At 46.7% G+C, this 72,089-nt stretch overlaps 1 long non-coding RNA gene across 1 annotated transcript; it reads left to right on the top strand.

The window, feature by feature from the left end:
• The first annotated feature begins 20,446 nt into the window (after positions 1-20,446).
• LOC144139381 (uncharacterized) lies at positions 20,447-59,305 on the top strand. Its single transcript, XR_013316168.1, has 4 exons — positions 20,447-20,596; positions 37,810-37,889; positions 46,130-46,207; positions 59,145-59,305. It is a non-coding gene; the product is annotated as an uncharacterized LOC144139381 (long non-coding RNA).
• The last annotated feature ends 12,784 nt before the right edge of the window (positions 59,306-72,089 follow it).

The raw sequence follows: 72,089 nt of genomic DNA, 5'->3' as shown, positions 1-72,089 counted from the left end.
TAACCTCAGATTTGCTGATGACGTAGCCTTGCTAAGTAACTCGGGAGACGAATTGCAAAGCAGGCTTTCCGCACTGGGCGAACAGAGTAGAACCGTAGGCCTTAAAATAATATGCAGAAAACTAAAGTAATGATCAATAACCTCGGGACAGCACAGCAGTTTGAGATAGGTGGCGAGGCAGTGGAAGTGGTAAGCGAATATATCTACTCAGGCCAAGTTGTGACCCCAGATCCCAACCATGAGGCAGAGATAATTAGAAGGATCAGAATGGCGTGGGGTGCATATGGCAGACATTCTCAGATACTGAATAGCAGCCTACCATTGTCGCTGAAGAAGAAAGTGTATGACAGATGCATCTTACCGGTACTCACCTACGGGGCAGAAACTTGGAGGCTCACTAAGAGGGTTCAACTTAAATTGAGAACAACTCAGCGGGCAATGGAGCGGAAAATGATAGGTGTAACATTAAGGGACAAGAAAAGAGCGGAGTGGGTCAGAGAGCAAACTTGTGTTAAAGACATATTAGTAGAAATTAAGAAGAAGAAATGGACGTGGGCAGGGCATGTAATGCGAAGGCAAGATAACCGCTGGTCATTAAGGGAAACAGAGTGGATCCCTAGAGAAGGCAAGCGTTGCAGGGGGCGGCAGAAAGTTAGATGGGCAGATGAGATCAAGACGTTTGCGGGGATAAATTGGTCACAGTTGGCACAGGACCGAGGTAATTGGATAATATTGGGAGAGGCCTTTGCCCTGCAGTGGGCGTAGATGGGCTGGTGATGATGAACGAGTAATTTCTGTCCGGTGGTGTCGCGACGTGAGGGCGGCGAAATTGTGCATTAGGGCCGAGTTCGCTAGTAGCCGTTAGCGGTCGGGCAGACCGTTTTCCTTGCAGGCACGTGGAACACCGCATTGGCCGGCGTCGTCGCAGAAGCGCCGGTGGGTCATGCGCCGCTGTAGTTGCCTTTGCCTTCGGTCACCGAGCTCCTCGGACGATAGGTGGACTGTATGCGCGTGCTCTCCGAAGCAGCTACGGGCTCAACGAGCACGGCCTTCAGCTGGTTTTAAGGCGCCGCTGGACGTCTGCAGTGGAACATAACGAGGGTGTTGGCAATTTTCCATGTGACATCGATAGAAGGGCTCCTACGACGTGAAAAAATTTGATTTCTCGGGCAAGCTGGAATGGCTCCCCTGATTGGAGAAATGAAGTCGTAGGATTGCGTTCCTATAACTATGGTAGCTGAACAGGCTTGGCTGAGACTGCTTCGACGGATTCGTGTGAACGGGTCGAGTCCTGGTTGTGGAGGAACATGCATCTACATTAGCATCGGTGGCCTGCTGAGAGGGTCGCCAGTTGTTGGGCTCCATGTCGGGGAGAGAGAAGCGAGCCTCTAATAGGACTAACTTCCGTCGGCCGCATAAAGAAGATTCTGTTTTGTCAGCACTCAGCGAGCCACCGCGTCTGTGATCTCGCGCGCCCGAACAGCTTACCCTGTTAAGTCACTCGGGCTGCCGCGCTACGGGCGTCACTCTGTCCAGCGATGCCGTCGGTGCAGCTGCTACAGAATATTAGAAGTAAAACTTAAACCTCCCCTTTTTGCACCGAAAAAAATGTGCTATTTTTGTTCTGCGCCTGAAATTGTACTGGCGCTATGTTTTCTCCGCTGCGTAGTGTATGTATGAATAGAGTAATTTTTTTGTATATGATGGGATCTATGTGATTGTGGCTTCACGTTCGCTTCTGCCGCGTTCGGCGTGTCGTCTACAGCCAGCTTCATTGTGAAATTACACGAGTGCAAATTGAATTCTAATCCTGCTAATTGCACGACGTAGATGATCATTTTGTCACTCACTCGAGCCACCAAAAGTATGTGCCTAAATTTTGAGGGCTTCGTCACCCTCTTGCTAATAATTTTTGGTTGTTTCTAGCTACTCCTGTGAAAATATCTTAACTACATAGGATCCTAGTTGCATAGTTATGTGTCCGGTTTTTGTGAATGCGTTTATATCTTTCCCGTAAGCAATACGGTCATTAAAGCAGCTAACAAAAACAAATTATATTACTGAAAGCTCTGAGCAGCTAGTAGGATATTCGCACGTGCAACTTTAGACGAACAAAAGCAAAACATGTAATTATTTGAGTAAAACATTGAAAACGGAGATCTCACTGCAGCCTTATTTTATACCCGCGGCAGTGCCTCATTTGCTAAGGTGTTGCGCTGCTGAGCCCAAATACATAGGTTTCTTTTCTGACCGCCCCAGGCGCTTTTCTCAGAGATGCGAAAAGCGAAACCACCAGTGTATCTAGATTTGGGAGCACGTAAATACACCAGGTGGTCAAAATGAACCCGCAACCCTTTACAGCAGCGCGCCCCGTAGCCCACCTTAACCGTCAGTGTGTTGAACCACAAAATCACAGTCCGAAACTTCTTTTATCAGCTCGAGTTTAGGATTGTGTTATAAGCACGACTTACCAGCCCTATGTCACTGTAAGAATAGCTAAAATGTGAAGGCTATAAAAGTTTGTGATAACTTGCTAGGGCTTTTTGGGAGGCACTTGAGTTGAATTAGCTGGTATATCGCGCTTCCTCGTTAAGGCCTCCTGATAATTCGTTGCTTTTTTGGGTTCCTTGTTTCTAACTGCGCTGCGCCATCGATCGTCTAAACGTGCGGTTTTTTACGTTATTGCAGCTTCGCATAACCAAACGCATTCCCTCAAAAACTAACCTCCAGTGTAAAGATTCAGAAGTATTACAAAACACGGTTGTGTACAATGCGCAAGCCACCAGCATATGTATTCCGCAGATGCCCTTTTGATTTTATTTATAACACAGCAACGCTAATTCATATGCTCACTCTACAGCGCTTAACCGACAGAGACGCTGGACCGTCGCGCTCGAGAGGGATCTTACTGATTTGAATGGTGTGGACGCAAGACGAACTGGCATGAGGAGTTATTTGGGCCAATATAATAGAGTATCCGAATGGTAAGGTTGCGTACAGTATTCGCGTTTTTATATATTTTTGGGAGCGCCCATCCGGCATTCAGAAGGCTGCATTTTATACTCAGCTAAGTAGTACAGAAACGGCGTGTTAAGAATAAAATAAATGAATGCCAGTTGGACCATTGCTAATACTCTGGCTGACGAACAGCGTCGAAGCCCCTTAAGGAGGCGACGTGGCTGAAGATCGAAGAACATGCAGCCAGCGGTCAAGCGATGGCTGTCGCGCTTGTAAATGGAAGCACGGCTAATTCAAACCGTTCCAACTAAGCCCCTAAAGCTGGGCGCTGTACTTATAACAAGACGCATGACGCCTATTGGTAAATGCCGATGTTCGGACACGTGCTTGTGTGGAATAACGTTGTGCAAACACTGATGCGAGGCTGAGCATAACTTATTGCTTCCGCTACCTTGCTTCATATTCAACAGATCGTCGTTTACTTTCACATCCTGTGCCTTATGTGGACGTGTGCCTGGAATGTAAATTTATGCGTAGTCATGTGATGCCATGTAATATATTAAGCGCTATAAAACCTCCGGCACTGATCAGCTGCAAGCCCCTTGAGACACCGTAGAAGGAAATGGTTGTGGCTGGGAATGACTTGATCGCACGCTGGGCCGGGTGTGTTGTGATCATTCTCGTTTTAGACCGCGAGTCTTGTCTGCGGGCGTGTTTTCCTATGACAGGTTTCCTCGGTTTTCTAAAGACAGCCCCTCCTGGCAAGAAGACTATCCTTAATAACCTTTATATGCGTCTTTCTCACAGTTCCACGGTAGAGCCTGAACACTTGATATTTTTATATTGGGTCACCCTCTTTAGAATCAATCCCATTGGACTAAATTTATTTATTATGTACACATGTACAGATATCCAAAAGAATGAAAATTTAGTTTACCTTATTACGCTAATGAGGAAAGCAGCTTCGCATGAATTCTAATTAAGTGTTTCCCTGAACCATCAAGAGAGCTCCTAAAAACGGGATATTATCAAAATATCAGCCCACTGTAAGAGTCAGGGGAGACTAGACACGTTTAGATCGTGTTGAAACAATTGGCTCCAATCCACGCTGTGAAGGGGGTTGGGCTGCGAAGCTGTAAACGGCACCCACAGCGATTACCCGTGCGACGTCACTTGAATTCACACACGTGACTATAGAAAGAGCGAAACCAGAGACAGCAGCCGTTACCTGGGTTTCGCGGGGCGGAGTCCGCGTAAGAAAATTACCGAACACCGCAAGGACGGTAGAAAGAAAACGGATAGGTTGGTCTGGCAAAGAGCGAGCAAGAGGAGGGTGGCACATGCGCCTATGGCTGTCTCACTGCCTCCCCCTCACTCTTGTTTTGTGCGGCGCCGCCATAGATCGCCCTCTCCCTCCCCATACGCAAGTCCAAACGACCGGCTGTCTCCTCTTCCTTCGCCTCTAGGCATAGCATAGTCGGCATGGCGGCGGGCTCTCGCTCCTCTTCACTACACGGGCCCGGGTTCGATCCCTGTTGGTGTCAGCAGTTTTTTTGTGTAGCGATGGTATAGCGAATAGCCATTAGCAGCCTGGGATGTATGTTTGTGTAGCCTGTAGTAGCTTGAGTGCAGTGTAGCCGGTTCTGCTTGAGCAAACGCGAACATTTTCTTGGCTGGTTAGAAGTCTGTTGCATGGCAGCAAAACGGGTGTTTTATTATTTACATTGCGGCATACCACTCGGATAACACGCTAATAAAACTCGGAAGGGCTGAGTGTCGTTTTAGCGTACAACAAAGAAACCGAAATCGCTCTACCACGCAGGAGAGCGATAATATCATATCTGGGCGTGAGACGTCCACTTTCAGAATCTTCCACCAGCTAAACGGGCACGTCATTCTTTCTCGTGTGAAACCGCATTGCGCGTTCATGGCTCTCTGATTAGTTGCTGGTCAGTCTAAATTTAACTGAAGACCCAGAGACGAAGGGTGAAACACAAGCGCTTTCGTCTTTGTGTCCTTAGTAAAATTTGGGCCCATTATATTTAATCAATTATGATCCCTTGTAGCTAAGATTCTGCCTATTCATGCCTGTCGTATACCCTCCCCCCATTCCCTCACCCCCCCCCCCCCCCCTGACCAGTAAGTTGTAAAGGGTGTTCAAAATCATAAGTGACGTCGACGCGCACAAGAGGGTGGCACGACGACGTCACACCATTTAACGACGTAACGTCAACTGTGTGGAGTGTCGGCGATACCGATGTAACTTGCGCCCGTCGGCGCGTTCGGGCGCCAGCCAGCGAGAGATGTGGCATGCTGCAATTTCTTGCTCGTGACGCCAGTGTGAACGCGCGGCTTCCCCGCTTTGACATAGTGCCTGCTGCAGGTTGCGGCTGCTTCATTCTTACGACTTATCTAGATAACCGGAATTTAGCACAAGTCAAGGTAGTGTGGTAAAACCTGCTACAGCGAACGCATGAAAATATAAAGGTGTCAATTTTTCCGCCAATGTGACGTGCCGAACCTTACGGGGCCGACCTTGACTGGGGCTGCCCGGCGCGCGCTGCGCTTGCCGGCAAATGGCGTTCATACCCAACAGTGCGCGATCACTTTTGATACAGGTGTAGTGGATCTACTAGCTTCCATCTAGGCATGGTGAACTCAGTTTCACTTGCCACCGAGTATAATAAAATTGTCGCTATCCCTAAGATGAAGCATACGGGTTCCAAATTTACCTACAAATTCAACTTGCAGGATTTCCTGATTCCCGCCGTACGTTTCCCATGAAGTGCGGTAGATCAAATTGAGTGGCCATACCTCCATAAATTGATTACAGGGGAAAAAAATGATAGTCGTTTTTACTACATGGCAGGTATCAAGGAAACGCTGGAAATTAAAACAAGTTTGAAAGAAACTAAGAGGAAGCTTGGAATCGGCAAGGACACAATGTAGGCACTCTGGGGTGAGCAGGGCAATATTACACGCAACATGGACTAGATCATTAAGGTAGGAGAAAACGTCTACACCAGACTATGGCAAAGAGGTTAATTTAGGAGAAAATACTGAGGGAACAAGCTTACCCCGCGATGTCCCACTAGTTAATAACGACGTAGTAGGAGTGGCTGTCGAGGACATGAAAGGAGGAAAAGCGGCAGGTGACGACGGCATAACCGTAGATCTTTTGAAGCAGAGAGGTGATATAGCAGATAAAAAGCTTGCTGACTATTTTCGAAATGCTTAAAACAGAAAAAGTACCCATAGCCTGGAAAAACGCCAATATAATCTGATTCATAAAGAGAGAGATTCTAAGTACCCTAAGCATTACAGGCACATCAGCCAACTCTGATTGTTTACAAGCTAATTACCAAAGTAATAGTTAACCGCATTGGAGGCTACCTCGATTCACAAAAACACAGAGCGCAGACTAGGTTTAGGAAAGAGTACTCGACCGTTGATCACGTCGGTGTTGTCAATCAAGTGATAGAAAAATCCGCGGAATACACTAATCCCCTTCACATGGCATTTATAAACCTTGCGAAAGCATTTGACTGAGTACAAGGAGCAGTCGTGCTAAATGCTGGGTACAGATGAGACCTACTTAAGACTTCTGGACGACAGATATAAGGAATGTACGGGCAGGGTAACACTTCACATGCAAAGCGATAAATTACCGACCCGAAAGGGAGTACGACAGGAAACACCATCTCCCCAAAACTGTTCAAGCGGAAGAAGGGGGAAGCTTATAACACTTTGGAAAGAATAATATGGAAGTTCGATGGCGCGATCAGAGCTTTTGTGGCCCCCTCAACCCTTTCAGGACATGCCAACACACCTAAAACGTCCTTGATTGAATATCCACAAAAAGGGGTAGCCACAAGAGCGCTGCGTGGAGCACTGCGCTCTAGAAAGAGCACTTTCGCAGAGCAAGGGCTGCAGGTTATGACGCACATTGCAGTATGGACAACGTGATCCGTTTCATATTAAAGCGCGAATTTAGAGTATGCACCAGTCAGCCTTATGCAATTTAAAATTGCTTCTTCGCCCTTGGAGACACCAGGTGACTTTTGAATTTACAGCATGGATCGATAGAATATAGCTGCACCCAATGGTGTGACACGTCAGACCGTGTAGAACGGTGCATGTTTCGTGTCACGCTAGATGCAAGAACTGAAAAATATTTTCTGAATAATGGTGCCGGTATTTCCGGTGCACAGTGCTCATGCGCGGTGTGCGCAGCAAGTTCGGCCTTCACATTCGAAGTTATGCCACAATAGGCAGGATGCTCCTGGGCTGCTATGAGATGGTTAGCTTTCAGGAATTGAAGATGCGGGACATTTATGTGAAGGAAAAACTGGTATTTTGGGAATGACGTTAGAGATTGAAGTGCAACCCGGGAGTCCGTAAGAATAGCCCATTCTCGTGCGGGCTGCTTAATGATGTGAGTGAAACCACGCGCAAAGCTCAAGTTCTTTACCCGTACTTGATATTCTGTGGCTGAGCATGGCACTGAGGCTGGTGTAAAAAGACGGTATCCACAACCGATAGTTAATAATGTGGGTGACACCGACCCATGAGTGTAAATATGTGTGTGGTCCCTGTATAATAGTTGAATAAATGTCGTCTGGAGCGAAGTTCAGGGTGGGGGCCGGCTCGTGCGCCTTTCTCGTAATGCCGCGCACAGCGGCCGTGATTAGCATAAACCGGAAAATCCAGGACGATTGCTTAAGGAGAGCATGGCTGTTAATACACCTTTGGTAGACACTCGCGCACTAATTTTGGCCAAGCTTGCAGCTAAAGGATGACCAGGCCGTCTAGCCACAATCCGCCTACTGGAATTAAGGAATTCGTGCGTTCCTTTAGCAAGTGGTGAGAGCCGCCTGTATTATGTCAGCGCTGTGATGCTAGAGTTTCTATTTGAAACGTCAACGCAATCCTGCAACTTCCGCGCTCGCATGCTGTCATGAGGAATCACAGTTCATTTCCAGAGAAGGACTATAGCATGGATGTTATAGCGGACCAAGCCAACGCAACGCACATAAGTAGAGCTGGATGATATATCTTATAAATAAACAACCGCCGGTGACGCTTGTCAGCAAGCGGAATATGTGTGCCCCTCGTGTAATCTTCTCCTTTAGAAGGCAAACATGGCGCAATCACGTGAGATTTCTATCAAATTTCACCCACAATAAAACCTGTGGAATAGCTGTCCCTACACCAGTGAGGCAATAGCCCTTAAAGTTACGCTAAATTTGGCAAACGGAAAAACTATGTTCTTCTGTGATAGACCCTTTCGGCATTGCAGGTGAGTGCGAGTACGAATGGGGTTCGAGAGGAAGGTGCACGGTAATGGTTATATTTACAGCGTTAAGAGAAATACGAAAAACAGTATCATACCGAACAACATTAAAAACACGTGTCCACGGTTTTTAACTCTAGTTAACGTCGGAGCAACCTAGATGGTCGACGCTCGGCGATGTCGATGGCGAGTCGTCAACCTCCCCGGTTGCGGTAGAGCGTTGGCCGTCTATCGGTGCAGCCCTCCCCGGGTGAAACCACAGAAGCAGCTCCACGCTCTACGTGGTGAATGCAGTCGTGGGACCGCGATGGGCTGTGATCGCGAGCCTTGGCCAGTCGTAGGATCACGCCTAGGTCATCTGCGGGCCCGGCACGCGTTGACGGGGGCGGACTCGCATGCCTGGAACCACTGACACCGGAGCTAGAACACAGTGACTGCGGGCCCGGCCCGATCCTTCTCCGCTCGTCAGCTGCTTCAATCCAGTACCCGCTGCCGGCCGAACCATATTCCACCCCTCTAGCAACTCCTCTTTCTCTACCTCTTCATGCGGCCGCGCGTTGTCGACAATTTTGCACACTTTTGTGACCAATCCTCATATCTTCCCAAAGCAACATTGTTTATTCAATTTAGTTTTTTTTTGCGGCAAATATATCTCCTGCAATCGCCTGTGATGACATGTGGTGGGGCGAGCGGTTTTCCTGTTTGTATTATTTTCACTTTGCGCTAGCAAATACTTTGCGTGTTTTTCTATCTTATTAAAATAATTAAATGTCACTCTGCACCCATGAAGTGTGAATTTTTTCTTTGTATTGTCCATCTGGTATTTCAAACATGACTGTTGTTTTTTTAAAAAAAGCTATGTTACTGACGTCATAGCTAGGCTCAAGACGTCAGGTCACCGGCCTGTAAAAGCGTGCGCTTTCTAGATTTGAGATTGTAATCGTTTTCGTTAACCTTACCACCCCTCAGCCTGGAGCAGGAACAAATGAGAGGTCATATACGTGTGTGCGCTGCTTTTCGCGAATACCCAGGAGGTATCTCGTTATATTTTGGTAAACAACTCACTTTCGGGTCGTTGCCGTTTTCTTCGGTTATTAAAATAACTGGAGTTCATGTCTTTTGCACTTTGCTAAGTCATGTTTCTACCCGCATTCCTTGTATGTCAACCAAAAGTGTGAGTCAACCTAAAATTCTGAAATACTCATAAAAACCTGCCTTGAGACCTACTTTTGCTGCATAATTGCACGCCTTCACATAGACATTATTGAAACCTCTTTATCACCAAACAGCGATGTAGGTTAACAAAATGCAGAGGGCTAAAAAACTACAGAATATTCCAGCGCGAAATCCCCATGACATTCATATAATAATATGTTTCACGTAAGTTGTTGAAGATGAATTCTGCCGTATATATTTAGGATTAGATAAAACATTTCGCCACCAAGTTTTAGTCCTCCTCACATGTACTTGTGCAGGTAGCATTCGGTTTATTGGAAATTAGAGGTTTCGTCTTTTTGTAACATCTAATAATGGACAACCTTACCGGTTCACCTTCACAACACACAGCTCTAGGAATGTATAGTTCCGCAAGTGATAACAAACGCATAAGTTATTGATCAAAGCTACATTTTTGTTACTTTCAAATATAATAAAATTCGCAAATGCTTGCCTGTGGGTTTGCAAGGTATCATGCAAATAAAGTAACAATATATACAATGCCGCTATATTCAACTTCTGTCACAGTAACAAGAACAAAGCTGAAATCAGAAAAACACACGTCATTGGATTTAAAATCGAGTAAATCTACTCCGCTTGTGTAGGATTAAACAGCGCTCTAGAGACGGACGATTGAAGAGAGAACTCCGGAAGTTCTTACTTGCAATCGATTGTATTAGCATGAACACATATGCGTGCAGAGAGTAAACTTGAGAATGCTGTGCGCTAGATCTTAGATAGAATCTTACAAACAAAAACCCCGTGGACAATCTAAGTACTCGCATCCGATAGAAAAATGATATCCTTCCCAGTTAACCTTACTGACGCATGTATGATTCAGGTGCATTGTTTCTTTTTATCACAACACCTCCGTCAATCCCTCTTGTCAGCTTGTCTTTATGCCGCCACAAAAAAATCGTTTGGGGTTGACTTTCTCGATTCCGCTTATATTCTCTATAGGGACAACAAATTTGGGGTTTGAAAAACTGGATATATATATAATTGCAGCCGAAATTTTCTTTCTGCTTCATGTCGTTTGAATTGCTGAAGGGTGCTAATTAACGGGTAATTCGGGTGTTATTCATAACTGTTTCCTTTTACGGCCTCTTTCCGGAAATAAATTTACTATTTTCAGGTCCCTATAGATTTCTACAACCTATTTCGCCCTGGCCTATTCTCCCTTGTGGGTACGTGCCAAAATCTTTGAGGACATCATCATCATCATCATCATCCCCTTCACTTGTGATTTGGATCAGCGGATAACATCTCGCTTGACTGTCTTCCGCTATAAACACATTTTGTATTTCAATAAAAGTCCGAAAAGCTTAGTTAACAGCAACTATAAAACTTTGAATAGATAAAACGCCTCTCTACTGTACACTAGATAGATTAAATCAGTCAAACAACTTTTCACGGACGTAAGAAACGGGCAACACAAGGACCCGCCACGGTGGCTTAGTGGCTAAGGCGTTGCTCTGCTGAGCATGAGGTCACGGGTTCGATTCCCGGCTGCGGCGGCCCCTTTTATGATGAAGGGGAAAAGCAAAAACGCCCGTGTGTGCGAGATTTCGGCGCACGTTGGATATCCCCAGGTGGTCAAAATTTATCCGGACGCCTCCGCTACGGCGCTCTTCATCGCCTGCGTTGCGCCAGCGCGTTAAACCATACAACAATCAACCAATCAACACAAGGACATTCACTGGAACCACATGGAAAGCTGCACCAGCACTGTGACCAGCGACAGCCTTTTCAGTTTTGGATTCTTCTTTCTGTGAGACGTTATTCTACTGTTTGTCCTCTTAAATAATTCTAAACTAACAGAGATAGATTTCTACGTATTTTGTATAGTAAATTCAGAAGCTTCAAAAGTTTATTGGGCTCAATTCTGTCATGGATGCACTCCTATTGCAAACCAAGGGTTGTATTAGTAACTCTGATTTCCGTTGCAATAAGAAATTCTTGTATTCTTTTCATGTTTTACTTTCTAAAAGTCCAGTAGCCGCTTTATATTCCGCAACGTTAAACGTCTTTGGGGCATAGTTCAGCCTCGGTGGGTAATATTGTTTTTGTTTCTAAGTACCTGTTACCAATTTGGCGGACACACTTTTACCAAAATGGTGTGGCCAAATATCTTTAACCTCCTAATACTTTGCGTAGCAACAAAAGTGCTAAAGGCGGGCATTTGCATTCTAAGTTCGCACCAGATGTGGAAAGTAACCTGATGTACCTTATTTTCCGGCCAATAAGTCGCACTTTTGTATAAGCTGCGCCCTTTTCAAAATGGTAGTTTTTATAAAAAACCCGTATATAAGGCACACCGGTGTACAATACGCACTTATTATTAAGGTAAACTCCTAGAGGATCAGTTCGTTAGAAAGTGCGGTGGAAGTACATGGTTGCAGCGGCCGCCGCCTCTGAACGCCTACCCCGGTAAGCCTTGGTAGACACGTGCATATACTGTCCAAGGTCCAGACGAAACAAACTTCTCAAAAATGGTTTATTGATACACAGAGATGGCATGTAATTACAGACGGCATTTAGAAGAAAACCACCGAACCCTTCTTCCTCCACCTCGTTAACAATTAATTCATTCATATATATCATAGAGCTGCGTCTCGTGACCGATGCTGACATCACGTAGCACACAGACACGTTTTTACGCGTGGCGGCAACATTGCAAATTTATTCCATACATAAGTCGCACCGGCGAATAAGACGCACCAACAAAAATTTCAGAAATGAATAAGACATATACACCAGAAAATACGGCACTATGCCTTTAGATTTCTTTAGCTATGGTAACGTTGATATTTCGAAGAATGCGAACAATGCTAAGGTGTAATTGTGTGAGCCTTGTTCTGACTCCTATGATATAAAATTATACTCCCGGTGGACGAAAGTTTGAAAAGGAGCCTCTGTTTCTGTCGGCAAATATGCAAACATGTTCGATATTAAGGTCTCGCCTTGCCTTCTTCTCAACACAACACTGTAACCTCTCCTTCGGTAGGGCTTACCGTCAGCCGATAAGTGTATTTAGCGCTGCTATGCTTCACAACTTAAAATGGTACAGTAGCTGGCTCTTCCACGTACGATTATCTGCAACGGATAGAAACGTAATTCACCGACGAACTGAGTTACAGAGCAAGAATACTAGCATTATAAAGCTGTCGGCTGTGAAGCATTGATTCGCCAAATAGTGCTGTGGCACCCTCTCTCCACTAGTTTCTCTATCAGCTTTGCCTTGATACCGAAAGTAATCAAGAGGGCGCTGCAGCGCTCGAAAAAAACGAAATTGGGCTGTGTTTTAACTTTTCGTAGTAAATATTTTTCTAATTCATTATTGTTTTCTCTTTGTATACTCTTGTGCACTTATTTCCCACGTAGCAACGGCAGTGTCCATGGAAACGGCCCAGCGAAAATATACCTTGCATATCAGGAACGTGTGCCTGTGGGGCGCACTTGGATTGACATCGGCTTCGTAACGCGTGGGACCCAGATTAGATCGTGACCACGGGAAGAGGGGATCTTTTCGAAGCCTGTCTTTGGGTGCGTGAAGGCACGTGACATCGGTGGCGAGCTACCGTAATACCGGACGGGCTATGGCGACAATCCGCGCCGCTAAAGGGCTCCCCACTTAAAAGAGTTTGAAACTGAGGGTGTGGGCTTTTTATAGTAAATGTAAAGTTCGTATTCACGTACCGTCCCTTCGGTGTCTAAGGTCAGGCGCACCCGACGCTAGATTGATTACAAATTAATTGCAATTGCGTGCGGTAGGGCACGTTGTCCAGGATAAAGCTAATCATGCTCGGCAAAATACCGAGGTCTATATCAGTTTAAACGACAAACCCGTTCTTAAGCACTCACGAAAAAAGGTTGAGGACGAAGATAATTTAATCTTGGATCTGGGTGGTTCTTGTAATCATGTAGAACATAATTTCCAACACATCAAATCATATGGTGTTGTTATCTTTGCAGCATCTAAGAAAGCTGTTGAGCTTTCTTTTGCAGCCGCAATTCTACAGTTTTAAGTTCGCGTTAACGCTCATTCGCAGTAACAAAAATAAGATATACAAGGTATGCTTTGCAGGAATTCCACACTTTGCATCTGAACGTCTTCTTCAAAATTTCAGGACCCGGTTTCACACCGGCTGGCTGGGCTCACTAGAGCTTTGCCTAAGGGTAGGCATGGTGCGGCGATTTGATTAGTGAGTTGGTTGGTGCACTTTTCAGGAACAGTGGGGAAAAGCTAGGTAGCCATTGGGAGAAAAAGTAAAACGTACTGGTGGCGTAATTACCGTGGATGATAGTCCTAGCCAGGACGCACGTCTCCCCATCACAGGTATAGTAGTAACGTCTTTTTTTAGGTGGGCGCCACAATCATAAACATCACATTTGACAAATAATCTTATTTTTAATATCTGACAAGCCGGGCATGGTGAATGTCTTGTCGAGGCATTCGACTGCTTGGATGGTAGAACTGTGCATGAGAACCGCAGAAACCGCCGCCACAAACCACGGGTAAGGCTGTGTTCTCACCCACGCCAACAACAAGTGTAGTCTGGCTGCGGCGTCGGATTGATTTCAAACAGTTAAAAACAAAAATATTGTTCTTGTATAAATGATAACGTTTGTTGGCCGAAAGTGCGCTTGAATGACAAAAAACAAGAGCGGCTAAGACGCGGCTCGTAACATGTACAGTCGAACGTAGGTGATTAAAAAGCTAGAGTGGAAGTTGACTACGTATTTCTCTGGAACCACCATGCCACCCTGAACTATAGAAATCAACAAGAACATGTTCAACAAACCAAGAACACTCTATATTATTGACAAGCCGGGTTACACCACCTTACTATCAAACAAGGTTGCGGGCGCAATTCTATACGAAAAGAAATTTTCGCTTTCCTTTCGACCTGAGATAAGATAACCCTGTTAGCTTGCTTGCTGATAACGAAACCAACCAGGCTTATTCCAAAGCATAGTTTGCGCAATATGACGGAGTAATAACAGGTGTTTGTGCGCTGGCGGAAGAAGCCTTTACATTGAACCCAGCTCCTCCTAAAGCAATTCACGAAGCCCGGATACAGGGCAGTGGCGATAAGCACTGGCAACAAAAGGTTATAGGTGAATGCATGTCCGAGGTAAATGCAGATCTGTTATAGACGTGTTTATTTGTTCGTATACTTCTGCTTTATTCAGTTATGTCGCTTGTGAGGGCCACAAAGACAACAGACAGAGGCTGGGTCAAAAGGAAGTGCTAAACAGAGTTCAGTTTATATCAGAAAAACATCAGATTGCTCTAGATTGTGCTAGGTTCGATACGTTGTCATAAAAATACCATATTGTAACATTCATACAACCTAAATTTGAAGGGTTGTCCCACTCGCCCGACGAACAAGGAGAAAATAAACACAACCTTTTTGCATTTTTTAATTACTTATCAACATACCTACATTCTCGAAAAGGCATTGTCGTAGGGGAATGCTATTGTTTTGTTTAAGGGCAACTATGTGAGAATGATCATTGCAGTCCAAAGTATATTAATGTTACAGGATCATCTCTGAAGAGACTAGAGTAGCGTAAACAATACCTCGACCAAAACATAACTTGCAAACTTTCAATATGTGTACAAACAAGGTGTACATGCGTTTTATGCGCTACAAAAACCTAAATCCTAGATCTAACATTTGATCATATCAACCAAGCCTTTCAGTATACTAATTAAATATCAAACGGACAAAAACCCATTTCATGCGAGCTCTATGCGGAATTTTTACATAGTGGGTCTGATTTCCATGTCGTTACTCGGTCGGTTGATCTCAAAAAGATGTGCGGAAATGTATGAAGCTACCTACAATTTGGGCCACTTTTTTTTCAGACATGCTGTTTATTTTCAACCACTTCACGTAGTGAGTTTATGCTGCCTTATAAACAAACAAAAAATGTGTCCCACTGCTAACCTCAGTCCGTACACCTTTGCTGCCATTTGTCAAATGTCTTAGCAAAAGCGTCCATGTAGGTGTGACGCCTTGAAATTAACTTCTTGAATTTTTGGAAAAGCACATGTTTCAAACTAATTAACATCCATACGCTTCCATGAAAGAGATAGCAAGCTAAAAATTTAAAACAACGAGCCCTTTGAGTTTTTTCGCCATTTTTTAGTGTGTGCAAAACCGTTGAAAATTCAACAAAGGTATTTTCAGGCTACCTTTCTGATTCCAAGAGTCCGTATATACCCCAACAGATATGACAATTACAGAAAGTAAAAAACTATATAAACTGGTCGGGTTCACTTTACAACACAAAAAATGCAGTTCATTTGTCTTTTGTGCTTCATTTGGGTCGCCAAAGCCGACGTCGTCACTCCCGTTGAGTCGGCGCTGCCTTTCACGGCAGTTTATAACGTAAGTTTGGAGACAATTCTTTTGAGGGCTAGGTAAAATCTCATAGTTTGTTGTGTGTCTCTGTATGTTTGCCCGTCCTGTCGACTGTCTGGCTGGCTGTCTGTCTGTATCTCTCTGTGTCTCTGCTCAACAAACCAAGAGGTACAATAGTTGAAAGAATTTATTAATAGGCAAAAACGCATATATAGGGAGGGCAATCTACACTACTAAAAATGATGCACCTGGACTACGTATACACTTTATTTAGGGCAAAGAAAACGCGAGCTATATTTGAGGCTAATTGTAAGCACATAAAAGACACCAATGGCACTTCTTTAGGAAGGAGACACGCTGTCTTAGATTTTGGGATAGTAAAGAAAAGCAAACCTTTCAAGAGCCGCCGAAAGGCACGGAAGAAACACACAGAGAAAGAACAGAGCTTGAGCAGCCGTAGTTACGTGCAGAATAATAAAACAAGATAAAAATGTAAGGAAGAGCACACTAACGCGTAAGCCTGAACGTAGCGAAGCTGTACGCAACTTCCATGGCCCTCACGACGGTCTAAGTACACGATTGCAGCAGATTTTCTTTTTCGTTTCTGGCTACGTCTTCCTTGGTATAATTGTTACCTTCCTTCGTCTTTGTAAGTTATATTCATTGGTCCTTAAATGTTGAGTGTACATTACCATGTTTCACCACTGACGGTTGAACAGAGCGCTGGCTCCTGTTACCGAAGGAGGGTCCCCCTGCTGACCAGCGGTATCGACTGCATGTTGCCGCACTGCTCCCGCACTTTCGTCGGTCGCGTTGAAGAGATTCGGTATTTTGGGCCCACCGACGTCTTTCGGCAGCATTCCGTCCGGCCGCGTGGTTCGTGTTGGCTCTCCCGACTCGTTTCCGTTCTCGGTTCCTAGCGCGACGAGTATTAAAGTGAGTGGACTCCTCATTGAGCGCACGACAGACCCATGGCCGACCCATTCCTGCACCTGAGGCGGCGCACTTCCAAGACGCATGCGGAAGGCGAACACACAGCCCTATATCATGAGCGGAGCCATAGAGTGACGCGAGCAATGTGATTCCGATAGTGAAGGTGCTGACACGATTACGCTGAAATTTTTTTGCCCAATTTTGGCCAACCTCTATAGCTGTGTAAGTTTGCGTGACAAACGGGCCCCAAGGCCGTAACAAGCTAGTGACGTAAGCAGTGTGATTGGATTAGTGGAAGTGTTGCCACTATTACGCTGGAGTGTTTTTTTAAGAGGGGGGAGGGGGCAGCCTTGGCCACAATCTCTAAGTGTGTATGTTTGGAGTGAGAAATGTGCCCCGGGGATTTAACAGATAGGCGGTCGCCGCGAGTCACGAGCTTACGTGCGCGGGCTCAGGGGCGTTCTTTGTTTTGATAACTGCGCGATCGTCGCCACGAGGCCCGCGCTCATGTCCGTGCGCTCGGCAATTTCTTGGTATTTCTAATGGTGGACACAAAAAATTACGATTTGCTAAAGAAATTCGCCCGTAAAAGACGCACACTGCCCCAGATAGGGGGCGCGAGCACGCTTGGGCAGGAAAGCTGAAGCGCATTGACCAAATCTTTAATGGGTTGTGAAAAAGGTCACCCTAACTAGGGAATAGTTTGAGGGAAAAGAGCGTAGAGCGCAGACTTGCGTTCAAGTTTGGAAGAATTCTTAAGTCCTTGGAAGGAATTTTGTGTGAAACGAGCAGGTACAAGGCAAGTCAGTGCCTGTAAAAAGAAGTCCCCAGCTGCATGGCTTACTGACTGATTGATCGACGGTCCGAACGACCGGCCGACTGGCTGAAAAAGTGACTGACTGGCGGCTGAGAACCCAGCCGATAGGATTGATGTACACAATTAAAATTTGGAGACTATATTTGTATCCTTGTGTGGTGCGCACTCAGGGTGGATTTCTGGAAATTTGATCCTACGAAAGAACATGAAGGAAATTGTACTTTGGAAAACATTGTTATCATGCACATACTTTGAGATGTCGAAGTGGTTTTTCCCTATATATGTGGCCCATAAAATGTCTGAAGATTAGTTTCAGGGCTTCGCACTTTCAAATTATTATATGGTGAATTGGTATGTCGGAATATACTGCGTGAGTTTACAGATTCTTCAGTGCGTTTGCTACTATTTGCGGACAAATATAATAAGAGCAGTAAGAAAACAATTTTAATCATTGTGCCGTACGACGCCGCTGAAAGTACGTTAGGAATATTTTTTGGGGCGCACATCCCCACTAACCTGAAAAAGACTTTAATTTTATTGGGATAATGAAGTTTTGGGAATTTGATAATAATTTCTTTTTGTTAATTTTCAATTGCGGATATTAGCATGTCAAACTCCCAGTCCTAAAGGGAAATTTTGAGAGAACATTCCTGTCATGTTGCTGATACCCAGTATTGCTTGTGTTCCGAGGAATACACTTATAATTGTGGAAAGAATACAGCATTTTTACAGAAACTCCCAGTCATTCGGAAGCCCGTTCATGAATATATCAATTTTAAGTACACAACACACAACCGATAAACATAAAAGTTGGGCCAAACATTCCTAATTTGGGAAAAAGAGTTTCGAATGCTTTATTTTATCATTACAGCGCTAACAGGGTGAACGAAAATGGCTTTGCATACTGTCGTTGGTCCGAAATTAGCGTCAAAAATGAGGCTTCAACTTTTCCTGTTACACAACCAACACCCTTTGTCCTCTTCCCACCTGTCATATTATCTTTGTCCCTTTAAAACAAAGCTTGCATAGCCGCACTGATGATGTGCGTACGGGGAAACACACACACATGGAAGCCAAGTTTGCACTACCGCGGACAGTTCCCCCTCCATTACAGTTCCTGTATTTCCTTTGCCGGAGGTGCGGGTCTTTAGTACCAACTTTATACAGCAACACTGAGTTTGGTATTTATCATTTGCCAAGAAAATATTTCTGATATTCACTGTTAGCTCCTCATCTTCGCTTTGCACTTTGCCGCTGTGCGCGAAGAGAAAACAGTGACGAGAATGGATTACAATGCGGAGACGCTTGCTTCCAGGGCAGCCGTTAAACTGATGACAGTTCTTGATTTCGCTTATTTACTGGGATATGCGTTGATGAACCTTAATTATTTCTTCAATCACTTGAGGCACGTAAGACAAGGCAACGTCATCGGAAGTTGTGTTCACTGTTTTCTCTGTACAGTGGAAGGGTTTGGCAAAGCTGTAAAAAGCGCCGTACGATCATTTATCTTGTTTTTCTTGGGAGGCCCTCGATTAACTTCCAGATCGCCCCATATTGAAATGCTCCTGACGCCACAAATTTGGCTATAGCAGAGATACCTAGAAATATATGAGCCCAAATGGAGCTGTGTGGGAAGCAAAATACAGCAGAAAACGATTGTCCCAATGAAGGCATTTTCAGAAAACCTAATCTGAAAAATGATTTGCCCCATTTTTTGCTATAACAGCCTTATACAATATTTGAAAACAACAAAAAACAGCATTTGGAAGGGTATAATTAACGTTAAAACACTCTTCAGTAAGGTACACTCCTGCTCTTTCAAGTCTGTAAACGTGTGAATTGCACCCTTTCAATAGTTGTAATAATAAATTGACTCACTTTAAAAGGGTTTTTTCCTAATTTTTAAAGTGTATAAGGGTGTTATAGATGACAAAACGCCATAAAAGGGCGTTAGAGTTTGTTTGTTGTTGCTAAGGTTTTTTGCTAGGGTGTTTTTTCGATTTTGTTTGTTTGCAGTAAAGGCAGAAAGTGGCGCATCATCACGCTATTCTTGATGGTTTCTGGTTCATTGGTGAAGGTGGCTGTCAAGAATGGTTTTAATGCCCTGCTCGAGAAGTAAGCAGCATAGGGTTAGGGATGACTGGATTGGCCAGGATGACGTAAACAAAGGTAGAGGCACACAGAACGTCAGCTGAACGGGCGATGAACACGCCCGGACTATCTATAGTGACATAGATAGTGCCGTCTAGGCCCATGCAAGCCCACTTTTTCACGGGCATAAACCTTGTCAAAAAGAATTCAGTATCACACTGGCATTGAAACAAAGACTGCAGGTCGGGAAGGGCACAGGAACGGAAGGCAGACAAAAAACTGCGGAAAAACCAAACGTTGCCTGGCTTCATGCTAGCGCTGCTATATTATTTCTCAATTAGAATAGCAGCTCAAGATTGGAGCATGAAATAGTGTTATTGTGGTGGGAGATTATGGGGGCTGAAGGAGATAATATCTCAGGACAGTCCAATCAAACACGTATTTCATTTGGCTAGTGGTCGTTCATTATTAAAATACACAGTTAAGTGTGCGTACCGCACTGTAAGGTCTTCCTTTTGCTGTAGACGAATTCCAGAGAACGCGAATGGTGCTTTGTCGAAGCCACTCCAGGTAAAAGGTTTTTTTTCTGCGGTTAACTTTTTTTTGTACTTGAAAAGACATTGTCATTTTATCATTTTCGCGAAGAATGTACTTATTGCTTCTGGGTTTCACACCCCAGAAATATAATGGCCTCGACAAATAGTTCTTACTGTGAAATTAGAAGTTTTAGGCATTAGTCCTAACCACAATGTTGTTCTATTTTTAGTACAGCCAGGGTGGTGTAATTTGGGTCTACAAGCGAAATTTCGACCCTACAAAGGAACATTTGGGGCGGAGATGCGAAAGACACGCTAGAACGTGGGGAAATCATAAGTACTACAACTACCTTCTGCGCCTACGGAATGATCAAAGAACGTAAGTAACAATACAAACGCATGCATTGGTAACAGCGTCTTTCTCTCTTAATTCCTGCACATTTCAAGTGCCAATTCTGCTTCGCGCTCATTTGGTTCGGTCTTTTGTTCACTGCGTATACTATAACTTTATACAACATAATGTTTTAACTCGCCTTTCCTTAATCTTTAATGCGGTAAAACACCATTCAGTGTCTTGAAAATGTTCCGCCTTTTTTTCTGGAAGCTTTGTTTACCCTTCTTTAGGTAAACATTTCGGATAACAACACCTTGTGAACACGTTGCTTGGAAGAACTCATGCTCTTCTGAAAAAGGAACAAAATTGAGCAACATTGAACAGGCATACACCTTAAAGTGGCCATGATGACAACACAGAAGTTTTGTTCATTTTAAATAAATACCTCGTTTCAATGTTACTAAAACCACTTTTACCGTCTACTATGCTCGAATAAGCTATATAATTAAAGAAAGGCAATGGTCATGCGGCTCACTAGCTAGTTTCTCGCAGTAGAAGCGATTACGCAATATTTCCAGCTGTGGGGTTGGTTGAGGCCGGCAAAAGCGAATGGAAGCTAATTAGGGCTTATAAGGTTGTACAATGAGCTATTTTGGCTTACATATATTGCATATTCATTTACAACAGTAAGAATGCTGGGGTAAACAATGAATGTTACGAAGGTACACGTAAGCATGGAAGTACCAGTGCGTACTGTTGTTGTTGCCTCGCACACTATGCTTGTTAGAGCTGCAGAGCAGTCTTATGGTTTGGGGTTGCCTCACACGATACATGCCGATCGGCGTGAATGGCACTGTCTTAAGTGACCATATTTGTCGAGCATCACCCATGATTCACGAAGGGATTGCTACCTACCTTACCAGAAACAAACCACGGACAATTATTATCAGAAAAAAAAGCAAAAGCAGAAAGCGGTGCTGCGCAGTATGGTGGTGCCATCTAGCGAGACTAAATGTAAGAAAGGCGTTCGAGAGTTCCCTGCCGAGTAATCAGCTCACTGAGGTTCACTTAAAAGGAAGCACATGATTTGTCGTGAGAATTTTTTTTATGAATAAAGCGTCGTTTGCTGGCCGGTAAGCGCAGGTGTCACTGTGAAACATTAATTACTTCGAATAAAACATAATCACCATGATCAACAACCTGCTCAGGTCAACTGCAGGAGGAAGGACTCTCCCATTGACTTCCCACCACTCCTGAGCCGCGCTACTCGAGGTCGCAGTTTACCCCCGAAGTTTCATATTTATTCCCTCCATCGTAATATTGACCATCTCCTTTTTTTATACCCATCTCCTGATACCCATTCTGTTACCCTAATTCTCTACCACCTGTGAGTTCATCCCCCCACATGGCCAGTCCAAGTCCATTTCTTTTTTTTATTTTCAGGTATGCTATCGTCAGCTCTACTTTGTTCTCTGATCCAGGTAGCCCGTTACTTGCCCCTGACTGTAATCCTATAATTAATCGTTTAATGGCCAGTTGGGACGACCTCAGTTTGCTGTATAGTTGTTTTGTGAGTCACCATGTTTCGACTCCGTATATATTCAGCGGCGGTAGGCCCTGGCTGTAGATTTTTTGGGTGAAATAGGTAGCATACTTTTAAATTTTTGGGAGCGCTGGAAGAGTGCTCCCTTGCCCATACATATTCTGCACCCGATTACTGTCTCGTGGTTAGGGGTAAGCACTAACCATCTCTCTGACGTAGTTACGTTCCGTTACGTCGTCCACTATGTTACGTCGTCCATAATGTTATTCACAGCACATAGACAAGAAGAATTCAGAACGTTGAATTGGGAACAGGTTGGACTAAGGGTTAATGGAGAAAACCTCAGTAACCTAAAATTTGCTGATGACGTTGCCTTGCTAAGTAACTCGGGGGGACGAATTGCAAAGCATGCTTTCCGCACTGAACGAAAAGAGTACAACCGTGGGCCTAAAAATATTACGCAGAAAACCAAAGTAATCATCAATAACCTCGGCAAAGCACAGCAGTTTTGGATAGGGTGCGAAGTAGTGTAAGTGGTAAGCGAATATATCTACTTAGGCCAAGTTGTGACCCCGGATCCCAACCATGACGCAAAGATAATTAGAAGGGTCAGAATTGGGTGGAGTGCATACGGCAGGCATTCTCAGATAACGAATAGCAGCGTACCATTGTCCCCGAGGAGAAAGTGTATGACAGCGGCATCTTACCGGTACTCACCTACGGGGCAGAAACTTGGAGGCTCACAAAGAGGGTTCCACTTAAATTGAGAATGACTCAGTGGGCAATGGAGTGGAAAATGATAGGTGTAACATTAATGGGCACGAAGAGAGCGGAGTGGGTCGGTGAACAACGCGTGTTAAGAACAAAGTAGAAGAAATTATAAAGAAGAAATGGACGCGGGCAGGGCATGTAATGCAAAGGTAAGATAACCGTCGGGCATTAAGGGTAACAGAGTGGATTCCTAGGGAAGGCAAGCGTTGCAGGGCGCGGCAGAAAGTTAGATGGGTAGATGAGATCAATAAGTTTGCGTGAATAAATTGGTCACAGTTGGCACAGGACCGGGGTAATTGGAAATAATGGGAGAGACCTTTGCCCTGAGTTTGGCGTAGATAGGCTGGTGATGATGATGATGATGATTATGACGATGATGATGACATCGTCCACCATTTTTTCCTAAGCAGAAGAAGACGTTTTTGGCATGCTCATTCGTCATTTCGCTACATTTATTCTTATTTGTTTTTAGTGCCAGCGCATTGCTGTCTGATTGTATTCCCTCAAGAAGTGTTTCCGTGTCTTCTGCAGCCTCACTTAGAAAGACTACGTCGTCCGCCAACCTAAAATCGTCGAAGTGTTCGCCGTTTACACTTATTCCTATGTTTTCAAAGTCAAGCTTCTTAATATCCTCTCTAGACATCCTGGGAATAGTTTTTGAGATGTGGTGTCTCCCTTTCTTACTCCCTCTCAGATCGAAAATTTGTTGTTTTTTTTGTAAATGGTTATCCTACGTGTGCCTTCCTTTTATGTTTTTTATAACTCTTGTGCAGTCGTCCTCCATTCCTTCGTTTTTTAGTACTTCGAGCACTGATGCGGGGAGTACAGAATCAAACGCTTTCTCATAACGCATAAATAACATGCAGAACGGTCTATAGTACTCTGCACACTTTCGTGTCACTTGGTTGACGACATGGATGGCATCGATGTTTGTGTACATTTTCATAAACCCAGCCTGCTCTCTTGGTTCACGAGAGTGCAGCTGTCACTTCTTCGGCTTACTATGCCTTTGGTAAACAGATCGTAACAAATAAGCGTATGCTGATGGGGATGTAATTTTTCAGGTACTGTTTAATTCCCATTGGTCGAGTAAGAATATTGGCTTTTTGCAACGCTATAGGCAATTTTTGAGTATTTGAGCTTTCTGCCAGTTGTGCAGCAAGCTTTTCCAGTACAATATATCCTCTCTCCTTCAAAATATGTACGGTTTTCCCGTCGTCACCCCCAACGTGTTCTATTTTTATGCCTTTGAGAGCCTTTCGAACTTTCTCTTCTGTTGCTCGTGAGCTATCGCAAGTTGAGCTTGCATTCTCACCAGTCCCCACAGGTCTCATACTGCTGGCATACAGCCTGGCGTAGAATTTTTTCGCTACCTAAATTATCCCGTCGGTGTTGTGCGTAGTGTTCTCTGCTAAGCTCTGAGTGCATACATCCTATGTTTGCTGATGGTTAGCTTTCTCTCAGTTGCTTTCAAGCTTCCCCGTATTTGAAGCATTTCTTCGGTGACTGCCAGGTTGCATGCAAACATGTCATTTTATTTCTCTTAATCATATTTCACGTCTCTGCTAATTCAATCTGTCCCGCCGTACTGGAAACGTTTGGGGTCTTACGTTTGGCAATTAGTTATTTAGTTTTCGTTCTTTGTTTTCCAGCTTGTTCTCTACATGTTGCGTCTCCCACAGCTCCTGCTGATTCACTAAGTGCCGTTAGGTTTTCATTTAGCCCGTCTACTGTGAACTAGTTCTGCTCGTTCAGTAGAGAGAATATCTTTCTCAGAATATTTGAAAATCCTGCGATCTCAGTCTGGCTGATTCAATTCAAGGTTTCTTATTTTTCATGAGTTTCGTTTTTTCTCTTCTGAGATTGACCCTCAGCTCGCATATAACAATCCTATGATCACTTCTCCAAATCTTACTTTGCACGGCTACGTCTTGCACGATACTCGGGGTTGTCACTTAGAACGAAGTCAATTTCTTTTTTTGGTTGTACCTTGGGGACGTTCCCGTGTCGATTTCCTATTCCGTCGTTTGTAGAAAAATAACTTCATTGACCCCCGGGTTGTTTCTTTCTGCAATTCCAACCAGTGTATCTCCTCGAGGGTTACGATTGTCTAGTACGAAGTTACCACTGACCTTTCTCTCATTTTCTTCTTACCGACCTTTCAGTTAACGTCTGCCATCACAATCGTGAACTGTGTTGTTGCGTTCTTCCTTAGCGAGTTGACGTCGTCGTACAAGCTGTCCACGGCTAAAACATCAGAGATGGTTGTTTCTACATAGACGTTAGTGTGTCTAACCTGTATCGCTTGTATAGCTTGATCACAAGCGTGACTTTCTTGTTGCTGCTGAAAATGTCCTCCGCGTTTGCTGACATTTACCTCTGGAATAAAAATTTACCCCGTGTTTCTTCTTCTCTCGGGGTCTACATTACCATCGAATATGCCCACTAGTGATTTCCCTGATCGGTTCTCATGTCCTTCTAAGATCGCTTAACCCTATGATATCCTACCAAATTTCAGAGAACCCCTCCAGCAGTACAGCTAAGTTTTCTTCGCTAGACAGAGTGCGTGTGTTAAACGTGGCCAAGGTCAAGTTCCAAAGGCTGCCTGTCCGGACCCACGCATGGTTAGCAGCCTCTCCTGTATCGCTGTTCTTACCACACTGTGGACGGGTGCTCTACAGCTGCTCGGCACTAAGAGCCAAGAATTCAGTTTGTTAGTCATGGTAGGTAGTGCCATGAATAAAACTCGAATAAAACAAGCGTATTTTTCTGCATGGCTTCCCTAGAGGGACACTCAAGTGAAGTAAAACTTCTACTTTTGTTTGCTTCAAGTATGCTAGCTCAACGAAGCGCAATTTTTGTAGTTTATTCTGCCAATAAAGCATTAGTTTTAGATAGCACCACAAAAAAAAACATGTAAGCACTCTGGATAAACACGTACAAGGGACTGAAAAACTAGTTGCAATAAACAGGCGTTCCATTTAGTGAAAGAGATCTGCAAAAAGGCCAACTCATGTGCGTACACACTCTTCACACCATTGCATGGAACTTTGAGCACCAGAAAGTGAATGTAGCTGATAGTTTTTCGGAAATCAAGAAAACTACAAAAGGTGCAGGGCAGCATTGATAAAGTTTGTATGGCAACAATTATTATCCCTGCTGTAAAACATTTTTTTGTCTGAATGACCACCTGGTACTCCTTACTCTGCAATCAGCAACCTATGAAGGACACCATGGGGCAAGCGGGTGTGGCATCCCTAGGCAATGAAACAAAACACCCAGCCACAGAAGAACATATATATTTTGCTACAAAAGGCCCACCCACGCCGTGATGGCAGAGCCGTGGAGGTAGCCGGAAAGATACTTTTGCAGGTTGTCTTGTTGGTGTCGGTGGCTTTTCCGACTGCGGCAGCTGAGGAGGGTGAACCGCGGTTAGCATTCACACTTCGTCTTACTGTGCAGAAAGCGGCTGTTCAATGAAGGCTGGTTTAAGGCGATCAACAAAAGTAGTGTACTGTCTGCAATCCATAACCATAGTGAAATGTTTATCATCACGGTAAATAACGCGGTAGGGTCCGTAGTAAGATCGCTGCAGTGGTTCACGCACAGCGTCAAAGCGAACGAAAACATAGTGAGACGTCGGCAGCTCGACGGGCACATATGAATCCGCACTCTGCGGGCAGCGGGGTCCAGGCGCCCAAAGTGAGCGAAGTGAATCTCGCACTTGGGTCATGTAGTCGGTGGAATCAGGGCATGGTGATGATTCCGAAGGAGTGAAAAACTTTCCTGACAGGCGTAGCGGTGCACCAAAAACAATATTATCTCCGCAGGCGTGCAGCACTGATCCTTTTTCAAAGTAGCCCGAAGACTCAACAGAACCAACGCAAGGGATGTGGATCAATTTGTAGCATCCGCTGTGGCCTAAGCGCGGTCTTTAGGAAGTTTTGAAAACGCTCAACGAGCCCGTTGGCAATGATGTGGTGAGCTGTGGTGCTGCTGCGGGAAGTGCCAAGAAGGGCCAACACGTTATTGAAGAGTGGTGCTGGCTCAAACTGGCGACCACCGTCGGTGGTGATAGGTGACTGTATACCGTAGCGGAAACCCCAGCCCGTAACGAATGTGTTGGCGATGGTTTCACGACGGATGTCAGAAAGAGGAAACGCCTCGGTACAATGCATGATGTGGTCGACACAAGTAAATAGGTTTGTCTTACGGTTTGAAGGAGGCGAGGGACCCAAAACGTCTACGTGCACATTGTTGAAACACTCAGTTAGTTGCATAAAGAGCCAAAAGGGGCCATGGTGTGCCGATGAAAATTTTAATGCTCGCATACGAGACAACAGCGTATCTACTCCCGTACGTCCTTGTTGATGCCCGGCCCAACGAAGCGCTACGTCACCAGGTGTTGCGTGGCTCGTATTCTATGGTGCCATAGTCTATGGAAGCCATCGAAAGAAATGCGTGGGAAATTCGCTGGGACGACTGGGCGTGGGGTGCGCATAGAAACATCATAAAGCACCAGGACAAGACAGAATAAAATGGGTACTTATGAAGTTGCAGTGCACCGGGCGTTTCGCAAAGCGCTAGTAATTCATTGTATCAATTTCAAGCGAAAACTTCACACAGGGGACCAACGCGACAGAGACAAGCGCTACCCTATCCGCTTCTCCATTTCGCGTTGACTCTTGTATGAATTTTTGCTCTTGAAGTACGTACAGAGGATTAACAAATAGCTCGAGCCCACACGCTAGTAGTTCGGCGGCGTTGTGGTGCGCTCCGGCGAGTATTGAAGTCGATGCCAGCCGAGTTGTAGGATCAGGGGAATACAGCGGTGACAAGGGAAAGCGCATCCACGGCAGCGTTGTGCTGTACTTGTACGTGCAGTATGTCCGTTGTGAATTCCGCGACGAAATACAGATCGCGGGTTTAACGAGGTGAAAATGGCTGAACTAGATCGGATGGCAAGGGTCAGAGGTTTGTGGTCCGTCGGTATATGAAAACCTCGACCCTCGAAGAAGTGCTGGAAGTAGCGTACGGCGACACATTGCAAGGCGTACTCTCCAGAAAGTGCTGTAGCGCGACTGCGTGGGTTTCAACTCGAGAGAAAAGAAAGCAAGGGGGTGCCAGGCATTGTCCACAAACTGTTGCAGGACAGCTCTGATTGAGGCTGTGAGATGCATTCGTTGTTAGGCAAAGCGGAACTCCTGGTATCAGATCGACAAGAAGGGTTGCCTGGGAAAGGTTGGTCTTCACATTTTGAAAATGGATGGATTAGTGCTTTTGCAGGCCAAGTCAGCAGATATGCTTTTGGTTTTCCCTTGAGCATATTTGTCAGCGGCTGGAGGAGGGCGGCGCAGTTCGAGATGAAACAGCGGTAAAACGTTAGTAGGCCAAGCAACTCACGGAGCCTCCGGATGAAAGATGGCTGCGAAAAGTCTTGTATGGCCTCTACTTTTAAAGGAAAGGGGATAATGCCATTCGGGTTTACACAGTGACCGATAAATTCTAACTCGTGAGCACCAAACCCGTGCTTGGCTCTATCGACGACAGGGCAGTATTCACTAATGGAACTGAAGAGTTGTCGAAGATGCTGAATGTGTTGTTCGGCGTCGCTACTGAACACCAGCAGGTTGTCAATGTAAGCGAAGCAGAGAGGTAATTTTTTGGTCAGGGTGTCAATGAATTGTTGGAAAGTTCGTGCAGCAATGCGAAGGTCGAAAACCTCGCGAACGTACTCGAAAAATACGAACGGCGTGATGATTGCAGTCTTCGGAATGTATGCCTGCTTTACAGGACTGTGGTGGTAGGCCTTAACAAGGTCGATCTTAGAAAACCTATGGTGTCATGCAGTAATACCGAGAAGTCTGCGATGTGCGGTAGGGGGTAGGGTCGGGAACAGTGGCGTTTATAAGCAACCGGTAGTCTCCGCAGGGACCCAGGTATACAGCTGATGGTTTTGGCACCATATGCAGAGGTCATAAGTAAAGCTTCGACGATGATCGGAAAACTCCAATCTCAAGCTTGTGTTCGAACTCGCCACCGACTCCTAGCTCAAGCTTGTGTTGGAACCCGCCCCGGGCCATCTTGTAAGGATCAGGTGGTAAGCGACAAGGTCAAACGTGATGGGCCAGTATTGACAGCATGGTGAGTGACGTTACTTATGACGGGTAGGAGAAAATTGGCAGTTAGCAGAAGGGACGGGATTCCTCAAGAACCGTGTCACAGACCAACTACGACGAGCTGCTTGCGGCCGGCAACAGCGGTTCCCTGGATGCTATACCAAACAGACAGGTGAACTGTAGCAGCAATGAGGTGCTTGCGGCGCATGCCAACTGACCAGTTGTAGTGACGCAGAAAGCCTGCGTCAAAAATGGGCAGATAATGTCAGCTATAAGAAAAATGCATGGACATTTTCTCCGTAGGCCAATGTTCAGGGACAGCGATAGCTCTCCGTAGGTAGCGATTGGAGTCTTGGCGCCCTGTAACAAGCTTGCGTCTTGCCTGCATCTGCAAAACACCACTGCCGCTGGTATGACGCTGACCTCCGCGACGGTGTGGACGACAAAACACAGTCGCATGGTTTTGTCCGTGACGAAAAACAAGCGGCTTACTTTGTAACTGACACCACTCACCACCGTAGTCGTACACAGGAGTTTCCGTAAAAAGTGCAGGGTGCCGTACACTTTCGCGCTGCTTTTCCAAAGTTGCGGTGGTAACAGCATACGCCTTGGCTTGTAGGTTACGGCAGAGTGGCGCGAGAAGGAGCGGCCGCGCAAGGGAGAGAACTGGCGATAGAATTACAGACCGGCGACGTGATCTCATAGATTGGTGGTCTCACCATGGAATTCCTCGTGCGGGCTGTGCAGCGCAGGTGAAGACTGCGTTCTGGGTGCTGCTTTAGTAGGCCAGGAACGCTCCGGGAATGAAAAGTTGAACACGGAACGTTCGAAAGGAGTTTATTCGTCCATGGCGGCTTCGGCAAGTTGGGCTAGCTGAGAAATGGATAAACGGCTGGTGTTTGCCAGAACAATGTGGCCGGAGGTGGGCAAGCATTGAAGAAAATGTTCTCCAACCAAAGCTTCATCAAACGCGGCTTCCCTTTCACCTAGGAGCTGTTGAAGGGGACACACCAGCTGTGCTGGCTTCTGATCACCGTGTTCTTCAGATTCTAGAAGCTGTAACCATCGCAGTACCGACGTAGTCGTCCGCTTCATAAGTTAGCCCGTCAGAGTGTCAAATGAGGCGGTCTATGGTGGTGAAACAATCAGGTGGCAAAGCGCAGTTGCGATATCAGGACGCAGCACTACACGAGGTGATTTAATACTGGGCTCTGTGATATGATGCGCGCTGGGGCTAAACGGCTGTTTACCTGGGAACGCCAGCGTTGTGGGTCATGGGGCCAGTACTGGGGAAGCTGTCTCGAAAGTGCAGCCAGGTCACACTGCACCTTGGAGGATGGGCGATGGCTGTCATCTGCAGCGGTGGCTGCAATGTTGGGAATCCAAAGCGTGGTGTTGTCGTGAGCCATCTCAGATGTTCATGTTCCCCAATTCTGTGGGAGCACTAGGCAATGAAAACGTCCAGCCACACAAGAACACACATATTTATGACAGTAGGTGGCAGCTGCCAGGCCAGCGGCAGCGATGCCTGGCGGAACGCCCGGAGATTCTAGGAGCCACTGACGGCTCGCGCCGCAAGGCTAAAAGCGTTGCTTAGTCGTCTTCGACGATGTGGCTACACGGGCTTTGGTTGCTTGAATAACTCCCTGATCTACGTGCTGCAACAGTGCCTTGGTGTTACCCGGAAGAAACTTCGACTGAATCGACCTTGTCCGGTTACAGTCCCCTGTCATTAGCAGTTATCAGCAAGAAAAACTACTTTGCTTTTCTGGCGCGGAAATTCCGCATACTGGGTGTGCAGCCATTGGTGGAAGAGGGCTTCCGTCATCCAAACGTTTGAGGTTGATTCGTAAGTGACGGGCATATAAGTTATGCCCTTAAAATAGCGAAGATGTTTGTCTTTTCTCATACCTAAAGCTTCAACTTGTCGCGACCCGCCATGTTCGCTCCTAGAAGAACCGTTGATTTTTCTTTGCTAAATGTGCCAAAACATGTGAAAGTGAAAGATTTTGATTGCAGGAGATTAAAAAAGTGCAATTTTATCTAGGTTGCACATATCATCGTCGTTGAACTGACGCATGATCTCCGGAAGGCGTCATGCCCCCTAATCGCGGTACGCATTCGCATCAGCTGCTGCAGTTTCTCCTACAATAATGCGCGAAAACGAGTGCATTTGTCTGTCTAAACCATGTCAGCGAGCCCTCACTGCAAAACAACGCCCCTCATCCTGTTTTGAAGAACAAACGCTTCTGATTTAGCATGGATTAGTGGTTCATTTACGGTAATGCTCTGCCTCCAGTTTCTTCTTAGACATAGCACGAGACATTTCTCCAGTCCTTTGTGGTCGTCGTGTCGCAAAGTATTCCTCTGGTGCCGGAATCGTGAAATTTCGAAGTCATCCCTTAGGTTCTTCGTGTCGTTAAGTATCCTAGTTAAGGTGCATTTCAAGGCGCCGTGATTCGTGAGAGCGCTGTGTTCGTGTAAGAGCCAATTTTGAAGCCAGGTCTGATGTCCTTCTCCTTTTTCAATGTAAAAAAATTGTGTGCACGCTGTTTTCGCATCATAAAAATACAGAGGCTATACGCCTCAGCTTCGCGGGTGCTGATGAGCAACCACATTTAGACGGTGCAAGGCGGTAATGAAGCACGTATAGCACCACGATGGAGCAACAACTCTGCAGGACCTAAGCGTTGTAACCTCGGCAACTGAATTCAATGCAGAACGACGAGAACAAGACCTGAGACGTTGCATTCGTGGAACACGACCGAGTAACAAGACGAGGCCTACGAATTGACCGTGACAGCCAACACAGTGCACAAAAAAGCCTTAAAACACCCTACCGACTATTGTTAGTGGCCCTATGTCCCACCCTACGATAGAAAATTGGATATCTTGCGACGGAAATGTCAATACATGCGTAATTTTTATTTGTTGTTGTTTTAATTATTTCTCTTAATGTCTGTTTTTATTTCTTTTACCGCGAAGTTGTGTATGTTTCGGCTTTACAATATGGCGTTTACAGACGAATTGGCGCTGAATGGAAATTTGTCGTCCCCAGAGCTAGATTCTGTGTGGCCATTTTGGAGGATTGCTTCAGCTACCTTTTGACCTGTGTTTTGCCGTGCTTAAATGTAACCCTTCAAAGGCTTTCAGAGTGACGTTTTGGCATCTATTTTTAACGTCAGGCATGCACACATCTCCGGTCGCCCATCCACTCGTGCACGATTACGTAGGTCAGAGTGAAGTTTTAAATATTTGGAAATCGCCGTCTGCGGTCAAAGCATGTGCTCCTAAAGGAAGAAAATGGACATTCCCGTGCTGTTGCGCTACAATAAAGTTAGAGTCACTGCAAGTTTCGTTCTCCAAATTTACGTGAAAGTACGAGGAACCGCAAGTTACAAACAAATGTGTTTGTTTTGTTTACTCCTTGGCGTATACCCAGCTGGTCATGCTTCATTTAGCGGCAGGATGCTAAATTTTTCATTCGTTGACCTTCGACTTGAGAAGCACGAATTATTTTTCTCCTGTGTTAATGATTGGTCGGGTTTTAATTACGTTAAGCCATGTAAACCACCACACAAGTGATAGTTCTATATAATTATGCACTGTATGTAATTCTGATAGTAACACTTCCGACCTTCCTGGTCATAGAGAACATCTTTCTTGCGGGTAGTGAACGTTTCATTCTTCCTTACGATGTCTTCCCTCTCTGCACACAAACCACTCGCGCTTTGTCATTTTTAATGAGTCCGCTTTTCTATCGTTCTCTGAGTACGGATTGAGCTACCGAAGCGCTACACAGCAGCCAAAGTTTGCGGTCACGCCAGATAGATGAAGGAATAATTTTATAGTTTAACAGGTTCATTTGACTTAGAACTGCAAGTCTAGCAAAAAAACTAAAAATTGCCCTACACCTCGCCGAAAAAGATGCTCACTGGCCCCACGGGTCAATGATGACAGCCTAATTGCTGACGCGCCCTACACGTACGGCGCAAACCCTACAGTTGGCAACACTGGGCTTATGACGAGAACAAGGCACAGAAAAACAAAACAGCCTGAACCAGAACAACGTGATCCTCATGACAATGGGTAAGACAAGAAGTGTCATTTTCGGTTTATAATACACAATAGCGCGGAAATTTTAGTTGTGATTACCGAGAGGATTTTAACCTTGTCTGAACACAAAACAAAGCCAACCAAATTACCGCAAACTGTTTCGTCTAATCGGCAATTGCGTGTAGAGGATTTTTCTTTCTGGAGATTCTATCGTAGTGTGATATTTGCGGCGGCCGTGACAAGTAGCGGTAGTGACGCCTGCTGGTGTTGCTACGTGAATGGAGAATGTGTGAGTTCAACCTAGTTTCGATTTCGGTTACGTGCAACAATATGCTTGGCATCATACGTTATTGTTGTTTGGGCGTTCAGTATCCCTCAGCTATCAGCATACCGCGCGTCAGCCTTCTTTGCTGAAGAATAGGTCACTTAAGCCTGTCAGCACCGCTAAGAATGGTCCCGTTCACTTGAGCAGGCGTGCGCAGTAAGTGAGCTTCCTTCACGTCATCGTAGGCGCTCAATTGCGTTGCGCTGCGCCTCCACCCGTTCAGATTTCCTTCTCGTACCTGTGTCATAGGAGGCGTCCAGGCACCATGTCCACAGTCAGCTATTCGGTACGGTGCCCGCAGGCTGTTGGTTCTTATGTAAACCCAAGCCTCCGCATAGAAACAAGTATGCAAATATAAAGCCCGGCGAAACTCACGTATTTTTTAATAAAGACTCTTCCATCATTTGTAAACATCACGATAACGAGGCCTCGCCCGCGTGTCAGTGCCAGGCAGCACGCAATTGGCCAACTTTTGGCTGAATGAGCAACGAAAAGTTCCAGCGCAAATCCAGTACAAAAAGCATTAGAAAAATAAAAAAATACATTAAAAAGCGTAATCCAATTCTTAGTTTTGAACTTCTCAGTGCGATGCATTGCATCTAATGTGGAAACCACTTGACCATAACCGCAGCCTTGAGGAGGGGAGGAAATATGAAGTATGTAATGTATGGGCTGTTTACCCTAGTTTAGTTTCAGCGTTTCTAACAGCTTACATTAGTATTTCTTTAATAATGCTTGTGCATTAGGCGTCCCTCTCAACCCACTAATACCTTATTTGTTGCGACTGCATTCCTCAGGCAGGAAAAGCAATCGTAATTTGACGTTGTGCTGCTTACCGCTGTGGGAATTTGCTCTGCTCAAAAAGGGCTTCTCATACGTCGGCTTTAGGCTTTACAATAAAAGTTTTTGTTAAATTTAAATTTTATTCCCTATATGAACTTCTCTGACTCTTGTCATTTATTTAGCCTTTGATTTCATACAAGTCTACCAGTCACGCAGGCATGTGCAGCTTACCGCTCCAGGGAAACAAAGGCAGTGCAATGTCGCAGGTGTCGATGTGTGGAGATGCCTTGACTTGATCGACCTAATTAGGCTTTATACACTGTACAAACAAACAAGTTAAAGCCATATTGTTCCAGGAACAAATATTGTCGTGTCTTAGTTCCACGTGAGCGAACGAATTACGATGGTTTCCTGGCGGCTGGCGACTGGCGCAGTCGGATGTTCGCTGTCCACGCAGTAGGCTAACCAAGTCAACTATGCAAGATTAGGCGCCACACGAAACGCCATTGCAAATGCAAACGCAAACACAACATGAAATGCAAAATGCAAAACACAACATAAAAAAATTAGAAAACTATAGATTACTCATCACTTGTACAAGAAAATAAAAGAAAAAGATAGACCTATTGCAAATTGATTAGAAAACGGGAAACTGCTTTATTTTCATAATTTAAGCAATTCAGAAACAACCTTAAAACTGAGATAAAAAAGCGAAGTGCGAATATTATGAACAGACATTCATGAGCACCCGGGGAGACCAAAGAAAAATGTGTAACCTGATAAACGATCTAATGAACAGAAAGCCTTTAGACAACAATGTAAAAGAAGTTTTCAATAACCAACGCCTTGTCACCAGTCAGGAACTTGCAAACGAAATGAACCGCCAGTTTTTAATATTGGTAATAGTTCAGAAGAAACTGACGGCGTAGATTCTTATACCCTGCAGTGTAGCCTGTCGCCATCCATAATGTGTGCACCTACATCACTGGGTGAATTATTTAAAATAATCCAGAATTTATGTAACCAGGCGGCAGCAGGACACAATGAAGTGAAAGCCCTACCCCTCAAGTATACTGCACATACCATGAGTTCAATATTAACGCACATCATAAACAAGATGTTCGAAACAGGATACTTCCCAGGTGAACTGAAAATCGCTAGAGTCACCCCTGTCTACAAGGGAGGTGGTGAAACAGAAATCAATAACTATTATCCTATCTCAGTTCTGGCTATGTTTCCTAAAATATTTGAAAATGTCATCAATGACAGGCTGAGTAAGTTCTTCGAAAAGCAACAAATTATAAATAACGCTCAATATAATTTCAAAAAAATACATGGGCACTGAAATGGCACTAGTTCTTATTACCGAAAAAGAAGTTGAAAACATCGAGAAGAAATTACTGACACTTGCATTATTCTTAGACCTTAGGAAGGCTTTCGACACTGTCCAGCATAAAATTCTCTTAAAGAAACTTGAGTGCTATGGTGTGCGCGGAATAGCACTAAGCGTAATGAAAAGTTACCTCGCTGACATAACCCTGTTCGTATGTGTTGGTAACATATTTTCTACTAAAATGAAAATAACCACCGGCTTTCCGCAAGGCTCCATTCTGACAGCTTCTGTTTCTTACATATATAAACGACATAATTACGATACCTGGTTCAACCGACATGATCATGTACGCTGAGGACACAAATATATATATTTTCAGAGACAACAAAAAAGTGTTTAGAACAAGCTGTAAATTACTACCTCATAAAGCTTGCTAACTGGCTCCATAACAATCAATGAGGTCCAAATGAAAGTAAAAGAAAGTACATTATATTCAAACCAATAAATAACTAGAGATCCCTACAACATCAGTATAACCTGCAATAATACCACACTGGACCGAGTGGTTGAACAGAAATTCTTAGGGGTCTGGCTTGCGGAAGACCTTACATGAACTGCGCATGTCAATAGCCTTAGATCTGATTTATCACGTGTTACCGGGCAAATTTATAAAATACACGCACTGATACCCAACTGGCTGAAACAGACATTATATTATTCCTATTTCTATTCTAGGCTAAGCTACGGAATTCTGGTACGGGGCACCACAACCGCGTATAACTAAAATAAGTCAATTATTCTGTAAAGTAAAATTCTGCGAATGTGCGAAAATTTCAAAGGGGATAGGCGCGATCTAAGAACACGAGCACTCTTCATTAAATACAAGCTGTAAGCCAACCAAGTTTATTATCTTAAGCTCCTACAGTGGAATTGCAGGAGCGGGATATATAAATTACGATCTGAAAGTGCAGATATATGTAATATCCGGAATCCAAAACGAAGGCCATTGCCTTTAAGGACGAATTACGGCCAGCTGACTATTAATTTTCAGTCAACGAAAGTGCTAAATATGCAAGAACTGAGCATGAAGTATCACGACATCACATCCACTTTTAAAAAGAAGTGCAGGACACTTTTAGTTAACACAAATGTTTCTGTGATAACTCGGTAACCTGTATCTCTATGCAACGTACTTGGGGTGTTCTTTGGACTAGAAAAAGGGAATAATGAGAAGTTTTAAATACTTTGATATCTGCCCAAATCCATCGCCCTGAATGAACCTCAGTACAAATTTTATCTTTTTAGTTGTGTATGTTTATCAATACGGTTTATTATTTTGTATTGGTTTTTGTGCTTGTTACTTGTACCCTAATAGAAATCTATTCGTGTGGGTAAGGCTGGTAATGCATAAACTGATAAATGCTCATGTTCATGTTTTTTTTTTCTTCATTGGCAGAAATATTCTGCTAGTTTGTTGAAACTGTTGAGTGCACAGTTTCAATGTTTTCCTTTCTGCATTATGCTCCGAGTGACTCTGATAGAACCTATTAATGTGTTTATTATTGTATTGATGTGAATTGATGTATTAACGTGGAAAGGGGGCCGGGACCCCGTCAGGCGGTTCTCGCTTTTAGTCCTGGTCTCCTGTTAGCTGTTAGACATGTACACTATTGAAGAAATAAATAAATAAAAAAATAGAAAATTGAAACGTACGATGCATAGGGAAGGACTGTACTTTTCGATTGATTTTGCCACTAAATTAAGTTGCTTAAACGCATCCACGGATGTCAACACATAGTCTAGAAGCTCCAGACCTCACGTTGGCAAGTATTATCAATATTTTTACAAATCAGTAAGTGTCCCTTAATTTGAACTGGTGCAGGAGGGATTGGGCTCCAGAAGCACCCTCTTAAGCTTATAATCAAGGTAGTGTCAATAAAGTAAAAGTTGAGTGTACAAAGAAGTGTAAGTATTGGAAGCATTGTTATACAATTTAAGTTAGAATTAAAAACTTTGGAGTGCTGACTACAAAATTAAGGCATGTTCACCATCTGTTGATTGTAATACTTCAAGGACGGCTCATGCACTGCCACCCTAAGTATAGTGTTAGAGCTTATCGAAAAGAGTATTCGAAGATCGGTTATTGTGCAAATTGGCCTGAGGAATAAATTTTGACACAGGAAGGTATGCCTCGCGAAGAAGAGCATAACAATTGTTGCTGGCCTTGAGAAAATGGCAATGCTTGGAATAAGCTTTTCTAACCAAATCTCTGCAGTAACGCAAGATCTCGTTATAAAAATGCGGATAATTATTTTTATGTTTTTGCAGTTCGCAGATGCAACTATGGTCTCGACTGTCCAATTCTACAGAAGGTCCTGTAATGACTGTCAGCACAAGCCAAAAAGGGGGTAAGACCTTCCAAATTTTCTACCAAAACAAACCATCCAAAGTTATATTGGTACATTAAAGCTCTTGCACTGTCAACTTCCTTTTCTCTAACGCAAAGCAAAAATAGTCGACAGTAAAAGTGCGAACCATCAATTACTTGTCCACTCTTTAAAAATTGTACTACATGCATTTTACTACCTTCATTGTAGAGACAGTACGCGTTTGCCAGTGAATTGCTATTCCTTCGTTAGTAAGCCCCAGTCCTTTATAGAAATGATCGGTGGGAGGGCTCAAGGATCGAAGTATCTGTTTTTACTCTCCTGGCACAGGTGAACAATTTTGTGCTTTTAGTGCGTGAGCACTTCATTTTTAAATCTCTTACGGACCCTGCGTATAGAAAAAACCCAATACATAGTGTATAAAATCAATGCAGGTACCCACGCTCCTCAGCTCATGGGCTCTTAGACCATAGTGGGGCTAATAACAGATTTTTCAAGTTTCGTCGAAACTTCAATGAAATACATGCTCGCACAAGTCTTCCATCACATTACTGATTATCTGCGTGCTAATGGTGTTTCGTGACTAAAAATAAAGCGGTATTGTATAAAAAAACTGTGTGGTGGAACACATGCAGCACAAAGGTAGACAGACATCAAGACGGAACATTGCAGAATTGCTGAGCTTCGCTGTTCCTTTTAACAGAAAACACGGCTATTTCTCCTAAAAATACGCGAAGGTGATAAAGAGAGCACAGCGAACAATGTTAGCCATCTCGCACTATCTAGAACCCCTTCACCCAGTCGCAATGGTGAGGGCGCGAAAAACGAATCAAACTAACAAGAAACACTCACATCAGAAACACCAAAACCAGTTTAATAAACAAAGCTCACTATGCGTCGCGCGATTTATCGGGAAGGAGGTCGTTCACAATTTCAGGGCAGGGTGCGTGAGCACTCTCCCTGAGAGCACTCTCCCCGAGTTAAACAAGGCACCAGTATTGAAGTACGCGTAAGCCTGGTAAAATTTGAGGTGGCTTTTCCGCAGCTTTTACAATCTTTGACATCGGCAACGCTACGGCCATGGGTTGTCGGAAGTATTTTTCCTGCTCATGAAGGGGAGGCAGACTCATGCCGCAATGGTCGATTAGTGCAAAACAGATGACGAAGCAGGCGACCGCGATTCAAGAACTGCAAAGAGAATCGCCGGGATATTGCGTCCAAAGTTGTCTTCGATTTGTGGAGACTGCTGGTCCAATTCTTGAAGTATACCGTCAGAGTGCCATCTAATAACCACAAGATCATTTTAAAGCCACCGGTTATACTAGTGGTCGCATTAGAAACTGTGGCAGCGGAGTTAAGAGATTGTGATCAGGCGATCACAACTCCTTTGTTTTTCAAGAACCATGCTGCTGTCTCCGGGGTAGCAGGTTACACGAAAGGTTTGTCTCTCGTAGGGGTGCAGAGGGAGCTTCACCTCCAACTGAAGTGACGTTTTCTCATTGGTATGGGCTCACAATTTGTACGAAAACACCAAGTATGTTTGGCTTGGAACAGTTGCGTAGGTTTCGGTTGGGTGCTGAGGAGCAACCTGGACTGCCACTTTGGGACAAATATATGTTCCACTTCATCTTAGGAACATTGCACTAGGAAACTAGGATTCCCTGATTTGAGAGTTCGAAATACGACCTGCAGCTCCGCACTTACTATATTCCGGTTTACCTCCTCCATTGACTCCGCCGCAGCCTGGTCTGTAGACTACTGTCACTTACGGGCTCACAGTATGATACAGGCTGCAATTCCGCGCTAGTGCTCACTCCTAGCTGCCAAACATTGGTAAAAATTTTTTAACTGGCGTGGGTATGTTTCGGAGACCGCTGCCAGATATTTCGCATTTCATGTCCTCCATAAGTAAAGGTGTGATGATGTAGAGGGCAGTGCTGGGGTGCGTGTCAGATGGCGTCGACGACAAGGAGGTTTTTAAAATCATTTCGCAGGACGGGGAAAATCACCCTCTGTGGGTATACTCCGGCTAGGTCTCGCCTCAAAGAAAACCGGCAAAATAGCCGAGGTAATAATGTGACGCCAGGAAAAGGCAGAAGAGGAGATCGTGGGTGGCCTATCTACCGCAGTATTCGGAGGAACACGGTTATGAGGCCTACCCACATGACATGGTAGCCAATGTCTGCCGAGGCCAGCGTGGAGGACGCCTGGTGACCCAGCCAGGTTACAGCGGCAGCCACATCTACCTGCTGTTCGACAGCCGTGCATTCTATCGCCGGCTTAGACTGTGCGACATGGTGTTCTTCCTGCTGATCGACCAACGTGCGCCGAGTACTGGAACTTGCCAACGCCTCAGCCATGAGTGTGCCCCAACACGTGACACCCTTAACCTATCACGCGCAGGTTTCTAGACTGAGCTGTGTGCTGTTAATATTTCTTGCTTGCCCTTGCAAAACTTTGTATCTCTAGGACTCTAGGAAAGAGTTAAGTATCTCCCTTTTCTCGTGAGGGTAACGTCCTTTTCGTTAAATCGTCCCGTCTCAGTAAATCTTCGTTCCTGTCCGTTACGACCGTCTCAAGCACTTGTCTCATTTCTGTGACGCGAATTCCGGGGTCTAGCCCTCAATACCACCACAAATGCGGTCCTCCTTTTGTCCTTCTTTTCTTTATGTAACTTTTCTTCAGTTGCGCGTGTGTCCGGTGTCCTACTGATCCGCACTACCAACTCAACAATGATTGCCACAATGTTGTTCAGGCATTGAATTTCACTTTCCAATATATTTGGCTCAATGGCGGTGGTAGCGTTTGATAAATAGTCGCCTCAGACTGTCCTCTGCAGTGTTCTATGTGTTCATCGATGCCTCGAAGTTTTGGAATCCGTGCTACGCCGTACCGTAATATAAAGAGTAACGCTTTTCGGGAATTGCTGTACGGTTCACCTGTGGTGGCAAGCAACTTGTTCAAAATGCTAGATCCAGTTAGCCATATCATCGAATGTGTCCTATTCGAGTTGCACTTCTATGATATATATGATAAGCCGCTACGTTACGAGAAAATAGGATGCTTCGGTTCGCAGTGTGGGTCATGGCACGTTGGGTTGCACAGTGCCCTTTGGATCATTTGGTAGCAGTCTGAGCACAAGGAATACCGCAACATTCTTGTACCTTCTCTTCACCTTCTCACAGGTACGCGCTGTGAGATGGCTGTGAGAAGGCGCGCCCACACAATTTGTTATTGAATTCGCTTGTCTACGCTACCGAGAGCCATAGATATTCTTGTAAACGTATGTTGGGCCGCCTCTTAAAAATCTCAGAGATGACATGATAGATCTCTGTCGTAGAGGGGCATTTATACCCGCTTTATTCTCCGAGATTGCGTTAGGGCTAAGAGCAGCGTCTGCAGGCTTTTTGAGTCCTGGCAAGAGCAGTGGCTTCGTGCGCCAGTTGCTCAGTTAAGACGACGGGGGATTCACTAGTAGTGATGATGGAAGCTGCGCCCCCATTCAGTGTGTCTCGGAGGCGGGCAATGAAGTGAGGGACGGCAGCTCGTGCAGTATATACAGCTGTTACTTCCGCCAATATACACACTCTTTTGTACTACCTGAAGAGTTATTCTACGTTTGAAACACTCTTATTGGCCCAAGCGGCTACTTTATTACAATAATTTTGCTGTTTTTATGGCATGACTACCAAGATCATGACTGAACCCTGTTTCTTCCTTTTTCTTGGGAATGAGCGACCGAAGCCGGATCCTATGGGCCGGAATAATTTTCAAGCAATGCCTCTCCTGAACTTGTTTACCAGCAGAACTGGTCGGGCAGAGCATTATCCGCCGGTCGCACCAAAAAGAAATCGAACCCTTAAGACAAAATGTGCTTAGGAAGGTCACAAGACTTTCACATAACCACTGGGCCATCCGAAAAGTCCGACGGGTGCGGGGGTTAGTAGCGGGGGTGAACATGGACATCTGCATCCAATTTCCAAGAACAGAAATTGGCTCCAATCTATGTTGCGAAGGTGGTTGGAAAGCAAAGATGTAAACGAAACCCACAACAACAACCCATGCGACGTGACTTTAATTCACACTCATGGTTCCAGAAAGAGTGAAACCAGAGATTTTGCCAGGCGTTACCTGGGATTCGCGGGTGCGGTATCCCAAACGCAGCAGCGTTGCCTACGGACGTTCTAGAGCGGTGGACACCACCACTGTAACAGGGCCGTGCATCGGGAGCAAAAAAACGGAGAGGAACTTTTTCTAAGGGTGAGACAGCGGAACCTAGCCATCCAGATGTGCTAGCTCGGGGCTACACCATCGCGCAACACAAGCAGAGACAGGGGGAAAATCCGGCTCGTGAGCTTAGTGATTCCTATTTATGCCGATTTAAAGTAGTTTACTTAGTAAGTCTGAGCATTGCGAAAAATCTGAGGGAACATTTATACACGCTATTTATCAAACCCAGTTGCCCCTTTCGCCTTTTGTAATACCTCTAGAAACACAACCGATTTGGAATGCAGTAATTTAGAAACTGGAGTCCCCTCCGTGGCAAGCAGTGCGCAAATGGTACGGTATCTCTAGCGGCCAGGTGTCTGTATGTAGTTTGTAGATTTTATTTTCCCGCCCTGCAAACTAATACCTAATGTATTTTTGCCATAATATTACTTAATTCCATCGGGCCCGCATTTCCTAGGAGCTGCAGTCGAACAAGTTAATGAAGCCGTGCGAAGGAAGCGCGTAATAAACGCGAATATGCGCCAAAACCGGCCGAAAAAACTGCCGCCAAACCAGGCGACAAAGTCGTACCACCAAACCGCCCGCTGACTAGCAGGCACCTCCGCACAGGGAACGCTGGGTAAACTCGCCGTGCGGTATCTCCAGTGTGCTCCGTGACTGAAACCCCTTCGCCACCTCCGCCGCGTTGGGGGTTAAATCTCCTGAATGCCGCAAAAGAACCGTTCGCTGGTAGAGGTAAGAACTTGTGCTTTAATATGTTGTGTTGGCACGCAGGGTGCAACACCTACAAGAAAAATAGGCCAGACAGGAATTTGCACAAGTATTAGAGCAAAAGGGTTTAGTTTGAAGGAGAAAAATTACGTAAACCTAACAAGAAATTTACGCGCCCACACAGTGAAAACCATTCTTTCTTGCCTTCCCAGTCCGCTTCATTAGCAGACGGGAAGGCAAATGCCCACATGTGTTTGGCAGATTACAAATAAATATTGTGTGGCATGGACATATATCCCTCGATGCCAGTTTAAATGTGGCGGACAGCCTTCAACTCTGCTGTTTCCCCAGTATTCCACCAGCAGTGCAAACTGAGTCAATCTTTTTTTTTCCGTTAAGAGACCTTGTGGTCTGTCGCTTTTTTATTCTCTTGAGAGGCTAGGCTGTGAGTGCAAATCTCCAATGCACCAGTGTTGTTTGCATGGCCTGCAAAACCATCGCTTGGTTTCTTCTTCGGCGTCCGGAAGTTTCTTAGTATCGGTCTGGTCGTGGTGATGACTGCGTTTACGTCACGCCACAACAGGTTCAAGCCCTGGTCTACGAACCATTCAGTGTTTTCGTCCAAGAAATTCATGCGCAGTGATAGGCAGCGGACTCAATTGCGAGCAAGATGGAATAAGCTGCGTACACAGGTCTGCAAAATTGAAAGGGATGTGCGCGCTCTGTGAACATTTTCTGGGCTTATTCTATCTTCTGGGCCATGAATATTTCAAATAGGGTATCCTTTAAATGCGAAACCCTATTTTATGATAGTGAAAAAGAAAGGTCTGTTCTGTAGCTTTCCGGCACAAAACGTTTTCTTCTCGCTCGGGACGTTACCTTCTAACTTGAATTTCTTGCTGCCAGCGCACTTCCGACTTCACCTGGAGCGTTTTGACAAAGACTGTATATCTTAATCTGCTCATGACAACAAGGCTCATTCCGCCTTTTTGCGTGAATCGTCAAAGCCTCGGAAAATTTTTTCAGCGTTGAGTTGGGCGGATCGCTTATACGGGTTGACGCCTCCCCGGTGAGTCAGTGCCACTGTCGTGACATTCCATGAGTAGCATTACGTAGCGATGTCGTCTGAATTCGTATGCCTTGGGAATGTTGGGGCTCGCATGACCTGAGCTACAGCTTCTGGCGGCGCATCAAGTTCTTGATAGGTGGGCTCGGTCATACTAGTGTTATAACAGGGTGTTACGCTGTGGGTGTGTGGCGAAGACGTATGTTGTGTGTCAATGCTTCTTTCCAGGGCTTACATTTTTTACCGTCATAGTTCACCTCCACGTCGGCTTCTTTCTGTATCCTCAGTATGGGATAGCATACCTACCACCTGTGACGTCACTATGTCTACGGCATCTCGGTGACATTTACGGAGGGAACATCAGCTAATCGTGAAAAGACGAGATGGGGAAAGGTCATCAGAAAGAGGCACTCGTGAATCTCGTCAGTAACCTTGCAAACCAAGTTGCGTTTTGCAAAAAAACTTCGCAGAAACATTTTGGTGACCGAACCTCTTGCTGGGACTCAAAAGGCAGTTATAAGTTGCTTCTCGCTGCTAGTACTGTCAACACAAGCGATCATCGGGTCATAAGCAAAAGTCAGTGTTTTCTGCGGCTGTTGTGTTCCAGCACGGCTGGACGGGGTGGGCTACAGTATGAAGCGATAGGACGGGACATCCTGGAAGCGAGTGACAGAAGGACAGGACGACAAACGACCGGGCCTTACGTTAGTACTCGAGGCTCGTGGTGTGTCCCAGGGAGCGTATATATTCCTAGGGCTCGTTGCACTGTCTCTACACTGATTTTTATTTGGGGGTGACGTGTGCTGGCATCACTTTCGTGAACACTTGTTTGGGTCTTTTGTGAACTCTGGCGTGCTACGCTTCACATAACATTCTTGTTGTCACTAAGACGTCATCGATGGCGTAAGCAAGAAACGGATAACTGTGCAGTTGTAGATTCGAGCTCGAGTTAAAAGTCTTCTCACCCCCCCCCCCTGCCCATCGCAGGTTCGGGCATAAACTCGGTGTCCGTTTTCTTAAAGACTGGGTAACTTCATAAAAAGCTAGTATTTTACTTACATTAGAAAGAACAGCTTATTCCATCATATCATTTTCGGTTCCTGTTGCGGGAAGCCTCTTCATGTAAACAACCAACACTACACCAGCGGAGTGGTGTTGCGGTCGGGTTTACAGGAAGTGTTCGGCTCGTTTTTCGGCAAATGAACACATCGAAAGCTCTCTTGAACTGAATCTCTCACATCACCATTGTATTTTTTCTGGAACTTAAACCAAGTTAAGTATTAGTGGCAGAAAAATACCTGCGTAGTGCTTCTACGTGAACCTGTCCGGTAAAGATACGTACTTTGTAGTGCTGCCCCAACTATGCTTCTCAATATTTAGAACATGACCATAGATGGGGTGCTAACTCCCGCTATTCCTGCACGAATGCGCTGAAGTAGCTCCTAATGCAAAGAAACTGCAGGCTTCACATTATACAGAGGTGAGAAGCAGCAAGCTTGAAGCGGCAAGTAATCAAATGTTTGCATAGCGTTGTTTGGAGCAACCAGAAAATCGCTCTCTCAAACTCATGACCGTCCTGCCAGGCGGAGGGTATTGCAAGAGAATACGTAGTGCATAGCGATTTGAAGAAGTTTTGTAGACACAGGTGGAATGACAAGAAGAAGAAATTCTGCCACTCCTATAGCCATCTGTGCGCTCGGTGTGCGTGCTAGCTGTTCCATAAATACGGTTGCAACACGCTGCTTCGGCCACACCGGTGCCGTGTTGTGCACCTCATTCTTCAGATCTCGCACACCTACGATAACATCATGTCTGACGTTTACCAATATTGGCTGCATGCCGTTTATTTTCGTACCCTAGGACGAACGTAAGAGAACCTAACATACTTCGGTTCGAACTCGAAATCTATGGTCAGCCATTACCATTTGCCTAAATGTTTCTGTAACACGGTAGTGGTTTATCTATTGCGGAAAGTGTAAGTTTTCCTAGCCACTTTTCGTGACCCTTCGTACATAACGAACTGGCTTAGACACGGCTATTTTCTCGGAAAAAAAGACGATTTCGTTTTGGAGAATTCTTGAGCATTTTTTGTTTCGTCATTCAACTATGTACTATGCTGTAGGAGTATGGTGAAAGCCTCTATGTAAGTATGAAATTGACTGTCTCTAGTTTTGTTTTTTGTGATGTGCTATCTCCTTCTTTTTGTCACAGTTATAGGGAAGCAGTACATCTTCGTTCGGTTTTCTACTTCTAGGTCAGTCTGATATTCGTTATACGTTGCGGTACTGGGACGAGCAGCAGCACTGTGCTATTTTCACTTTTCCTTACAATGGTAAGTAAATGACAACTGGGACTCATGAAGAAACAAGTTTTAAAGCATTTAGTGACGCACTTTATTCTAAACAATTGCCAATTATTACTTACAGTACTTCGGCAAGTTGTTATTGCTGTTTTGGATACCTAATTGGCTTTATGTACACAAAAGTAAACAAATTTTCGATACAATTTTATGTACAGAGCAAAAGTCTCAATAGGATCCGGGCAAAATCAAACAATTGCTTTTCTTTGTTTTTAAAGTGCACTACTACGGATAATATTTAAATCCTGGTGGGTCCCCTGCAATTGTAGAAAAAAATTAGTGAACCCTTCCTTTAAGAAACTCAGGTGCAAGGAAACATTTACCCCAGTGAAGACGAAAAGACATATAAAATCAGAAGGCAATGACCGAAATTAAAACACGAAACCGACGCATGACCAAAACAAAACCCTTTTACTTCGCTGGGCTTTACTCGAACGCATATGCATGCTATACGTCAATTGAATATCATTATTTCGCTATTATCAAAAACCTTGGCATTTTGGAGCGGCTTCCCACTTTTTCTAAAGAAGAACTGCAACCAACTCTTCCACACCCCACTAAAGGATAACGACATGACGAGAGGGTGTGACTGCACATGGAATGTGGCATTATACGAGAGATGATGCTGATTTGCTCCCATTTTGGCGTGATATAGAATCACACTGGTATGTGCACGCCCACGCAGATGCGCACTGCAGGCTTCAGAAATCTATCTTTAAGCCTCAAAAGGCCAACAGTCAACACTTTATTATTTGTCAATATCCCAATGGGTACGTCCATACACTTCAACGGCATCATCAGCATCATCTGTAGACCAGATGACTAGAGTTAGCAGTGCCAAAAGACGTTTCAGTGAACGCCAGCTCCGACGTCCCAAACGAGCCCACTACGAGCTTCTCTTGAAGTGGTTGTCGGTACTCCTTAGTTACTACTCGAGGTCATCCGTTCGTCAGCGTCAATGGTTAAGCATTGGGTGTGACACTTCGCGTACGAGAACCTTAAGTTGTTGGGCACCTAATCAATGCATAGGGAGACCTTACTGATTCTGCGAAAACATTAGCCATAGCGGTACTCTCGCGACCGAAGGGCATGAAGAGCGGAAGAGATATTTCGGACTTTGTTCGTACTGCTCACGCTTCATCGCAAAATCGCAATCATAGCAGAACCAGTCATGCGATTCACGAAAAAATATTCCACACTGTTAAAAATCAGCCCAGAATGAAGCATACTGCGAGCTACCTGCTGTGATTGCTAGGTGGCTATGGTGTGATACTACTGAGCGTTAGCACGCAGGCTTGATCCCGGCCGCTATGGCTCCTTTTGTGATTGAAGCAGTTAGCCAAATCTCCCGTGTGTTGAGATTTAGGGGCACGTTTTTCATCCCCAGAGGGCCAAAAGGAATCTGTAAATCACGAAAAGGCCACGCCTGATGGCCCTGGTGCAGCTTCTGCGTATCACCCTGTAATGAAATCAATTCGGCAAGCTGTTACAACGCATGCAAGCCGGCCTGTGCTCGCTCATTTCAACGAAAACTGAAACGCGAATGCACACCGACTCCAGTGATGCAGCATCAGGCGTCCGTGCCACATTCGTTCATAAGTAAAGAGGCTGTGAAAAGGTAACCACTTATGTTAGCCGCGGTTCTGAAAAAAAGCGAAAATATCGCATGGACCAGTTGTAACTTCCGCCGATGCGCGTATACCCGATCTTCCATGAATGTTAAAGAGCAACCAGTGCGCTGTTGCCTGGCCAATTTGAATAATTTTTCAGGCTACATGCGGCATCGAAGCCAGCGTCTCCAAAAATTTCACGTCACCATAATCTAGAAATTTAGATGGAACGCGATCACGCCAAACCTTGGAACTACCGCCAGCAGTGGGGGGGGGGGGCGGGGGGGGGAAGTGCAGTGCAGGCGTGTTTAATGCGACCAAGCCGCCCTGCAGCGTGGCAATTCCAAGTACGATGCCTATGCCGAATACCAAGGAGAACAGGACGTCGCTGTGGACAGAGCGTCTACGGTAAACCACTCTGCATTCAGGCTGAAGTACTCTCTATTAAGAAACCATCGACATTGGAAGGAGAACGAATTATGTTCTCTTGCTTTACGCCGACCTCTGAACAAAGGTTTGGAAGCGTGCGACTAAGCGGCGTATTGTGGACACCTCGGCACAGAATGCGCGATTCGAAAAATCACAGCGGCGTACCATGGATCCATCTTGACTACCGACGTCGCTAATAAAAGACGCAGCAGCCGTGATTGCCGCCGACAAACAATATAGTCAGCGAAAATCGCCGGACATTTACTCCCCATTGCTCAACCATCGAAACCATCGAAACACCCCAATAAATCCTCTATGCCCATTTTCTAGGTGCCATGGTGAGAACAAGGGTATTGTCGTCGCCCCAGACTACATAACCCGCCACGCTGACACTGATGCTCGTAGCAAGGGGTCTGACCAAGATGTCATCACGCCTTTCCTAAACTAAGTTGTCCTCTGAAATTGATCCTCAGAAGTCGAAATCACCGATTGCGGAATGGCCTTCACAGCAAAGCATATGCAAGGAGTCTCACGCTAATGCGATGAGAATAATAACAACCTCTAAATACAACGATTGCGGATATGCTGTCTATGTATTTCGATGTTGAACATAAGACATAGGACTACAGTTTTTTTTATTTCGCGTTTTTGGACAATACGGTTATCCGGGAAACTACGCGGATAACTCCGTTCGAGCTTGTCCACGATAAAGAACCGACTACGATCATCGACGCCATGCAGTCACGTGTCCAACTGGACGACCTCATTACCGACGTCCAAGGATTCCTAAACTTGTGGAGGAGGCCCCTAACCTTGGTAGGGGGCATACTGTGGACTAGCAGCTGGTGTATGCCGGACGGTGCAGCCTTCGACGTTCAGACATCGAGTATAGCTAAAGTATTGCGTGAATTTCGACCGAAACCCGCCTACGTGCAGTCAGCAAGAAGCTTCTGTGACACGTTTGCACCATGGGGCATTGAATGGCGTGTTTTCGAACTGGTTTGCGGTGTTCTGCCCCATTTTCACGACGGCACATCACGACAACGCATCAGAGCCGGATTTATACTAACCAACCTGCCCGTGCTCAGTTATGACTCGGTCCAATTATGGAATTCCTCGTTTGGGGTATTTTATTTCTTTTCCACACCTCTGTGCCAGCCTGCCCAGCATAACATACCCATTTTTCCGCTGTATTCGCTTCAGCTCGTCCTCCAGTCGTTCTTGTCTCATCCTTGTCTCAGCCCTTATAGCTTCACTCTGGGAAAGTGCACAAGCTCTTTAGGCTCGATGGTGTGCATAAATAGGCATTTTCAAAGCTGAATTGTTACGTGGCTAATATGGCGACAATACTCACTCGCCCAGTGTCTACAGTGTGCGAATCCGCACTGATATTGTCCACAATAGGCTCCCACAGCTCCGTAGCCTTTTTGAACGCGCTCTCGATTTTTCGGCATATTTTATATTGCCCGGCTATCACAGAGAATAGAACACGACGAAAAATTCCGAGCGCTTGTACCATAGTATGAATCAGAAAAATAAACATAGGCAAGCACTTTGGCAATGTGATTGATGTAGCGAATCAGAAAAAAAAATCTACGAAACACTCGGCACACGGTGTATTCCAATTGGCCTATCAGGGTTACCACAAAGTATAAACGACGTCGTTTGTGTTTGCTTACGAACACAAAAAACAACCCTGCACTCTTGGTTGGCCTCCAGGTTGCTGTGGCCGCATTGTCACAGGATATTTAGTAGAGGCCGGGTTTTGTGAAAATAAAAAACATGCATTTTAGGCGCCGCAAACAGGCAGGCAAAACAACATTTTAGAGGTTAAACGACGCAAATTTTGCCGCGGCGTATTTTTACATGAGAGCAACTAATAGCAAACCAAGACGTGCGCAGCCTGTATCTGGGAGTGGAAAACCTAAAACATTAGATTGATGGCGCAAACGCATCAACTGGTGAACATGTCCGTTCAAATGCCCTCCAAAACGGCTAAACAAATCAATAGAAATTGTGTTAATTCAACCAGTGCACTGGTCACATTTGTGTTTATAGGCCATGGCCGCTTGCTGTAGCATCGCGTATAGTGAAACAGGCATGGACATAAATATCTAATAGATGGGGGCATTGAATAATAAAAGTGGTACTTTGTGTCCACCTCCCCCGAATAAATCAGGCATGAAAAACACAAGCACTAATATAAACATAAGGGAGACAACGAATAATTAGAAGATCTCACATGAAGATTGTTAGCGGCAAGTCTGGAATTTTTCTCATAGATATATTGTCTAACGTTTGCAAGCAATGCGTGTCAAGACTGCCAAATACACTTTCACACATTTGAAGAGCAGTTTTCAAAACCTCTTTAGCAGCCGAACAGACTTCCGGCGAAAAAGCGCTGTTTAAAGTCCGCCGGCAGTATGAATTTTGGGGTGTAGATAAATTTATCGGCACAGTTATGTTTTGCCGTTGGCTCTTCATTGGTTTTAACAAATGCGTGTTTTATGCTAATCCGCCGCTTTGAATATTAGGTTGGATTGGAGTATGGCTCTAGAAACGTGGATGCGACTGCACATGTATGAAGAAATCTGTTTTGGGAGCACGCCAAGCCTATTCTGAGAATAACTGTGAAAATTGTGGAAGCAACTACGACCTACACTATCTGGAAGATTTGCGTTCAAAACTGTGCCATTTGTCACTGAGAATGAGCGTACCGTTCTATTTGTCCTAGCGCTTCTATTCCGCGCAATGGTTGAACTAGACGGCTAGGCTGCTCTCTACAGAGTTCTGAACAATCAATCGGGCCAAACAACATGAATAACGCTTTCGAAATGCACCCGAAAGAGAAACAAGACGTGAGGCTACTTATTGTTTATATATCTGCTAACATTGAAAATCGGCATTGAAAATGGGCTTTTCTCAGTATTTCTAGGCTTTTTGGCACAAACAACAAAATGTACTTTCATATGCACCATAAACACACCTCAGATGCTCTTCTCTGCCTATAATTCACGCTGGCATATCAAATTGGCGCATGGGAGCGGAAGGAACAGAATTGGACTTTGCTTAAACTCCGGTTTTTATTATAAGTGATTCCCGCAGAAGTACGTCCAGATAGTTTAGTATTAGTGATGTCGGCTATAAACCCCATCGGTAGAAGGCTTGGCGACAAACCTTGCCAAAACAAACCCTTTTGCAAACAAATATCTGGAAACATCCTGTGCAAGGTTCTTGCATCGTACATTTAGTGAACGTATCTTCCGCGATGGTATTGGTTGCGCGCATTTGAGCACGAGCGGCGGCTGAATTGTACAAGTGATTTATTTTCGCCAGGTAATACCGCTTTGGTAGGCGGGCAGTGGCGCAGAAAGATGTCCTGAAAATAACTGTACTGCTCACCGCTGTCATTGTCTGCGGACCGCAGTAAGGTCAACGTGGTCATTCTTGGTCTTGTAAGCCACGCCGAGGTGACCACCTGCAAGACTGGCTCTAGTTATTGTTACAACGCCGGATATGATTAATAGCTTGCCATCAAATGGAGCTGTTCTCGCTGGAAAAACGCTGTTTGCCCGAAATTGCCTCGGCGCCTACACGCGCAGAACAGTACCGTTGGAGTTCCATTGTAGAAATTTAGGCCTGCGACTTTACTATGACTCCATGCCCGTGTATCGATGAGCTTCACATACAAATAGTGTTTATTAATGCAAACCAAAGCCAGTGAAGTTTCCGATCGTTCAAATCAACGGAAATGCTCAAAAATAAAAATTCTTGTCTAGGAGGCAGATATAGTGGCAATGTGGTTTGTACGTAGTTTGCTCAGCTAATAAGGGGTGCAGCTTGAACCGTAAATTCGCGGTGCTGGTTCCGTTTTGTAGTCCCGATTGGTACAGTTGCATTGATTTGTACGACATCTTTACATTCTATGCCAGCAGTGGCAGGGTGCACTTTGAACGGAAAGATGCTGTCGAGGTTAGAGATTAAATGAAGCACCGCATAGCGGAACGCTCCCTCCCTACATAGCAATTTTTTGGCAGGTGGCTCCAATTGCGGTCGGCTGTGTTGGGCAGGGGTGGGGCCGCATGTTAAGCAGGCGGGTGTGTGACCCCAGGAGGAGGATGAACAAAAGTGACGCCACGGCTCGTGAACAATGGAAAAACACATTCGGAGGCGGATAAACAAACACTCTAAAAATAGACTAGGGATTCAAACGGCAACAACCTGCAGCACACGCGCAATGCGAAGGGACAAACACAAGTCGTATTACGACTTCAAAGCGGGGAAAAGCAACGACACGCTAACGTCACGGGGTGCGTCGATGTGACGGGGTGGCGTCAATGGACTGTCGAAGCGACGCCTCGAATGCATGAGTCGACCGTGTTAACCCCGTAGCCATGGCGACGGTGCACACCGGCTGACGGGAGAGTTGCGGTGGCCGCAACATAGAACACACGACCCACGCACTCGTGCCTTGCCAGTCTATGCCTCGTTCGAGCACCGTTACCTCGCACTGTAACTGAACACGCAACCCGAGTGGCAGCAGCGGGGCTGCCGGAACAGCTCCTGCTACGGTTCCCGGTGCTTGGCCCAAGCACGGCCTTGGCTCGATCCGGAACGGCCTCCCGAGGCCAATTTTTGCACCCGATCTTCCAGCGCTGTCTGGCGGCTCGCTCCGCCGGCACACTCTCCTTTCATGTTTCTGGCCCCGCGTTCTGCTGGTCTTCCTCTTTCGCCTCCTCCACCGCCGGCTTGTCGCCGTCGTCTACCAGAATGTTTTTGGGGTCGAGGAGATGTAAGTCATCGCACTCATCCCCCCGCCTGGGAGGTTTGTTTGTGGCAAACAAAACTCGGCACAGAATGTCAGCATGACCGCGACGACACATATGGCACTAAAGAAAGTTCTGTCGTTATACACGTTCTAGCACAACTACAAGTGTAGTGTCCGAAACCGTCCAAAACAGCATCTAAAAGAAGGAAAGTGAAACCAACAAAAGAAAGAGAATGGACCATTTTTAAAATGCGCTATAGAATAAGCTGCCTACTGAAACTGTCGAACAAAAGAGCCGTCTTCTGTGCCTACTCTTTTAGAGGCTGGGATAAGTAGTGGTTGATCGGCACGAACAGTTGGTAATAGTCCCGGAGTAAGAGGAAAGGTCACACCCGCTACTACGTCGTTGGATGCGGTGGCATCTTGACCACGTGGATGGTCTTTTGTTCTCGGCGCAGAGGGAGAGGTGGACGAGCTGATTGAAGGCAACCCGCCGAAATGCATCGATCTCCGCCATGGTTTCTTGAGGCTAATCCGTGTTTAGGCGCAGCCCGCTCAAAATATCACAAAACTTTACGAATTGCGCAATGTCAGACTGCATCCCAGACGAGTAGAACTCCTTGTATACTCGATCCATGGTTTGCTTGACACTCTTGTGACCGCCGAGGGTCCCTTGATTGGCTTTTTCAAGACGATGCCTCGTAGTTCCTCTGCTGGGAGAACGAGCTGTTTCCTTTTTTGTCTTGAAGGTAACCGATATTATCGATACAGAACGCCGTTAGTCTTCATGAACTCGATCACAGCTTTTTCAACTGCCACCTTTCTACCGCTCGAACAGAAAAACTATCAGAGCGAACTGACTTGCTGTTGTAGCGCGCAGACGTGAGCACAGGTGATAGCAGAGGGACCTCCAGCAACGGCAGGTACCTAGGGCATTTTTATTGGACCCTCGCTTTTTGCTGCGTTAGCGCGTATGTGGGTCTTCTCCACTGCTAGAGCTGGCGAAGAAGACAGCAGGTTCCGACCAGGTCCCACCAGGCTGCCTGCTCCAAGTTCCGTGCTTGCTATTATCGGGTTTCTTTCCTGAGACACCTTGTGTCTGTTCCAGCAGTTAAACTCTGGCGGAGCCTGGTGTCGTTGAAACTGCTTCGACGCATGCATCGGAAATGTGTTGGGATCAGACAATGAGCGGGCCGCTTGTCCCTCGTCTTCTGGCTGGTTTGAGCAAGCTTCAGCCTGGTGTCCGAGCTTGGGGCCTCTCACGCGGAAGGCGTTCTGCTTGCTGGCCTGACGGGAACACGGAGACTTCGACGTTTCCCAACAGTGCGCTTACCTATGGCCCTGCGTATTGCGCTAATAGCACTGGCCTGGCCTTCGGGTACTGCTGATCTGGAGGCCGGTGAATTTCAGGCTTCTTGCCCCGCTCCTCATCTCGGCTCATTGCCAAGCTGGTGAGACCTTGAGCTTGAACGTAGTGGTCGGCTGTTTCGACCAGCCGGTCAAGGTTCTTGCAGCCCCTTTCCTTGAGACATATTGCCAGTTTTTTGTTACAGCTGTTGAGGAACTGCTCGGCCACCATTTTATCCCGGATGAGGAGTAAGAATGCTCTATTTTAGCATATCCTACCAATTTTCGAAGCAGCCAAGAAGACGACCCGGAAACTGACGGCCCATCTCCGAGATCTGCGGGTTTCCCTCCCAAAACGTGCTCCGGTAGCTCTGCTCGGTATACCTGTATCGCTGTAGAAGGGTTGTCCACCGCATCTTCGGATGACATGTGGCCGACAGCACTGAGGGCTTCTCCTGACAAGCACAAATGTAGGTACAGCGACCAGTTTTCTGGGGCTAACCTTGACTTGTTGCTATCTCTCGAACTTCTCAAGGTAGGCGTCAAGCTCATCTCGTTCTTCGTCGAAAGCGTGGATGAGCTTGTGAGGGCTGTGGACACCATTGGCCGTACTAACAGCAGAGTCGCCGCCTACAACGTCGAAACTTGGGTTAGAACCCTGCCTACCCTCCTGAAGGCGCATCTTAAGGCTGATCCACACGACGGACCGAGTCCGCGGTCCAATCGCTCACGTGATGAGACGTCACGGTCAGCCACCGTCCGATCCGAAGCAGAGCGCATCCACACGGCGGGCCAGCTGAGCGGACCGCGAATGGCCGACCACCTGAACTCGCAGGCTAGAACGTTGAACACAGGCGCCGTTTGGCCGCGAAAACATGTTGTAACGCACAAGCTTGCACAAAATGTTTCATCCCCACAATCACAGCCACCCGCATGCAAGCCGGGCGGGCGCGCTCATGCAGCCGCTGGTGTCGTTCGCACGAAGGCGACACGACGAGCGGCGACGGCGGGGCGGCCCGGGTTGCTTACGGCTCGTCACCGCTCGCTGGAACCGAAATCTTCCGGTAAATTGGTGTGCCCATTCGTGAAACAATGTGATAATGAGGGCAAGCATCGCACTAGTAAGAGCCATAGGATTCGTTAGTTTAAGTAAGGGCGGTTTAAGTATGCGACCACAATTGTAACCTAGCCCGCTGCCTATCCAACCGGGGGTGATTGACAGGCTCCTTCGAGCGCTTCGAAGCAGCTTCGCTGCCCGCGCCGTTCTCTATTGGCGCAACTGGACCAGGCTCCGCCCACGCAACGCGGGCCCTGCGCGACCACGCTGATGTCGCGTTCCCCCGTCGAGAGTGCGGACCGAAAAGTCTCGGCGAATAATAAAGACCATAGTGTTCCTTTGGCGAATTAAACCCAGAAATTTTGGTCGGTCTGTATGTCTGTCGGTCTGTCCGTCTGTCTGTCTATGACTCGATTCAACCACCCGGCTTAAGTAAAATGAATATTGCGCAATAGTCCTATATACTCACAGCCACATGTAAAGTACCAAGCCTGGTTTATATGTTCATACTTGTCAACTTTGTTGAACAAGAACAAGAATTTACGCAAATATAAGACAGGAAATTATTACACAAGGGATATTTACAGTGTTCATTTATTAAAAAATTCATGGATGCTTGGTTTTTCGATAGCAAGTGATATTCTACATATACTGCAGAAAACCGCCGCCTACTGGCGGCATATGAAAAATCACGCGGCAACAGCAACGAAAGGTTCCACTAGCTAGGTTCCACGTTCTGCTTGGAACGCACGTGGAGCACGGCCACGCGTCTCTATAAACATTCTAGTCGGCCGCCTCCATTCACGCGCGTCTCCGCCACACTGCACCGCTGACATCGAGTAACCCGGCATGTAGCAGTGGAACGCGGTAAATTCAAATTGCCTTGCCCAAACCTTTAGTGTGTTTGCCTTAGAATGAGCGCGACGGTACAGGAACAGCGTGAGAGGTCAGCGGCAAAGCAAAGGGGGCATTTCCTTTGCAATTGTCTACAAAGGCTATCGTCTTTTGACGACATTTGCAACAAAAGGAGCAGATACGCGGCCAATTTTTTGGACCGCGAGCGCCGCGGTCGTGCGTGGTCTGAATGCAGTCCTCAGGAATTGGTGACGTCCTATCACGTCATGCGCGCACCGCGGTCCATATAATCGTTTTGGTCCGCCGTTTTGATCGGCCTTTAACTGCTATGCGGGCCCGTTCAGCCTCGATGCAAGCTCTGGTCTCGGGCTCGGTTTGCTGGGCTAGCGATACGGCTTCTTTAGCCGCCTCACGTTCAGACGCGCGCAGGTCTCCTTCTTTCCTGCGTTCTGGGTGAATCCATTCTTTCAGGGCTCGACCTGACAATTCGAACTCCTTGCGGATGGACCCCAGTTTTTCTAGATCTATCCTCGTTTGGCGCGCCCACTTGTCTGTTAGTCTTAACATTGAAAAACAGCACGCAGTCCTGCCGCAGACGCCACAAATTGTGAGGCCGTGTGTTAAGAAAATGGTAGTGTGACCGGGGAGGGGATCAACCAAAAGTGACGCCATGGCTCGTGAACAATTGAAAAACATGTTTTCCGAGGCGAATACACAGACACTCTAAAACTAGAATAGGTATTTATACGGCAACAAACTGCTAAACACGCGCAATGCGAAGGGAAACACACAAGTCGGACCACGGGTTCAAAGCGGGGAAAAGAAACGACACGTTCACGTCAGGGTCCGCTCTACGCCGCAACGGGGTGACGTCGATGGACCGTCGAAGCGACGCCTCGAATTCGTGAGTCGATCATGCTGAGCCTGTAGCTATGTCGAAGCAGGTGAAGACGTTTCCCCGTGGTGACGGTGCACACTGGGACACGGGAGAGCTGCTGTGGTCGGAGATTAGAACACACGAACCACGCGCTCGTACCTGGACAGTTTAGGCCTCGTCTCCGCGCCTTGGCTACGAGCGCTAACGGGAACAGGCCCCCCGAGTGGCAGAAGCGGGGCCTCCGGACCAGTTAGGGCTACGGTTCCGGGTGCTCCGCTCAAGCACGGCCTTGGCTCGACCCGCCACCGCCTCCCGAGTACAGTCTTTGCGCCCGTTCTTCCAGCGCTGTTAGGCCTCTAGCTCCGGCAGTACACTCCCCCTTCAGGCTTCTCGCCCCGCGTTCTGGTGGTCTTCCTCTTTCTCCTCCTCCATAGCCGGTTCATCGCCACCGTCTGCTAGCACGTTTGTCTGGGGAAAGGGGATATAATTCATCACAGCAGGTCTATAAAGCCGGTCGTGCGATGCATGTAGCTCGGTGTCATTTACGCAGTTCGGCAGAAACCTTAGTAAGCAAATTGATGGACCAATATTGTTTGGACTCGAGCTTTAAATATGTGTCGGCTCCATGTTATCTTAGAGGGTAGTAATTCAGCATACCCTGTCTCGTTACCTTTCACTGTTTCGTGGCGCCTTGTGGCCTCGTCTGGCTACGTTGTGTTTTAATCTTAAAGGGGGCGTTGTCGCCTTCGTTTAACCCCCACCACCCATCTTGCTATAATGGGACAAGGTAATGTGTTGTGTCGCTTTGCCAGAATCTTCTTGTTTGTTCTGAAATGTTGTCGATCGAAATTCTGCTTCCTGTAAGGGCCGTGCATTATATAAATGCACTTACGTATACAATGTACACACTCGAGGAATTCGTTTCGCCAACGCTCATCCGTGCGCGTCATTTCGCTGACTGCTTCTTGGCGCTTGTGTATCGTTCGCGTTTATTGCTGAGTAGAAAGCTCGCCATAGATTTAAATCCCTCAACGACACTGCGTTGTCCTTGACTACGTGACATAATTTCGGCCGCAGGACCAGATTTACTAATAAATATTTTCTCACGCTGAACATTGTTGGTCCGCGCTCGGTTTGTCATCCGGGACGATCGGCTAGATCAGAGCTATAGACACCTTCGCTATTGCAAGGGTGGCTTTGAATTTTTTATTTATTTATTTTATTTAGTACATACTGCAGGCCCAGTTTGGGCCCAAGCAGGAGGGGCAATACAGCACATACAATACACGCAAATACACAGCACAAAAATGTAGCCGCACATTATGGCAAACAAAATATCAAACATAGAAACAACAAAAAAAAAACAATTCACTACACAAATCAAGCAACCGCTAGTTAAAGAAACAAAACTATACATGGAAACAAGAATACGTAAAATTGAAGTTTGTATGGAACGATGAGTAATGAAAATGATGTCGAAACTCTATTGTGCACTTGTTGATGAATGAACTTTTATTTTTATAGGGTTTGGTTTGCGGTATCGGTAGTAAATAATAACATTGTTGAGTACATTACCATGAATTCATATTGCGCTCATAAAACTTCGTAGAAACCGAGTAATGCGAAAACACATGACATGCAATAAAAGGTTCGACTGCTGTCTCGGGTTTGTCAATGTGAAAGCAACGAAAAAATTTGAAGCAAAAGTTCAATTTTTTTCAAAATTATGGACAGTCAGTAGGAGCTCATTACAATGAGCCGAAAATTTTGTACACGGCCGCCGAATTTGTTATTTTTTTTTGAGAACAGATGATTGCCCGACATCGTAAATCGGTGCACGCTGCTGTCTTGGAAAAGTGTCAATGTGTTTTTAATTAAAGGTGGTTTATGCATGTATGTGTGCTAAAAAAAACAACTAAGGCCCCGTTGAAATTACTGAAGTTATTGCATTATGTTCATATTTTCAGACAGGAAACACTGCGAAATACACGTTTGGAGTACAAACATTCACGAGAAGAAGCTGAACTGCACAGAAGAATCAATTTTTAAACCTTATTGTGGAAATTATGTTTTTACAGTCTACTATAAAGATCTTTGTCGAACACTCTAAAAATGAAAATAAACGTATTTCCTGAAAACCATAAGGTTCACAGCTGACAAATCGTACTTGTAAATACCTGGTAGCCTGAAAATGTCACTGTATCTTTTTGTACTATTTTAGCTAAAGGAAGTATAACAGGAACCTTCAAATTTCATTCGCGAGGCGGACCGTTGCACTTTTTCACTACTTACTGAAGCCGTACCAGTAATTGCTCCACTCTGCGAAAAAGCGCCGTTTTCTCCGTCATTCTTTCAGAAAAACCGCCGCCGAGTATAAGTTTAGTAGATGAAAAGTCGGCTGAACTTTAGAGAATGGTCTAATAACGATTAGCATCTGTAATCCACTTGTATACACTGTGCGTTCGTCGCAGCCAGATTTGGTACGAGTACAAAAAAGTTCGACTAACTGATCGTTCTTGAGCTTTGTTTGTTATTACTAATCCAGTAAATATAGACTTCTAAAATTCCGCATTTACTTCCATTTGCAAGCCATAGTGCAGGAATGGCATGGTACCCTATTTTTGTTTGTATTTCCAACTTTTGTTAATAAATGTTTTTACTTAGGTGTTTTATAGGGGTGCATGTACTAAATGCAGAATATTGATCTGACCAGTTGATTTTTGAACCTTCTTATTTTTTTCTACTTTTCTACTTTTCCTCCATCGTAATTCCGTTGGAGCAATTATCTCCATTTACGCTATTATAGAAACTGTGTTGGTTACTTCCTCCAATTGCGCTTATTTGTAGAAATACACGGCGTTGCATGGTTTACTGGGTAAACCACTCGCGCCATTTTAGTGCACAGCTGATAAGTATTCGTTAGTGTTTGGTGGCGTCTTTGACTTTGTATCGAGCAAACGAAGAGAACAGCTACGCAAGAAGGAGAAAAAAAAACACAGAAAAGTGCGGCGAAAGTGTCAGACGGAGCGAGGTGTTCTGAGGTAGCGCGATATGCTCCCAGGGAGCGATGCTCTACACGTCAACCGACACAATTAAGACACCAACGAATATAAGCCCGGCACAAAGCCGAGGATAAAAGTAGGGCGAATGTTTGAGGGGGACGGCAGTGCGCCGAGGCCGCACACATAAGCCCACACGCGCTTCGGGATGCAGGTAAATCGGTCGTTACGCGTCCTCCTTGTTGCGTGGCTCACACGAACGACATTACATTTGCTGGGAGGCCCAAACACGATTTACAACATGCTCGGCGGCCGCTCTGCGTGGTGTGATAACGGCAGAATAGCGTGCTCTGCAGCGGCTTCGCTGATCACGCCATAACTTCTTGAGACGCAGCAGGTATGCGTAGGGACTGAGAAGGGTGCAGCCGCGCTCTGTAAAATTTCGCATTAGAAGTACAGTACTCGTCGACCGTTTTCCCGTAGGTTCGTTCCCAACCAGTTAGCGCAACGTAGTGCTACAGTATGATACTTTTTGTATTCCGTAAGGCTTAGGTTGGCACGTATGAAAATACGAGGCACTCTCCACATGTAAGAGCCTAAATCGTGCGTTGAAGGGTATCCCAGATTGCGAGGAGATTTCCATAATTTTTATTCATTATGATTTTACGTACACAGTGGGCATCTACATAGCCTACTGCCATTTATTATTTTTATTTCTGAAGTTTTTGCGCGAGCTTTTTTGTCATCGTTTTTTGGAGGGTGAAGGTGTGGAAAGCAGAGAAAAAGACTAGGCAGAAAGAGGGACACTTTATTGGAGTCTCATCACCAACAACCTTTTAAACGGAATAATGTTGACACCAACCTCCTACACATGCCTTCGCGCCGGTGCGGCGGATCCATGCGTGCCTGCTATTGTCATCGTGTTTCTTTCCCAGTTACCCGGGCATTTCTCAAAACGCTTGAGGCCAACGAGGCTTAGAGTAACGGGTTTGTCCTGATGGTATTAAGAAAAGAGTTTGTCTGGGTAGCAGTTAGTGAAGGTAGAAAGTTGTCCCAGATGACGTGGACATTTTACGTAAACTGTTTCATCCTGACTTCGGAGAACCTTTATAGCAAAAGCACTTGCTGGCAACCTCGTTGACGACATCTTCCAGTTCATCTTCATAGATTGCGCTCTAAAAAATGCCCACAAGCCGTCAACGTACTAAAAAATGCAACGCAGGTTTTGGAGAACGATCTTTATCTAGGCGCTGCGCTTCCTAAGGTCAACGCGGCATGCCTCAGACAAGGACGCGTCACTCTTTGCAGAATTGCTGCTATCCTTCGCTATGAAAGTTTGTCTGTTCAAACCTAACATTATATCTCACAATTTGCTATATAGAACATCGCCTTCCTTAATCATTGTTAGCGCACTCAAAACTTGATCCGCGTAGGGGATTGAAACTAGATTTAGTTTGTCAGACACTTTGCAGTACCTGTTTAGTATACAGAGTTACTGGTAAAGGTCGTCTTTTTGCGCCTCGGGCTTCAAGAAGGGTTGTTTAATTCCATCGCTGCCTTTTATTACGCGGCTCTTGTCCTCTATGACCGCCATAGAACTCTACCAGTCAGCAATTTTTGTGCTCAGGTTTGTTTTATCTTAAAGTCTTTATCTTGTTTTACCTTAAAGTCTTGTTTTATCTCTAAAGTCTTGTTTTATCTTAAAGCGCACGTAGGGGCTGGGCCCCTACGTGCGCCCACGTAGGATGATTACGGTGCAGTGAACGCGCGTCAAATGCCAATAGTGACGTTTAAGCGCCTTGTGATCATGCGTGTGTGTGCGACGAACAGTGAGTCGCAACAAACATGTGCATTGCGTGTAAAACCAGGAACATGCGCACAACCAACCCAGTGTCTTAAAAGTGCCACTCACAAGAGCAGTGGGGGGAGTTGGACGACGGAGCCTGGCCGCGGCGGATCCCCGGGATGGCAGCGGAATGAGGCTGTGAACTACAACCACGACCATTCTATTCTATGCGGATGTTTTCTACACATGTCTGTCTGTTTCCCTGAATAAACCGGTGATTTCTGTTCCTTGTCTGTCGGCGTCGCTTCGTCGGGTGGAGCCCGGCTTGCGAACCCTTCACACTTGAAGGAGGGTCCTTTACACTCAATGATTCAACGTTCCTGACCGCATCTCGAGACGTTTGATCAATGGTTTTTTTCTGCCTTTTTAGCACTTCTGTACAGCCTTCACACACCCGTATTACTCTTTTGATGACGTCAAACTTCTGAGAACCACCTTGCGTGTTGTTTTTACGTCGCCGCGAAGTCCCACAATTACGTTCACTCTACGCTGGGGCCTCCCATAGAGTTCTTTATTGTCCGCTGATAATCTTTAACGTGGGCGCAACTCACGAACTGTGTCTCCTTGAGTGTCTTCTCCTTGGCCGTCTCCTTGTCACGTGTTTCTTCATCTTTGTGACATTCTGCGGCGTCAGATGCTTTCACAAAACCGATAGTCCTGATGTGTATTGAATGCTGGGAAATGTTTAACAAGTTTTATCAAGATTCAAAGTAGGACAACCGACATAAGTGGCGCGATTATCTGCGTTGGCAGCCTTGCTGGCGTATTCAACGCAGCCTAATTGCCCGGCAATATGAAGGTAAACAAGCTGGTGAATGATATTACCAGGAGCAGCTCTAATGGTATCACTTTCAGAATATTTCAGCAGACTTATGGTCCTATGTGATTTTTGTCGGGAATAGGTAAGATAATTGGTTTCAGTAAATGTTTTGCTCTCCTCCAATCAGAATTCCCGACGCTCTTAAGCGCTTAATAGGTTTAAAGTGGAAGGCGTCTATCGCACGGAGGTTTTCTTAGCCGCAGCAAACTATAACGCTTGGCGCAACTCTTAGAAGACAGGTCGAAGCAATTCGAAACCGTAAGATCAAAGTTTATCGTGAAACAGAGTATCGATGGGAAAGAGGGCGAAGCCCTTCGAGAACACTGAGCGTAAAAGAAGCGCCTCGTACATTTCTTCGGATATTATTGCATTCGCTACCAAAACACTCTAGAAAAGATTCCTTGTCTTCGGGCAGTCTTTGGAATATGCCTGGTCGTTTGCACGCCACTTCCACGATTTCGAGGTTCATTTGTAAGAACACGAAAGAATGCCTTACGCGTTTCGTATTCACGGCGCTTGAAGCGGCATCCCCTTCATGTGTCATTCCTTTGACATAGCCGAAGAAGACTGGGCAAGTATTCCGATTAGTTTATAAAACTATAGGCATGTGTTTTCCAGAGTAAGCAAATGCCTTGAAATGTGCTCTTGCTATAAACAGTTAAAAGCTTGAAAGTGTTAGTGAATTTGAGGATGTAGGTGAGTTCCGTACACCCACAGTGTGCTAGAATGAACATTTAGATTCTAGAACATCAAAAGCTGCCACATGCTAGCTTTCTTTCGTAGTTACGCGGGGAAGTTTTGCCAATGTCCACGAGAGCGAATAGATGAAATCCATATCAATCAGTAACGAAATAAGCATACACTGTGTCATATAAGCCAACAACAAGAGAATAAAGGAAATTAGGAAAACTACAGAACTTTGCAACTCGTTATGTTTCTCCAAATAAAGCAAAGCTTTAAGCATGACGAGTTTAAAACACCGCTTGGGGTGGTTGTTGCTAGAGCTTAAAAAAGTTTGCGGTATATATTTACTACAGCAACTCAGAATACCTCGTGTCATGAACGTATCTTACCAATATCACATATTCCAGCCAGTCGAGCACAATCATAAATACTCGAATTTCAGGCCAAATCTGAATTGTTTAGGTTATTTTTTTTTCTAAACCCAATCGAAGAATGGAGCGTCCTACCTTCTGCAACAGACAGTATTGTTGGCAACGACGCTTGTGTTTGGCTACGTGAAAATGAAATCTGTTTGCGCGTGCAATATTGTAGCTTACACATTGTTGATTTCTCCTATTTGTTACATGCATTGTATTTTTTATGTATTTACCCTGAACAGTATTGCCCGCATTTTCGATGTAGATAGTCAAACAAAAAAACACGTTCTAAACCATTCAATAAGAAAACCATTGTGACAAACGTTGATAAGGCAAACTGGCTTTGTAGCTCTGCTTGGAATCGAAATTCGCACGACAGAATGGCCTTAAAAACGGCATATCGTCGAAACGGGGTCAGCTTGCGAAAAGAGATGGGCAGTCGAAAGCCATGATATCGCTACCGACTACGTGCTCTGACCTCAAGAGAAGCTGAGGCTTCTGGCGAAAGGCAAACGTAGCTGAGCTCATAGGAATTCTATCGCCGCGTGTAGCTTGTGGGCCTGCTCTCCACGGCTGTCCAGAAATGAGGCACACTGCGGTTGAGTACGAGAAAACTCTTTACTCACATCACCTCGCTGTCACCTGTCTGGGTACAGATACAGACACCACCAAAAAAACCCCGGCCTCCCGAGTCCGAGTCCCGCCAGCCGTGCTCTTCTCCCACTCCACCACCCGCTCCTCCACGTCCACTAGCGCCATCTCTCGGATTCCAACGTCCCCAGGTCCCGCGGCCGGTGGGCGTTCGGCGGCGGAGAGGGCACGAGGAGAGAGCTCGCGGCGAGGGACGCCGAAGCGCTTCCCACATCCTCCCCCCTCAAGCCTCGCCCGCCGTCCCCAAAAGCAGCTAGTCGGCGGCCTCCCCCGAGAGGTCCTTGTCACCGCGTCCTCCGGCGTCAAGCAGGGCGACCCGAGCGCGTGCCCCGGGCCGGCCTCAGTGGCCGCCCTTGGACGGGCCGCGGACGGATGAAAGGCCACCCCGCTGCTTGACCGCAGGCTTCTGGGGGCCGGGTCCGGTGCCCCTATGGGTGGGGCGACAAACGCGGGCCGGCCACCCGCCAGCCCCTGGTTCGCCGCACAATCCAAGGGCTCCAAGGACAGTAGGCCGCGTGCGGCGGCCGCGAGCAGGGCCGAGCGGGTTGCCATCAACACCCACACGGCCGCCTCCTCGAGCCCGGTGGTTAGCCAGGACGGCGCCGAACGGAGAAGGCCGGCCACGCCGGCAGCTGCAGCCCGAGCCACCCTCTCGTTCCTCGCTGTCCACTCCAGGTGCAGGGCGCCGATCCTGTGGGCGTCCCAGCTGACGACGAGGGTGCCGCAGGAGGAGTACAGCGCCCTCCGGCCCCCAGGCCATTGGGTCTCATGTTGCCGGGCAGACCCTCCGGCAGCCTCCCCCCTTGGTGGGCCTGGTGGCCGGTGGTGGCGGGGGGTCCCCGCAAGCGCTGGCGGGGTTTGAGCCCGGTGGTGGGTTGGGACCCCGCCGACTGTTATTCGTTCTGCCACCACGGTTCCTGCAACAAACGAAGGGGTTACACGCAGGCGGGAGCTCTTACCTCGGCCTGAAATCGTAGCAATGGATGCCAGCCCTATCGCCGATCCTTCTTACAGTTGGAGGGGGATTCCCCCGTTCCAGTTCGGCTCTCCCAAGTCCATTATCGCCAGTGCGAACATTATAGGCCTTGAGATCGCTAACGTGCACAGGACACACCACCTCGTCGCTTTCGAGCGACTGTATCTCATACGTGAACAGAGTTGTCCGAGCCGTAATTCTGTATGGCCATTGCAATTTGTGTGCGAGCGCTGCGGTGAAACCGCGTGCAGTGTTGCTGAGTGGGTGTGTTCTACTTAGCACTAGGTCACCGATGTTTTACACAAGGTGACGACGGCCTTTGGTATAGTGCTTGGCTTGCTCCATGTGCGTCACGTCGAGGTTCTCCCGAGACGTGCGTTGCGCGGCCCAAAGGCGTTCCCGGAGACTAGCTGCGTAGTGCGACAGAGAAGGGGCGTATCCCGCTGCCGCGTACACCAGTGCATTTTCCATTGGGAAACCGATCTCTTTACCGAAGTTTAGGTAACCTGTTATCACACTGTTGACCTATTTACGGTAGTCCTAGTCGCGAAAGCCAGCTCAGGCAAACGCACATCCCAGTCCTTAGGCTCCTGGGTTGTCGCAACCAGCATGCACATCAGGTTCCGGTTCACCCTGTCAGTGATGTTGCTCTGAGCATGATAAGGACTCGTTTTCCTGTGCCGAATGTGCAGCGCTCGACAACAGTCTGAAAAAACTTTGCTTGTGAAATACGAAGCAGTGTCAGTGATCAGGTCGGAGGGAAGCCGAAACGAGTGAATGTCTCCAACAGCTTCTCTGCAATCGGCTCCGACGCTAGCTTTCTAAGGGGAAACAACACCACCTACTTAAAAAAGTGTCCGTTATAATCAGAATGAACTGGTTTCCTCGGAAGGATCTTGGGAAGGGTCCCATCACGTCCCACGCTACAATCTTCCACGGGTAGCTGCTTTCCACCGGCTTCATGAAAACCACGGGGTTCCCAGCGCGCGGCTTCGCTACCTGGCAAAGAGAGCAAGCGCGGTAAAAGCTCAGCACGTCTCTCCTCATGCCTGGCCAGGTCGCGACACGGCATAACTTGTAAGTCTTACTGCCGCCCTCATGTCCTGCCAACGCTGAGTCATGAAAGTACCGCATGAACCGTTTCCGTAACTTCCTTGGGACCACGAATCGAACGGGGGAGGAAACCGCCTCTTCGTCGTCCAGTTGGGGATTGTGGCAAGTAATAAGCCATCGTCGCCCAGGATATACGCGTCAAACCCCTCAGCGTTACCGGTGCAAGCTACGCTGCCCGCTAGCCTTTTCAGCAACCACTGGCACAGACCGTCTTCTTTCGGGTCCTCAATGAGCTATTCCTTACTCACTACCTCCCCCCACGACCGACTCCTTTCTGCGTCCGTTCTCGGGGGGCCAGAAATTGGCACTGCGATATGTCGTTTCTCTTTCTGTTTGCGGCCGGCCTCGACTCCTCTGTCCGGCCCTTTCCTCCCCCTCTCGGGGCGGCGTGCGCCGCCGATGTAACCGCTCAACTCGGCGCGCGCGCTTTCGCCGCCTCAATGGGGCTGCTCACCGCGCGTGCACCAGCCTCCAGCGGCGCGCGCGAAAAAGCATCGGCTACCTTGTTGGTGCAGCCTCGGCGGTACTCGACTGTTTACGCGTAACGTTGCAACGTCAGCGCCCACTTCGCGAGCCTGCCTGCGGGGTTTTTAAGTCTCTTCAGCCACGTCAGTGCCTGGTTATCCGTCTGCACGGTGAAAGCCGCTCCATCTAGGTACTTGTCGAACTTCGACAAGGCGAACATGGTAGCCAAGCACTCCTTTTCGGTTACGGAGTAATTCCGCTCCGCCAGTGTGAGCGTGCGGTCTGCGAAAGTGACTGGCCGCAGCTCGCTCTCGTGTTCCTGCAACAAAACAGCTACTACACCGTAGTCATTAGCATCTGTCTGTAAAACAAACGGTTTGTTCATGTCGGGAAAGCGCAAACTAGCAGTGTTCGCTATAGCGCAAGCCAAAGAAACGAAGGAATCCTCTTGTTACTTTTCCTAGACCCACGTTACGTTCTTACGCAACAGCTTGTAAAGAGGCCGTGCGAGTTCCGTACAGCGCGGTATGAATTGCCTGTAGAAAGCAACCATGCCCTAAAACCTTTGCAGGCTGTTCACGTCTAGTGGTCGAGGGCAGCTAAAGATGGCCTGCAGCTTCTCATCGTTCGGTCTCAGGGTACCATTGTCTGCGACAAAACCCAACAGATCGACCTTAGATGATGTCAGCTGCACTTTCCTTGGGTTGATCGTCAGACCGGCCTTCCTCATGCATTCAAGAACGGTACTCAAGTTAAAGATGTGCTCCTCAAAAGTCTCAAAATAGATCACCACATCATCTACGTAGGCCATCGCATAGTTGTACCTCGCGTCCCCCACGACGTTGTCCATCAACTGCATGAATGAACATAGGGCGTTCGACAAGCCAAATGGGAGTCGAGTAAATTCGAAGAGCGCGCGGTGGCAGGTGAATGCGGTCTTTTCAATGTCAGCTTCGGACATTTGAATCTGCAGGTACCACCCTCTGCTAGCGTCCAGCACAGTGAAGTAGCGAGCGCTGCCGAGCTGATCTATGACTGACTGAATACTCGGAAAAGGCTACGCATCTCTCTCGGTCAGTGCGTTCAGCTTTCTGTAGTCTACGCACAGCCGACTGAACCGTCTTTTTTTCAGTGCCAAGACGACAGGACATGACCAGCGGCTTCGTGAGGGTCTCACTGCGCCTGTCTCGATGATTTCATCTAGTGCGCAGTCAAGGGCTCTTCTCTTATGGCCACTAATCGGCCTCCGATTGAACCGAAATGGCCGAGCATCACCCGTGTTTATCTCGGGCGCTAGCACATCTGTCAAGCCAGGTCTGTCGGTAAAGCAATCCGAAAAGGGGAGCAATGTTTCCGCCAACATTCGACGCTGATCGTCGCGTCCTGCAAAAGATGCGACGATCGCCTGCACCTCGGCACTCATCTTTCCTGACGCATCCCTCTGTCGTTCCGCGGCACAGTAGAGAATGTTGCCAGCTGCGGCCGTAAATCAGGCGTCGGCGTGTTCGCGAAAGGAAAAACTGGGTTAGCTGCCCGTACTGTAGCCGTTCCTGTCTAAGTTGAGCATAATGCCCTCCTTTGAAAGGAAGCCTCTCCCCAGTATGACCGAGGTAGACAAGCCAGGCAAGTAAACAAAACGCTGCCTGCACTTCTTGCCTTCCAAAGTGAGCGTAAGTCTACCGGCTCCCTCTGCTTGCGCTGACCCTGCTGCTAAGCTCAAGGTTGTCCCAGCGGACCTGACCAGGATTCTTCTTCTCCGGCAGGCTTCGAAGATTTCGTCTCCGATGACAGAAACCGTCGAGCCTGTGTCTACCGCAGCAAAAAGTTCTTGACCGACTAATTGCACTCGCATGAGTGGTGCAGACGAAGAGGGGTCTTCTTGCGCCCTGCAAGCGGACGGGCCAGTCGCCCGTCGGTGCCAGAGTCGGGGTGCCGTGGGGGCTTTCTCGTACCCCTTCTGTCTGAGCCCCCTCTTCTCGCTTCCTGCCGGCGACTACGAGCCTCCGCCCTTCACCGTCGCCGGCAATCGAAGTTTCCCTGTGTGCAACGCATTTTCTCGGGGCATTGACCGGAGAAGTGGCAAAACCAGCACAAACGGGCCGTTTAGTCCTGCTGCCCCCTTCCGACGGCTGCGTTGTTTCTTTCCGAGGAGTTTTGGGTGGCCGCCATTCGCTCCTCCTTGTCCTCCAAAGCCGGCGTTTTGCAGAAGGGCCTATTAGCGGTCGTCCAGCCCCGAACGGCGCCTTTGCTCGTAAGAGTACGGGTCTTGCGCCCTGAGAGTGGCGGAGTTTCCTGCTGTAGTCTCTTGCCTCATGGTCTGTCACAAACTCGAGCGTACGACGTGTAAAAATACCTTATAATTTTTTTCACTTTTTGTGCACAGAACCTAAATCGTGTTAAAGTCGTCCGATTCATTCAGTTCGGTTCTATTTGCCAAGAGACAATGCTGGAACTCTCTCGAACGAAGAGACGGCAAAACGACCACTCGCCGGCTCGCTGGCAAGAAAACACACAAATAAAAGCTCCACCACTCAGCTTACACCGAAGCTTCGAGTTCTTTCCAGGAGGCACGCGTGGCCTTGCCAGTGCTAAAGCGCTCCGATGATTCTAGAAGGGAGAAAGAGTGAAGTTATTCGCTGACGGCGGCGGGCGAGTTGTGTGTTGTGCCCTTTCTCTCCGCACCGGCACGGGTGTAAAAAGATAAGCAGCGCCTAAGCACACCAGCTACGTTTGGAAGTCGCGATATGACAACGACATCTGCCCGTTTGTGCATCACACCATCGGTGCCCCGCGCCCTAGAGGGCTCCAGCGTATTCCCGGGCCTCGAATCACCGTGATCGTGTCGGACGGCCCGGCCTACAACAAAGCCGCGCTTCCCAGGTAGCCGAATCGCCTCCGACAGTGGCGCATCGTCCGGCAGCCCGGTCGGTGAATATTGTTGGGCTCTGTCTTTCATATGCATGGAAATGGTCGTTTTTTTTTTCTTTTTTTGTGAACTGCTACACTTCGTAATGTCCATCTGTTAACGCTCCTGTTCGTATCATTTTGTCTAATTTTGAACTGTTTCTTGCATTTGAATTCGATCTAGGTTGTCTGTCATTATCGATTCGTTACCTCGTGTTTGTGCAGTAGTTTGCCAGTCTAAATATAAGTCTTTGTGCTGTTTTCGTTGAAGGCTCTTGCTCATTCTTGCCGCTCTGGTCGGCGAAAGCCGCACTTCAGACGGCCACCCCCTTTGCCACCTATGCCCTGTGGATTCGGTGGGGTTTGTTGGCTCTTTTGAGTCGACTCCTCATATCTTCTTACAGTGCACCCTATTACGGAGAGGGTGACACGGCCATTATTTCGGCTTGATGGGCGCTAGGCACCGGCGCTCATGACCAAGCGCAACCCGGTTCGAGCGATTATCCGGGACTAAGCGGCAGCCTGTAGCCCAGCTCGGCAAGCAAATCTGCCTGAACTATGCACGCTTACTGTGTTAAGAAAACTCCGGCCCCGCAAGTGTGGTCTAAAACGTGTGTGGCATTGCGTGTACACCCGTGCTACTTTTTCGCGTCGGCTGCCGCTGGGTCTACCCTTTCGTAGAGCTTCTGCATCGCCCGCACGTACTCCAGGAGGCTCTCCTCGGGGTGCTGGGTGCGAAGAGCGAGCTCCGCTCTCATACCATGTCCGTAATCGGGTGGCAGGAACTCCGCGCGGAATCGGTCCTTAAAATCTGCCATCGACGTGAACGGCGGCTGGCTGCGCCTCCACTGCCCAGCGGTTCCCACCAGTGCCACGGGCAGGACTTGCCTCAGCACATTCTCCTCCCACGCGCCCAGCGCCGTTTGGTAGGAATCGAGTTGTTGAAGGAACTCGTACAGCGATTTCGCGTCAGCGTGGCCGGAGTATGAGGGGACCTCAACGTTAAGGCACGGCCGCAAACCTGACGCTACTGTGGCCCCGGCGGGGGCCACTGGGCCGAACCGAGTGTTGGGGTAATCTCCGCGAACATCGCGGTCATCTGCCTTATCATTAGGGCGACATCTGCGGGCTGCAACTCCTCAGAAGCCTCCCGCGCAAAGGCGTCCGCCGCCGCGTTTTCCCCCGAGCCCTGCAGGCTCTCCTGCCGTCCCGTCTGACTCCTTGTGGTCGGAGTCATCGGGAGCGAACTATGTATAAGAATAAGCTGTATCGACAATGCCCAATCCTACACACGCCGGTAAAAAACACTCCGCGCTAGCTACCTACGCAACGCGACCAACAAACCACATTCAGAAATCTACAACGGGAACAGAGGCATCCAGACAATATATGACTAAAAACTCAAATAAACACACATCAAAATACCAAAAAGCTGTAGCAGGCGCACATCAGAATATACGAACGCACATCAGAATACACAAACGACTTTTTTCAAACGCTACAAACCTTCCTACAAGACGCTACGTATATATAAGCACAATGCAATGTAGTCACTTAAGCAGTTACACAAACACACAAGGAAGAACGCAAAAAAAAACTGCACACTGCAGCAGCTATCGTAAAACCTAAACTAAGAAACCAAAATATTGCAATCAAATTAATTTACCATACATGCATCTATACGGCGGAAAGGTACGTGTAGCCTAGTGCCCAAAATGGCGCTTCCTTGCCTGAAGAAAGGAATGCGGGCTCAAACCGCAGTGATGCCGCCCCGCCGCAGAGAGTAAATGTCCACTGGTGGGCTTGATATCAGCCCCCCGTTGGGCGCCATATGTGGGCCTGCTCTCTACGGCTGTCCAAAAACGAGGCACACCGCGATTGAGTACAAGAAAACTCTTTACTCACATCACCTCGCTGTTGCCCGTCGGGGTACACACACAGACACCACAAAAAAAAGCCCCGGCCTCCCGAGTCCGAGTCCCGCCGGCCGCGCTCTTGTCCCACTCTCCAACCGCTCCTCCACGTCCACTAGCGCCAT

This window comes from Haemaphysalis longicornis, unplaced genomic scaffold, assembly GCF_048455015.1.
Source record: "Haemaphysalis longicornis isolate Haplotype H1 unplaced genomic scaffold, Haemaphysalis longicornis Haplotype H1 scaffold_5, whole genome shotgun sequence".
In the NCBI taxonomy this organism is placed as follows: domain Eukaryota; kingdom Metazoa; phylum Arthropoda; class Arachnida; order Ixodida; family Ixodidae; genus Haemaphysalis; species Haemaphysalis longicornis.
Note: the sequence above shows the minus strand (reverse complement) of the source record. Positions and strands in the feature narration are given on the sequence as shown.